This window comes from Ylistrum balloti, unplaced genomic scaffold (genome assembly GCF_031769215.1).
Source record: "Ylistrum balloti isolate Yb309-2 unplaced genomic scaffold, AGI_CSIRO_Ybal_v1 Utg370266, whole genome shotgun sequence".
Lineage (NCBI taxonomy): Eukaryota > Metazoa > Mollusca > Bivalvia > Pectinida > Pectinidae > Ylistrum > Ylistrum balloti.
This window is the reverse complement of record NW_026782208.1, coordinates 243486-315574: the sequence shown is the minus strand read 5'-3', so window position 1 is coordinate 315574 and position 72089 is coordinate 243486. Positions and strand designations below refer to the sequence as shown.

The following is a 72089-nucleotide window of genomic DNA, read 5'->3' as shown; positions in this document are numbered from 1 at the left end:
CGCTCCTCGTGCTTTTTCATAAACCTCCTTGTAAATATTTGTTTATTCATGTTTTGCATTAGTTTCATTGAATTTGATTTTGGATTATGATTGTTAATGTGTAGGTGTTTTCTTGGTGTGTTTTACGTTATGAACGAGATCTAATTTATTCCAGTATCGCGCTTTTGTGTATTCTTGAAAAAGGCATTGTGAATTTCAACGAACTGAGAAGACATTCATTGAATATATTTTACAAATATGATTTAAGATTGTAGCTTATGTGTGAAGTGTGAGAGACGTTAAGTCGATCGAAAGAAGCTTCGTAATTTGACACGAAGTATGAACATTAGCATTTCCTTTGTTCAGTCATTTGTATGAAATGATTTCGAATTGAAGATACAGGGAAAAAAGCAGAAATAGCAGTTAACAAACCTCACGTACAATACCCAATTCACATATAAATACTCATATGGACATGTCAGTACCACGTGATTGGCCGTCACATTGGTCACGTGTTGTGATACTCGATGATGTTCATCTTTAATTGATGTGTCCCAGCTCTCCCTTCATCACCTGAATTTGTCCTCATTTCTTACTTTACAGATATGTTGATCATCATCGTCGTAGTTATCATCCTGGTGATTATAATCGTCATTCTTGTTCTCATTATACTCCGGCACAAACTCAGGGAATGTTGCTGTAAAGAAAAGGTCGGTACCGATAAAGAAATTATTATTATGTTATAATAAAGTCTCGTTTATTCTGATTTTCTGCCACAATAACTTAATATAATTGTGTTAAATGAGATTTGTTTCATTATCTACATCCGCAAAATTATTACCAACTTTTTCACGTTAGATAATTGATATATTTATTTATTTATTTAACGGGTATTATGTCCACGTTTACGACCTTTCGGACGGTAATTGATATACGTTATAAGTTATCGGCACACGGAAACACCATGTGAAAAATTCATATAACATGAATCTATCTACCTGCTCATGTGTGATGGCATCTGAATTGCATGTGAAATCCTATTAACTTGTGATTCCGATTTTACTAAGTTTATAACGAAATATACTAGATATAAAATCCATTTCAGAAACACGATTCAGAGGAAAAGTCTTTGAGCTCACAGTTTGAGAATCCTCTCCTAAACGGCTTCATTCCTACAGGCCCACAGATTGCCCCGAAGTCGACATTCAAACAAAACAACGTCGCACCTGCGCCTTTTACAGCAAAACCAGAAACCAAACTACCACCTATCGCACTTGTGGGTGCTGGAGAGGCTTCAAATGAGGAGGGTAAACACCAGGCCGAAGATGGGAATGTTAACACAGGTCCATTGAAGCCAAAACGTCTGCCTCCTCTCGCGCTGTTTCAGGCGAATACGGCTTTCCGCGAAAATTTGGAAAAGGTCAAAAAGAAGAAAAGAAGACTGCGAAGGAAAAAGGAAGCTCTGAAAAGGAGAGAATCGGAACTTGAAGTGAAGGAAGCCGTTATCATGGCGAAAGAGAGGACGTTAGAAAAAAGACTCAGTGGAATAGGGCAAACTCCTGGAACAGACCCAGAACCACAACAAGATGTTAACCCGGCGCCCCCACAGCCTTTACATCGATGGTCTTCAATTCTTCCGTCACCAGCCACAAAAATGACTTTCAGTACTCTGGCAAGCGTTGTTACCGCATTCCAGCCCAAACGACATGACTCCATATGTATTGATGTAACGAATGCCGACGATGGAACAGTAGTGAGCACACATATGAACGAAAATAATTGCTGAATGTTACTGAAGCGACTACACAATCGATATTATGCTAGATCGTGTTTCGCTTTGATTCCAAACTAAACATATCCATAAGTAGACCAATCTTACAACAATCACGAAGTTAGTTTTCCACCACTATAGGTTGATGTTACTTACCTCTCAAGTTAACGATCCCAACTGCTGTATAAACATATGACATACTACTTGTAGTATAACCTTTTAGCATGTTTTGATTGGTCGAATGGATGAATTTTGACCGAGTGACGCTCCATTTACTTACAACAACATTGTGTGATGACACAGGCGACGAACGCTAATTGCGATACTCGTCTGTCGTGAATTCCAATGGGTGTCCTGAAAGTTTCATGTGGCCAATCGAAACCGATGACAAAGATGTTTGGGATAATTATACCGGTCCTGGCGTGCCATCGTTTTAACCAGAAAACACCCAATGATGAAGAGCATGAAAAATCAACGGAATAGTGTTTTAAAGTAGCCTTTTCTTCAATGTCTAGCTTTTATACGTATATTTTAAAAGTTAACAATACACGAAGACTTCAACAATCCTTTTAGTTTGATGTTTAACAATAATGCTCTCAACAACACGTTTAATGAACGGACAATATATAAGAATGTACATTTATACTGTATAACTCCGTGGTGTTTTTCTCCAATATGAAAGTGTATAATTCGAAACACTTCAGCATGACAGAATACCGGTTTTGAAGCAGTCATTATCACTGTATAATTGTGCAATAATCCCCAGTATTGGTCCTAGATAGGAAAACAGGTGCCAGTATGATGTATGAATTTCAATTATCAGATGGTAGGCAATTCAAATGAAACTTAGTTCGTGCTATGCCAGTCATTCTTGTTATCGTTATTTCTAGAAAATTCCTTGAAAGTTCCTCGTGATCTTTAGTTGAGATAGAAAAAGGCCGATCTGTGCTCATCTTTGATTTTGAAAATGAAACGTTACATCTATTTCTTGAAAAGTACTTTGCAAATCTATCTCAACTTTGCATGAAGGTGTCCCTTTGTTCCTAGCTGCACGTGTTGTTGATTTTTTGGGTTTGTTTTTTTATTTTGATATGGATTTGAAAATGAAACAATATAATTGGACTGCTGGCAATCTTGACATCTGCAGCTTGTTATTGCCATGTCAGAAAATAATGGATGAATCTCTGATAAATTTCTTATTTAGGGTCTCCCTGCTCCCCAGAAGTGCCACTCAGTATTAAAATTGTTATGTAAATAAAATGGCCGGCAGACGGTTATTTGGATTTTGGTATGGTAGGTTGGTGTTGGTGGAACTAATTAAAAAAATGTATGCCTAAGTTACCTCCCCTGAAACCTGTTCAGTCACTATAATAAAGTTGATGATTTTTATCTTCAGATTCAGATTAATTTGTGACAATCACTTATTATCATGCATCAGTCATTTTTGGTATCTGATTTATTGTGTACATCAGAAACATTTCACAGATATGTTGCACGTAACCTGCAGTCGGTATTTTGTAAGAGATATAATTCATTAATCTACTTTCTTTCTGTCCTAGAGCTGACATTATCTTAAGTCGTATATCCATCAATCCATGTTACATATATCTGGATTGATTCAGTGCTATTGCTTTTTCGCAGTACAAAATCAGTTGTATGTCGGTTTATTTAGGCTCAATGACATTAAAATTTCAGAATTGAATGAGTCAAAGTTCTTTTATTTTCCATGTGTTGAAATGAATATACAATGAATGGATTTACATCTACTGACTTTTACACACTTACCAATCTTGCACACTGACCTAATTACCTACAGACCAACTTACACACTGACCCAAATACACAGATCAACTTACACACCAATTTCTATCAAATAACACAACTAAACAGTTTCTTTTATAAATTCAGGTTAAAATTAAATCAATTTGATGTTTAATGATTAATTATTGTTACATATTGACTTATGACAGACACTGTGATAATCCCTACATCTGATTAATTGTAACACATTTTGAAATACTGACACCAACTTGTTCATTAAAATTAGAAAATAAAATTTGCTGTTTCTAAAACCAAATCCTTTGACAACAGCATAAAGTGTTTAAGGCCAAATGCAGTATAGTACCATGCAGTGTTCTAGATAGTATGTAAAAGTAAACTGACCAAATTTTGAAGATTTATCCGCAGAATATAGCATGATTTTATCTTTAAATGTATGACTTGTTGCATATTTTGATTAAAACTATTAATGGAAGTCTTGATGTACCTGGTAATAAAAGTTGAAAGGAATTTTCTGTCTTTTTCCCCCAATATTTTGACCCACTAACATGCACCAGGTGTGTTTCAAGAAGTGACTATACAGTTATGTTTCTAAGCAAAATCATACTACAAACAACGCTGAAAGTTAAAACATTAAAGATTTACTGAAATAACACTACATGGTATCTTAAACTTGCAGGAACTCAGTATTCAGTGGTTAAATTTCCATCAGAATGATTACCACTGAAATAAGCAGGTACATGGGCTACCCTTAATACACAAAAAAAGGCAACGCACACACACATCCTAGTAAATCTCCCAATCCTGCCATTGAAAGTATTTGTCATGAAAAATTTTCAATGCTTAAACAACACATATAAAATAAAAACGTTCAATAAGAATCTTACTTTCTTCATATACAGCATAACAGAGATCACACGCAACATATTACATACTATCATTTGGTCAATGTCTTCTGCTTGTGTATAAGACAAAAATACAAGAAACACCAGTCACTCATTCTGGAACAAATTAATCAGTCTCTCTTATGATGCATTCAGGGTGCTTAATATGATGTTGAAAATCTGCTGTTAACAAACAGGTATTCAGTATGGACGATTACGACGGGGAGGGGGACCACCAGCACCCCTTGGCGGAGTAACAGCTATATCTAGGTAATCACCGATCTGGAACCTCTTGGAGGTCAATGAATGACTATCATCCTGACCACGATGTCCAGCACATGTCGTGCCTATCTCTCGCATTCTGTACACAGGGGTACGAGGGTCAGGATAAACAACAGCAAAGTCAAAAAATGTTCCCTTTCTTCTTGCATCTGGATTTACTTCCTTCACCAAACTGGTTAGTTCCTTCAGAGTAGCATCCATCCTGTAGGTTTTAAAAACAAAATAATAACAATAAAATATATTGTTTGCTTCTTTCAGATCTGACAAATATTTACTATAATGTATATACAAAGTGAACTCTTGAGAAATGATTCACCAAAATATGTGAAAACCTCTTTTCAACAAGTGACCGACAATATTTTGAAATCAAGTTTCCAAAAACATGTTAAAGTGCCCTATGTTTACAATGGAATTCAGCTTGACTTGATAACTCATGAATCTTTACATGCTCTCAAATGTACATACAATGTTTTCATAAGGACATATTATATCAAACTCTTATGAACTGCTCATGACATGTGTTTATCTTTTATGAGGTTATCTGATCATGATGCACATAATGATGAGTTTGACTGTTAACATAAAATCATTAGAAATATGAGCCAATTTTTTTTTTTTAGTTAGCCCCATGTGACATCAGAAACGTTTTCAAACTAGAAAATGTCTGGAAGACTTGAATCATTGCTGGATAAATTTGCACGAGTTGTCCAATAAGACATTTGACCCAAGCATGACCACCTCAATATCATAAGGTGTAGAACATGTTTATGATGCTACCTGCATGGGATAAAGATGAACCAAGTATGTTTAGAGGTTCACAGATATGGTATGTGATGAGACAAAGGTAATACTGTACCTCAAGCCCATCATTATCACGGGGCAAAAAATCTTATTACTTGGTACATTGTAGTTATTAGGATGACTTGTGATGCAGACTCAGAGAACAGCATCAGCTCATGGTTAGTCATATACATGTATTTGCCTTCAAAGATCTGTATCATGGTTTTTAACATTCCTAATAGGACATTTTATATTTATGTTATGGTTGAACCTCGAAAGATTGACAACAACATATCCTATAATAAACATTAAAATTACAATATGATTCTTTGAAAGCATATTATAGGGCAAATCATAATTTTTTGGAAATATTACAGAAAACGCAGTTTGCCATGTGTTCTCTATCGTTTCCATTGTGATATCATAATCACTAAATGTCATAATATTAATAAGTATGAAGGTTGACATTGAAACAAATACATATAGTAACACAATAGAAAAAAAGTTATTATAATCATCAATCTTAAGAAAATGCCTTGAAATATAATGACAAGTTCATTCACTGATAAACCCTGCATTCATATGATAAGTTTATATTTACTGAGCATTTACCATGTGTAAATTTGTAGTTCATTGGATGGTGTCTGACCCCTTGCGAATTCATTCAATGGGTTATGTCTTCCTGTACTGCAAAACACTCGCAGGAGTAGTGGACATGTCTGAAAACAATCAAGCATTTCAATTCTATCATTGATGAACTACAGCTGAATTTAAAGAAAAATACTATGAAATGAGAAGTGCAACGCAATTGGAACAGACCAGGTAGGGTACTTCTACTTACTAGTCTGTTTTTTCTTTCCATATATATGTAATCCCTGCTATTTTAGAAGTTTAACAGCTGTATAATTCACATACAGAATATCTGATTCTTGTGATTACCTGAACAAGTTGGGTACAGTCCCTCATATGGGTAATAGTCCTGCTTTTGAGGGATGTTCGTCTTTGAGTAATCTGTTAGGTTTTTCATAATGGAGTGTCAACTCCGCAACAAATAAGGGAGTCATATTTCTACCAAACTAAATAGCCAATGTGATATTGTATATAAATGCATAGAAAATGTTCTTTTCTACTATCTAACTTGGTGTAAAAATGATAATTTATATCACGGACTGTTCTTCATTGGTTACAATGTATAGCCAGTGGCAGCATTTAGTGCAAATGTGCATGTCAGCATGAAGTTACCTTTGTTCTATTTTAGCCTCACTAAAAGTTTGTGATTTTTAGGAACAAGCGAGGAAACTTTAAAAATTTTGTGTAAAATGTATAATGCTGCATTGCTTGGGTAAAAAAATGTCACAATTTTTTTTAAAATGTTAAAAAGAAATTTGTGTTTCCTTTTCAAATGATCATGCGTTTCTGTAACTTATTGATTACTGAAAGCGCTAATTATCCCTCTTATGCGGGGCTAAATTACTATTACGTATACGTATACTGACGAGTGGCTGAGCCCAACTCACAACTTAACCAACACCGGTATCTGTGCTTGCCTTTTGTATAACAAATCAGTGTTGGAATTATGATACAAACACTACATGTTGCACTGAGGTAACAAAAGAAACTACCTTTTCTCTATCAATCGGCTTTTCTGGTTCCTTTTGGTCTTCAACAACCATCGATTCCACAGTAGCCATGTTGCCGGATATATGAAATGAGACGCTTGGTAAGGGAGGTAACTCTAAATCTTTATGCCACAAAAACTTGGCGGTAATTTTGGTTACTTAACTTGTATCGTGGATGTAAATATTAATATTGGGTTAATTCCTTCAATATTAGACACACAATTAGGAACGACATGCAGATACCTATCAAGATGTAAGTATGGTAAACATTATCAGCCGAATATATATTTGACAAATAAGTATATGATTTTGTATCATCGAAGCCAGGTAAGTGTAGTTGGCTACATGTAACTAGTTGCTACCCCACTGAACACCATGCGGATGATCCACCATCTGATGCTTTCCAGAGCAATGCCATTTTCAACCAGCTAGCTAAATCATGATATCAGGTTTCCGAGAAATATCTTCTTTATCGGTAGCAGAGACTTAATGTCTCTGTCGGTAGTGACACACCATCCACAGATTGACTATTCGGCCATCGTTAAAACTATTTTGATTTACAAGAGCAAGAGGTGTTCAGTATGCGGAAAGGTAGAATTTTACAACGAATGCATAGAGTTAAATGTACATTGTATTGCTATCACAAATTGACAATGAGTCTGTAACACTCCGTAGAATTATTTCTGTAAGTTTTTCTTGGTTCACTTAGTTGTCAGTTGAAATATTATTCAAATTCATGACAAAATACTGATGCCAATACAGAATCTGTCATTGATGTCCATTCTCGTGTGTCCCAGGGATCGGTCCTCAGACCAAGTTTATTCTTTATTTCATCAATGATATCCCTGTGGGCCAAAATGCTACCATCCGTCTGTTCGCAGACGACACTATTGCATATCTAGTTGTCAAGTCAAGCAGTGATGCTTTAAGTTTACAGCAAGACTTGGACAAACTGGCACTCTGGGAAAATACATGGAAAATAGCTTTCCCCTTGAGTAAATACAAAGTGTTGTCTGTAAACAGGGGGACGAAAAACCCAGTTCTCCATAATTACACACTCCCTGGGCATACACAGGAACATGTAGACCAAGAAAAATGCCTGGGTGTTACAATTCAGTCTAACCATATCAACAGCATTACCAACAAAGCAAACTCTACTTGTGGCTTCCTCCATTGTAATCTAAAAATAAGTTCAACATTAGTTAAGGCACAGACATACAAATCTTCCATCCCTAGAGTATGCATGTCCTGTTTGGGACCCATAAACCCAAGATAACATCAACAAGATAGAAATGGTACAATGCAGGGCTGCACATTATGCACTAAATAAAAACATCTGTTCTCATAGCACATCTAGGGTCTCTGATATGATAAACCACCTTAAATGGCGTCCCCTAGCCGATAGACGCAGAGAAATAAGCCTGTGCATAATGTTTAAAGGTGTAAATAACCAGTTGTCTATCAGCCCACGAAATAGATTAAAACTAGTGACCAGGCAATCAAGTCATGTCCATCACAAATCCTTCCAAATTCCTCGCTGCAGAAAACAGGCTAGAAAACAATCATTTTTCCCTCGTTCTATATCTTAGTGGAATAAGATCCCACCAGACATCATTTCATCCAGTCCTACCACTGAATCCTTACAAACTTCTCTCCACTCACTGTACCCTTAAAATGAAATATTTATATACATATATTCTTTCTTTTCCTTTTTCTATCAGGTAAATCTCCTTCTCTCTCATGACATTATTTTCAACTTGTTGAAGTTAGTCATTATAATTTAGAAGTAGAAGAAGGACAGTCTTGAGCAAGTTTCCATACAGGCAAGGGGACAGCGATAGCGGTGGAGGTTTAATTTACAAACACGTAAATTTCTGAGAAATTATGAAGAACTTAACCAAACTATGCATGGACCTGGCACAATTCAATCTCATTTCATCACAAACCTGCTTATTTCAGAATATGTTACCTTTTTGGAATTCTTATTCAACTGCTTATTGTGGAGTAGTTTGCCAACATGTCAAAGATTGTTTTTCAGCATTTCTACATGCCTGGTCACTACATTGTATTCACAGATGATAGAGAATGCCTTCTTTTAGTTGCCACAAATTGAGCAACAGTAGGATAATGAAGTCATTCATATTTGGAATCTATTTTTATCAAAACCAATATTCATTTTTTTATATCCTATGACCTTAAATCAAATTCTGAGTCTATTTCTGTCATATCAAATTAGTGTACTTTAGAAAAAATATTGAAGTACCTAAGATTACTGTTTTCCAATATTTTATATATGTGAATCATGGTACACAGACATCTATGTAAACTTTAACAAAAGTATTTAAAAACATGTTTCCACATTCCGTACCAATTCATGCTTGCTTCCATCAGATGACTGTATTTCAGATTGTCCAGTTTCCTAACAATGCTAAGTCTCAGAAAATTCTGAATGAAAATTTCATTCTATTAACAATTACACTCTGTTTTTCCACAGTATCATGCATCAAAATGCATTGCACATTCTAAATTCCTGTAGAATATTATTTCTTTGTGTTGTCATTTATGGACACAGGTGCAGGTTTATCTATTCAGTCACTTTGTACTGTGAAAACTGCCTAAGAGGTAAACAAGAATCTGGAATCAAAACATCATAACATTACCAAGGTACTTGAATCATCCACTCTTGTAGTCTCATTCAAGTATTTTGAGAGATGTACTTTTTAAATCTGCAAAGTAGCTTCCAGAGAGAAATATCTATCTTAATAAAAACAATATTCATTTCCATTTTCCAGAAAAAAATTTGAATTAATGGTGTGATTTTTCTAGGTTTGCCTGGGATATGCCGAACCAACTATTTTATTTTGGCCTTATATGTCATACTCAAGGATATGTACATAGGCTTTTTTTGTTTTTGTTTTTTTTTTTTTAGAGGGGGGGAGGGTTGGTTATGATGAAACTATGTACAAAGACTTGATGGAGAGAAGGACATAGAGGAAAGATACAACAGAGGGATGGCAGCTTTGAGGGAGAAGATTATGATAATTCAAGTGATTGTGCAAAGATAGAAAGAAAATTTATAAGCTTATAAATATATGTATGCATTTTTGGATATCTACATGTGTATGAAAGCATGGGGATTGTAATAAGAAGACCTGGTTCTCATGTTTTCTGGAATTAGGAAATCTGAAGGATATCACAAGATTATTTAGAACTTTGTAGAACATTACCAGTCTGAACACTGAACGATGTTCTGCGTGACAGGAAGGGAAGGCCGCTGTAATCATTTCAGTTACAGAACTGGTGTTATCATTACTATTTTTTTTTTTTAGTGTTAATATTGACAGGCGAGGCTAGTACCTGTTGTATGATGTAGATTATAAGAAGTAAACCACACCAGATGTTAGACGATTTGACAGAAATATGTCTCTTGTGAGATGCTAGATGCTTTGACAGGAATGTGTCTCTGGTAGTTGTAGTATTTTTTTCTTTCAGATATTGCTATTAGAGTTGTTGAATTCTGTTGTGGAGATAAAACATCTATCAGTCAAAATGTCAAACAGTTTATTTATGTCAGGAGTAATATCAAGGATACTATGTCAGGAGTAATATCAAGGATACTATGTCAGGAGTAATATCAAGGATACTATGTCAGGAGTAATATCAAGGATACTCTGAGTATAACCATTTAGAATAACATGCAAGAGTCCAATATTGATCACTTTTCCAATGGTTGTAATATAAGCATATAAGAATATATTTATGCACTGTAAAATTGTGCCCCGAAGATATGGATTAGCTTGTCGCTGGACTTCATTACTTGTTCATTGTATAGATATAACTACATGAGTTTTTTAAATGTAACAATTCAATACTATATTACAGAAATTCTTTACCAGCATCCCTTTTCAGCTAATTTATGTTGAAACCACACATTCCCAGATATTGTTCCAAGTTATACAAATATCTACAGGACAAAAGCAGTTTGCTGAAGTTTAAAAGCGAATGAAATATCAGCTTTATTCTGTTTATTGTCATGTTGTATTGGATGCACTATAAACAATATTGTTGAGATAGCACACATTCATGGTATTTTTAGTTTACCTGCTGTACATCAGGTATAATTTCTATCATAGACCAGGAGGACCAGGCCAGTGTCCGGAGTGGGCTATCATTGACCTCCAGGGAGGGTTGGAGACCAGAAACAACGTTTCTCTCAATGGACGTTTCATTGGTGATCTTCATTTTACACACAAGGTTAGAATATTGATTGATTTTGGACTTGGAGAAAACATAATTTATCATGTTACAAAGAGTAAAATGTACAAATTTTGTTTAGAATGTCATTCAAACAGCAATCATGCATCAATGCACAATGCATTTTGTAATGTAATGGTATAGCACTTTTTGAGTCCAACATCATGTGCATTCGTCTTAAACCTAATGAATCAGAAATATAACAACAAATATATTTGGGAGCTGCAATTTTCTGAATTAAACTGTAATTTATGCACTAGATTTTTTGTATGTATCGTTTAAGTGTACACATGATTAAATTTTACAAAAGAATGCTTTAAAGGTGGAACTCCTCGATGCTTGCATGAATGATGACTTCCGTTTAAGATGTAAGATGTTAAGATTGCAATTTGAGATACCTTTTGCTCTACTGTCTAGAGTATAGCCAGTGTGACCTAAGCGCAAAGGTCATTTCATATATATATAGTCAAATTTGCTGTGAAGTATTATGATAAAAATCCAGTAAAAAGGAAAATGGATCTGGAGAATGGATAGATATTAATGAAAGTAGCAGTATATACTAACAATATGAAATATAAGTTGGTATTTAGCATGTTGCCAGGACACTAGTGAGAGCCTAGTGAGAGCCTAGTGATAGGAAGAGTTACAGCAGTCTTCACCAGATTGATGAGTTAAAGCTATGACACAATAAAGGAACTGAAATGGTTCAGACATAATGTTACAAACAGACCATTAAACATATTTACATAGGTACACATTTGTAACAGGAAGTAGAAATGAAAATCACCCAGCCCTCACAGGGGGTTGAACCCTTCAATCTGTAGCCAGACCCTCTACCATTCAACTAAAGGAAAATTCCCATCAATCAAGGCTAATCTACCATGACTATGTTAGTCAGCGACTTGAATTCTCTTTCTTCACAACCAAATAAATACAGGTATAGTGTTATAAGATCTGTTTTGTCTTTTCAGAATGTTCCTGTACTCATCATAGGTCATCATATTCTGTATGGAAAATTATGTGATCTTGAGAAACCGTTTGCTGTGCTGACAAAGAAACACTCAGACAATGATGAAATGCCAGATCAGAATAGCACAGATCAGTTACATACAGACATTCATTATCTTGTGAAGGCTATCATACGAAAAAGACTTCTGTTTAAAACACGGCCAAAACCGATTATTGCTAATGTGCCTAAGAAATTGTGATATTGTTAAATACTGACTATTTTTGATTTGTTTGGTGTTCAAAATTTGTTTGATACACATCATTGTTTTGATAATGTATATAATACAGTAACCGTAATCTCTACATATTTATTTTAATAGAATGTGTTTAAAAACTTGACATTACAGTGATATAAACATACATTGCTACAAATTTCTATTGTTTTTAATCTTTCTTTGGTCTAGGTGACTTACCAGATATTGTGATTACCTTTTGTTTGGCATCATAAATTTACTGAAATGTTTGCAGAAAACTTCAATGGATTAACTTAAGTCAAAATTGAAAAATTTTCTTCTGGAGACCCATGTATGGTAGAATCATGTACTCTTCATGGATTGGAGGATCTTAATGTGCTTTGCAAAAATTGGGAATTTCCAGACTCTCAGGTCTCACATTTATCACTGAAAGGGGATAAATTTTCTGTAGTTTTCCTGTTTATAAATGAACATCTTCCTGTCACCAGTTATAAACATTTAAGGGCAGTATCCGAATGTATGGTAAGTGAATGCATTTATTGGAGACTGTTATATGTTTATGTAAGCTTCTTTATAAAAGCATTGATTTTAAATTGTCTATCATGCTACCACACTGAAATTAACTTTATATACAAAATTTTAAGTTTTAAGCATCTTCAAGATGGCAGAGAATATTATGCACTTTTGCGATACATGTGCAGGGTGCAGGTAGTTAAAGTTATTTTACTTTGTTAACAAGATTATTTCTATGACAAACCCTATGTTACAACAAACTGACTGTCAATGCCCTTTGGCATCTTGTAGGAATTTAATCCCCATATATATATTCACAAGTCGCAAAGTACATTAATTAGGTAAACTTCATAACACAGCTGTTGGTGACCCTATGTTCAACAAACTTCTAAAGTTGGTGGCACTTTTATCTATCATTGTCTTTGCCAAACTATATTACACAGCTGGTAGTGATTCTGACTTCACTTAACTATATTACACAGCTGGTAGTGCATCTGCCTTCACTAAACTATATAACACAGCTCGTGGTACTTCTGTCTTCACTTAACTATATAACACAGATTGTGGTACTTCTGCCTTCACTAAACTATATAACACAGCTTGTGGTACTTCTACATCACTAAACTTAATAACACAGTTGGTAGTACTTCTACATCACTAAACTATATAACACAGCTTGTGGTACTTCTACATCACTAAACTATATAACACAGCTTGTGGTACTTCTACATCACTAAACTATATAACACAGCTTGTGGTACTTCTGTCTTCACTAAACTATATAACACAGCTTGTGGTACTTCTACATCACTAAACTATATAACACAGCTGGTAGTGCATTTACCTTCACTACACTATATAACATAGTTGATAGTACTTCTACATCACTAAACTATATAACACAGCTGGTAGTGCATTTACCTTCACTACACTATATAACATAGTTGATAGTACTTCTACATCACTACACTATATAACATAGTTGATAGTACTTCTACATCACTAAACTATATAACACAGATTGTGGTACTTCTGCCTTCACTAAACTATATAACATAGTTGATATTACTTCTACATCACTAAACTATATAACACAGCTTGTGGTACTTCTGTCTTCACTAAACTATATAACACAGCTTGTGGTACTTCTGTCTTCACTAAACTATATAACATAGCTTGTGGTACTTCTGTCTTCACTAAACTATATAACATAGCTTGTGGTACTTCTGTCTTCACTAAACTATATAACACAGCTTGTGGTACTTCTGTCTTCACTAAACTATATAACACAGCTTGTGGTACTTCTGTCTTCACTAAACTATATAACACAGCTTGTGGTACTTCTGTCTTCACTAAACTATATAACACAGCTTGTGGTACTTCTTCTGCCTTCACTAAACTATATAACACAGCTTGTGGTACTTCTGCCTTCACTAAACTATATAACACAGCTTGTGGTACTTCTGCCTTCACTAAACTATATAACACAGCTTGTGGTACTTCTGTCTTCACTAAACTATATAACACAGCTTGTGGTACTTCTGTCTTCACTAAACTATATAACACAGCTTGTGGTACTTCTACATCACTACACTATATAACACAGCTTGTGGTACTTCTACATCACTAAACTATATAACACAGCTTGTGGTACTTCTGCCTTCACTAAACTATATAACACAGCTTGTGGTACTTCTGTCTTCACTAAACTATATAACACAGCTTGTGGTACTTCTGTCTTCACTAAACTATATAACACAGCTTGTGGTACTTCTGTTCACTTATATAACTGTCTTCACTAAACTATATAACACAGCTTGTGGTACTTCTGTCTTCACTAAACTATATAACACAGCTTGTGGTACTTCTGTCTTCACTAAACTATATAACACAGCTTGTGGTACTTCTGCCTTCACTAAACTATATAACACAGCTTGTGGTACTTCTGCCTTCACTAAACTATATAACACAGCTTGTGGTACTTCTGTCTTCACTAAACTATATAACACAGCTTGTGGTACTTCTGCCTTCACTAAACTAACACAGCTTGTGGTACTTCTGTCTTCACTAAACTATATAACACAGCTTGTGGTAAACTATATATAACACAGCTTGTGGTACTTCTGTCTTCACTAAACTATATAACACAGCTTGTGGTACTTCTGTCTTCACTAAACTATATAACACAGCTTGTGGTACTTCTGTCTTCACTAAACTATATAACACAGCTTGTGGTACTTCTGTCTTCACTAAACTATATAACACAGCTTGTGGTACTTCTGTCTTCACTAAACTATATAACACAGCTTGTGGTACTTCTGTCTATATAACACAGCTTGTGGTACTTCTGTCTTCACTAAACTATATAACACAGCTTGTGGTACTTCTGTCTCTTATATAACACAGCTAAACTATATAACACAGCTTGTGGTACTTCTGCCTTCACTAAACTATATAACACAGCTTGTGGTACTTCTACTAAACTATATAACACAGCTTGTGATACTTCTGTCTTCACTAAACTATATAACATAGTTGATAGTACTTCTGTCTTCACTAAACTATATAACACAGCTTGTGGTACTTCTGTCTTCACTAAACTATATAACACAGCTTGTGGTACTTCTGTCTTCACTAAACTATATAACACAGCTTGTGGTACTTCTGTCTTCACTAAACTATATAACACAGCTTGTGGTACTTCTGTCTTCACTAAACTATATAACACAGCTTGTGATACTATATAACACAGCTTGTCTTCACTAAACTATATAACACAGTTGATGGTACTTCTGCCTTCACTAAACTATATAACACAGCTTGTGGTACTTCTGTCTTCACTAAACTATATAACACAGCTTGTGGTACTTCTGTCTTCACTAAACTATATAACACAGCTTGTGGTACTTCTGTCTTCACTAAACTATATAACACAGCTTGTGGTACTTCTGTCTTCACTAAACTATATAACACAGCTTGTGATACTTCTGTCTTCACTAAACTATATAACATAGTTGATAGTACTTCTGCCTTCACTAAACTATATAACATAGTTGATAGTACTTCTGTCTTCACTAAACTATATAACACAGCTTGTGGTACTTCTGTCTTCACTAAACTATATAACACAGCTTGTGGTACTTCTGCCTTCACTAAACTATATAACACAGCTTGTGGTACTTCTACATCACTAAACTATATAACATAGTTGATAGTACATCACTAAACTATATAACACAGCTTGTGGTACTTCTGCCTTCACTAAACTATATAACATAGTTGATAGTACTTCTACATCACTAAACTATATAACACAGCTTGTGGTACTTCTGCTTGTGGTACTTCTGTCTTCACTAAACTATATAACACAGCTTGTGGTACTTCTGCCTTCACTACACTATATAACATAGTTGATACTGTTCTGATCTATTTTGTCTGCATTAAACAATAAATATTCAAGGACTTCGTGTATCCTAATAGAGGAAGTGATAGGTTGATAGAAAAACGTGAAAACTACAAACAAGAAAACAATCATAAAATTGAAGCAACAAATGAATTTTTAATATCATTAATTACACATTTGTTGTGTCTGGTAAAGACGGTTATTTATGTTTTCTTTTCTCTATTATAGCCATTCAGATCAGATGCCAGCATCTGGTGATTACCTATGAAATTATACATTATACACATGAACTGAAATTCAGTTTCTGAAATCAATTTAGACCCATGTATATGACTAAATTAACAAAATATTGCCCATTAGTTTAAAAAATGGTACAGAAATTCAAGCTTTGACTTAAAAGTGACAACAATATCATGGATATATGCAGTTTAAATTTACCTACAGCTTTCAGTTTGTTAAAAAAAACCCCAAACAAATCAAAATTAAAGAAAAAACAATAACAAATAAAAGAAGCCTTAGTCAAGACAAATATTCAGCAGTTTTATCAGCATGCCATATAGTTAAGGCAGTAAGTCTATATACCTGATAATAAGCCTATCCTGCTAAGTTAAACATATGTTATTCAATTGGCCTGTAATAGGCATACTCCTGACTTTTGAGTATAAAGAAATGTTTCGGTCCCATGGGTTTGTTGCAGTATAAATACAGTATGTGGACTTGTTCACTTAACACTACCACATATACAACCGACAAAACATTTCATTGACTCCGAATTTGACTTTATTTATAAATATCTCCCTTTGTCAAATGGTCTATCTAACAGAGGCAGATGAGTTCTGTTTAGTGATATGAAAGATGGATGACTTTATGATGGAAGAATGTGGCATGAACACATCTGGTAAACACATTTAAAATTGCCTACAAAATAATTTAATAAAATTGATCAATGATTTTGTAAAATAAAATGTACAAAATATAAAATGGATATTACAGAAATCTGCATTTTATAGAACAATGTAATATGAAGAAATTACATTAACTTTTGTGGGCCTTTTTAAGGTCCATAGATCAAGAAAATGTAAACAAATACAGGTTCATACATCTGTGATATCATTATGACAGCCTATTTGGTATACTGATACCTAGCAATAACAACAAAATTAGACCAGGAAACTACATATAATATAAGGTGTACATCAATATTTTCTTTTCTGTTTACTCATAGCACCTGAGCAGTTAATGACTGAAATATCTTGAACACAAGATGGTTTGCTGATCTCTGTGGAATGAAAAAAACACATCATAGTTAATGTGTAAAGTCAAAACCTCGAAAGACTGTTACTAGATATTAATCGCAAACAGTTTTCACAAAGGTAGTATTTTGGAAATACATTTTCCATGTCCTTCATAATTATCAGTAAGTTTCAACCTTGAAGTTAGACAAGATACCGAAGTATTTACGGTAGTTAGGCGTAGACAGTCAAAATAACTACCTATGCATATCCCCAGCTAGGAATGTGTAACAACACTATCAGGTGAAGTGAATCATTGAAGTTGAAGTCACACAGAGATGCTATAGATTTCATGTGCCAATATGACGACATGTTGGTCATATTCTTGTACTTAACCAACTCAAAATCTATAATTAGACTTGTTATTTTGTTTGGCATCTCTGTTGTCCAAGACACCATGCAAGTCTTTCCCTATCACCATTGTGATAAATTTGCCAAGACATCTGTCATTATGGGTCACACGTCAAACTTCTCCAGACATAAACCATGTCCATTTTCCTCATAGTCCTCACGCGTAACACACAGTTTACTGAAATTTGGGTCCTGGGCTAGCATGGCACCGCCTGACCAGGAATATGTCACTGGACTGAAAAGAGAAAGTAAAATAGAGAAAAAATTGGATTTGTATCACATCAAACATCTTACTTGGCTAGAATATCATCATTTTACGTGTGTGAAATTATAAAATCAATCAAATAAAATTTCTAATTAAAGAAGCTGTAACAAGTCACATTCTATTTCCATTGACAATGCAATGCGATGGAAACTTCATGAATTCTTTGAGTCCCACCTATACGATATGAGTATAGGACTCTAGACTCACTTGGAGATTTATCAATGATTACTATTACATCTACTGACTTATCAACAAAAGAACATGTTAACTCAAAATTTTGCAATGCTTTTAGGATAAGAATATTATATTGGTCTGTACCTTAACATACAGTATTTATTTGGCTTCATCATTGTTTGTTTTTAATATCTAATGTCTTTATAAAAAACACATTTCACAGCCTTGGCCTGACTCTGGCTATATTAGACTTACTTTGTAGGATTGGTGATACTTAAATCATATTCATCTGGAGCCATACTTCTCACATCTGTCATCCTGGACCGGAAATAAAATTGATTAATAAGAGGGTATTTATTGGAATTATGTATCTTACCTGTACAAACTGAAATGTAACTTTCACCGATTCATCTCACTGTTTTTGTGACTTATCTGTTACTATCAACACCTTTCTCTACATATGTCTAGAAGTAACAATATATTATTTTGAGTATTATTTGATAGAAAGAGTTAAGACAGCTGTTGTGGCCGACTATTCATCTGACTTTTAAATATGTCACAAGAAAAAATTAAACCTGAAATACAATATAATAATATAATGCAGAGTATACAGAGTTAAATTACAGAACTGAAAGGAGCACGTGTACATGTGACCATTTCCTACACTTCTACTCATATTAGTGCAGTCTGACAAATATCTATTAATACAGTGGCCATGACCTTTGAACACAACCTTATCTGAGACCATGTCAGGGATGGTCTTTGTATAAAATTTGAAAAAAATCTCTTAAGAAATAAAGTAGTATGACAATAATTTGAGAGGAGAATTGAGGTGAGAGAAAGACATTTAGTAATACACTGTACTATATGCCTCTCCTAACTGAATTGGAAATTCATATATCTAGCTGCTGCTACAACTGAAGCATTGTTATCAGTGTAAGATCAATCCAGCCATCACTTTTAAACAAACTTACATCCGCTGATGAAATCCTGGAAGTAGACAGTTACCTCCTGTTAAGATGATATTGTTGAACATATGGGGCTGAATATCTGTTGAGATATAAATAACACACCTATTGCATTCATCAAAGTTTCCAGGTAATGCACTCCTTTATCACTATATCCTTTAAATAAGCAATGCACATCTGCTTTATTACTCTTTAACATAAGGGAGGTAAGAGTCTAAAAAAAATTGGAGAAATTGGCATTCAGCTAAAAATTGATGAAACAAGAAGATACAAGGGTATGATTACATTGATGAGTAAGTTTGTTAAAATCTTTGGAACAAGGAAAATAATATTTCATCTATTTCTTGGATGAAGACTCCAGAAAAACTTAACAAAGATATTATTTCTTTAAATTTACAAGACTCATTTATGGTATAAAACCATTCTAAGTCATTTAATGAGTCAGATACCTTCTGGCATGGCACTGATTGCGTGAACAAGGCCCTCTGCAATACCCATCTCTTGTATACCCACATCCGAGGGATGGAATAACAGTTCTGGTACAGCAAACCTCTCATTACTCATCCGTATGATCTACAGTAGAAAACACAGGTGGAACAATAACTCCGTTTCCTATAACTGAAGAGAGACAGTGTCCAAAGATCTAAAGAAAACTGGCCAAACTGCTGAAGTTAATACTCTACTCTCAAAATCAAGCATGATAACACCCATATTACAGTAAATGTATTTATTTCCGTGCAATCCTATTTTATTCTTATTATTACTGTTGGGCAAATATGTGCCATGATGAAATTTTTTATATTGGCAACAATTACTACATTAACAATATAGAAATTATGATTAGTGTAATCATATTTTAGCAGAATATATTTAGTGTGAAAAGCACCAAAATAAGATTACCACTAATATATACACATTTACAGTACCTAAAAACCTAAAACTAGCACAGCTCTCTCTCTAATTATTTTTGTTTTGAATAGAGGATTTTTTTGCAGCTGTTTTGATAAATTTCCAACACATATAGTATTGTTCCAGCTATGGTAGTTGATAGTAGAACAGATGGCGAAAACATTACAGATGACATTAAACATAAAGTTTGCTACTTGAACACTGCACTCTATAAAATAGAGAGGTTATTTTTCCTTATGGAAAAAATTTCAGTGTTTATTGTACAACCTAAAGGCTAACTCAATACCTCAGTTACTATATCAAATCCATACACCTGTTTATCAATAAAAGGGACATAACTCCTCAAAAATATATCACAAGCACATAATAATTTACTTTGGAAAATGTTCTATTATCACGCAGATGGTCCAGTATATACAATGGCCCTTATCCCCATCTTTACTGCAGTGACAAATCATAAGGTGTTTCCATCTGGAACAAAGTTTTGTAAATGACACAGCAATCATATTTATATAACATTCAACAGATGAATGTCACATGCAATGTACCTGTTCACCATCTTTAGCCTTGCCTGTACTCTCCTCCTGAGGTCTGACATAGCCCCTCTTTATGTGAGTATAGTCTGGCAGCACATAGTCCCTTGCTATTGTGTTGGCTGGACCTTTCAATCTTTTAGACAATATAGAAAATATATAGCTGTTAACATCAAAGTTGATATTCCAATTCATAGTACTGTTCCTTATGTATAATAAGATACACAATAAAGTATGAGTGTAAGACATCAAGAAATAATTAGGACATATTATGCTTGTTTTTATGCATATAATGGAGATTAGATTATTAATTCTGGCATTAACATGAAATGAAATACAGTAGAAATATTCACTGATGTCATGACAGCCTATCTTGACAGCAATTAAATAAGAGAAGGTATTTTAGGAAATTTAAAGCATGTCTGTTATTGTTTGATCATATTTAACACCATCCAATCATTTTCAACATAATTTAACAAGCAAATGCAATAAAAAACACAAAATAAATTCAAGATGTTAGCCAGCGCAGATACCCCTCGTCAACGGAATGTATCTTTGATATGAATAAACTAATGAACAAAAAAATGAGATACAACATTAACCCACATGCGTAGCTTTTATTGATGGCTGGCAACTCAAATCATAAAAGTAAATCACCATTGTGAAAATGAAATGAAATACTATGATTACCAGATCAGTTATCTCCCCTTACCTTGCTATTTCCATGTCCTTGGTAAACTGCTGGGAGACATAACACACATCCTCCTTAAGCTGGTTGATGACATAAGTTTCATCCATCACCATCAGCTGTCTGTCAGGAGAATAAAACAAATGCAATAAATGATTGCCAAACTCTCGGGTGTGTTGGTGTTTAATGCATTGAACAAAAACATGAACCCAAAAGTTAATGCTTAATTGATTTAACAAAAATCAAGGGCAGAGGCTGTATAAATAAATTCACAAAAGCAGTTATATTTGCATGATTCTGACTACAGTAATTTTCCCTAACTGATTTAAAAAGTCAATACTACATCTAGTTTTATAGACAGACTAACATGTAGATTGAAAAACAAACGTATCACTACATATCCTAAGCTGCAAAGCCAAGTAAAACAAAAACAGCATCTGATCTTTACCTATATGACAGCTGTCACTACCTGTGATATTACAACCTGTTATGACTGAATTTACTTAAATGTTAATACAAGAACATACTCATATAATGGTTTTATCTGCATCTAATAAGAAATCTTTAGAATGCCATATCTTCATATTTTTTTCTGATAACTGATAACATCCATGATGATCAACATGTTTTTATCTTATACCTTACTGTAATAAATCAATATTTATGTTTTCAACAAGTCCGTGAATTTCAGCATGCCATTTCTTCACATTTTCCATTAACATGTTTCTTACCTGTAGGAAATTATTTCTTTTAAATGATTTGTCAGAACTTTTCCACCAACATTCACCCTGAAAAAGAAAATCCATGTACAATGATACAATTCAGTTGTAGAATACAGAACTTTTTTAAGGGTCAAATCAAATTTCTAAATTTAAGAAATAATTGCCTACCCTACCTCATGAATCAGGCCAAAGCTTGTTGAAATCCAACCAAGCAGAAAAGAGAAGTAGGGTATTAAATCTAATTTTGGTGCCCTGTCCCTCAACCCCAAGGCGTCAAATCAAGCATCTGAATTTAAGAAATGATTACCGCCATCCAATGATGCATCAGACCAAATTTGGTAGAAATTCATCCAGTTATGAAAGAGGAGTAGGGTTTTAAAAACACATGCATGACAATGGACGAAACACAATGGCTACAGGTCATCTTGACCCTAAAAATCTGACACAGAAATAAAAAAGCACTGATATAAGTGCCAATTTACAAAGTAACGCTACATTTCCTCTACTTTTTAATAAAGTAGTTACCTTCTGACAGAGTTTTCTATCTTTTTGCCTTTGAAGTATGGTACAAGATGAGTGAAGGAATAGCCTGTGTCCACCACCATGGTACAGAACTCTTTTTCTGGACGTTCCTTCTGGTACTTATACTGGGTCAGATATGATGCTGTAGAGGACAGGAAAGCAGGGTAAACAATAGTACATCAATCAAACCTTCATCCAAGAAAAGTCAACACTGTTTATGGAATCGTCTGGGTTTATTTATCTTCAACAAGATCATCAGACAGAAATATAACTACAGCAAATCCATATAGCCTTAGCTTTGATCAATAATTTGCTATTTACTTAATTGTTTAATTATCAAGTTATCTCAATTCCAACTGATTTCACTCCCTTTTTCTGCATTTATGGGTTTAAAATCTTAAATTAGGATCACTAAACATCACCTTCAGTTATAAAAAGCATTATCATGACTGATATCCTCCTTCTACATGTACAACAGAACTATCATAAAAGATGGATTAGTTGAATATAAGTCTCAGACTGGTAGACTAAACATCACCTTCAGTTATAAAAAGCATTATCATGACTGATATCCTCCTTCTACATGTACAACAGAACTATCATAAAAGATGGATTAGTTGAATATAAGTCTCAGACTGGTAGATTACAAAGTTATACCAAACAGAGCTACCTGTAATCCATCTACTAACAGAATAAATTTAGTGAAAAACAGTTACCGAAAATTGACTTCAAAATCCAAATAAAAATCATCAATAAAAAGAACGTGATAAAGTTTTTTTTTGTATGTAGTGATGCAGGCCATATTCAAACACTATGCATAAGCCACACTGATACCTAATCCGAGTGACAGAAACTGTAGTTAACACTATATACAAGCTACATCTGTGCAGCCTTTTACATATGAATATGTATACTTACGGTTACAATGGAACACTGATTTAAATTGGTATTCCTCATATAATATCTCATTCATAGCCTCCTGGATGGAAGCGAAATTAAAGTAAGGGTCTGTGACTATGATACTGGTCTCATTGAAGTCAGCCTGAAACAACCAATTTTTCAGATTAACTTATTTGATAACAGCTTTTCCTGAAATACACCTGCAGTCACCATCTGGAAATCACCAACCAAAGGAAGGACTCACACCACATTACATTTCAAATTCTTATTAGATTCTGATAAATACTTTACTGATTTACACCCTTTGATTAATCCTTTTACCAATCAATAATCCACCAACAAAATAACTAAACAGTCAAACAGACTGGTGGACCTTGTGCCTAGCTGCAAATATATTTGTTTGCTGGTCAACCACTGCAAGGAAGTAATGACATCAAACTTCCAATGAAGAGGCACCCAACTGTTGAGGAACTAGTTTGCAAAAGGCATTTCCATATTTTATTGTTTCATCTCACCTTCAGAAAATCTTTGCCAAACATGTAGTCCCACACTTGTCTCTCAATATCCCAGTTAACAAGGTAGCCCTGTTGGTAGAGGTAAGATGTGACATATGTATAATTTGAAAATATCAGCAAAATAGATTGGCCCTTTATTGCCAGTCTTTTATAAAATGATACATCTAATACAAAAATTCTACATAAGGACTTTCTTCAAATCCTAAAACAATAATGTCCATAAAACAGTTTACAAAAAGGTCAATCAGCTTGGTCTAAAATTTGCATTTTGAGACTGAATTATCTAATTCCTTTCTCCATGAATGATATTTTTGAGTTTCCCATATATCTCAGCTTGTTCTGGAAGGCCAACAGGTAGTGCAGCCCTGACCATCTCTAAAACATGGGCTGTACAACAAATTCTGCAAAACTAAACATTATGTGTGGCCTCACTGACCAAACCCACCTTCTGGAAGGCCAACAAGAAGTGCTGCCCTAACTGTCTCTCTAAAACATTGTCAGTACAACAAGTTAAACACCAAACCCACCTTCTGGAAGGCTGACAAGAAGTGCTGCCCTAACTGTCTCTAAACCATTGTCAGAATAACAAGTTAAACAATATTAGATGTTGTGTGTGGCCTGACTGACCGTACCCACCTTCTGGAAGGCCAACAGGTAGTATAACCCTGACAGATCCTTACACTCTTCTATTTGGTCCCCAATAAAAATCCTTGTCCGAACATTCTTAGCCTTGGTCACACAGTTAGGTAAAACTCTGAAACAAAGGAAACCAATTACAGTGTTAGTATGGCTGGAAACTATAACTTGAATCACACTTGTATATCATTGGTAACAAACACTTTCAACACCAAATCAGAAATGTCTATCAATATATAATGAAAGGGAACAATGAAGGTTTTTGGGAAATGTACCCTTTTCTGAAAAGGGAAATATTTTATAGAGTGAGGGGAAATTTTCCTGTATTTACTTTTTGTTTTGTTTTAAATAAAAGTGAAATTTCCATACATCCAAATATTGCTATGTAAATTGACATATCAATATTTTAGATAATTTTCTCATGAAAATCCATATGAATGAGTCAACTAATATTTATACACAAGAAATGCTTTGTCAGGGGAGCTTTATTTCAAAAAGAGGTGAATTATCATATTTGAAGAAGTTTTTGTGTAAAAATACCAGAGGAAAAAAATACTGATAAAGAAGTAAAATGACATAGATTTATCCCAGGACAAGTATTCAACATAAAATCACTTTGTCTTTATGTACAATGTTGTACATGTATCTGTAGCTTATACTATAGATAATTAACATGATACACAACATAAATCTAAATATTTTCGTCTTAGCCCACTCAGACAGTTAAGTATAATTACAAAGTTAAGTATAATTACAAAGTTATGATATTTCATTGTCTTGCCATGCCCATAAGCCCATCCCCGACTTTGAGTTAAAATGTGTATGGTGAACCATTGGTCGCAATGAAGAATCAATACTGTACAACACCATGAATAAATATGAGTATGATATTGAGTAGAGAAGTTCTATATATGTAAAAAATGTTGTCTTCCATTTACTCCTGTTGTTTATCCATCTAAAATGTTACTAGGACATTTGGTAAGAAGACAAGACTTTCTCTATTGAGAAATCTTTGAATAACAATGATAATCAAATTTGTAAAATGAATTTGTATACCAGATAGAGTGTGATGTATTAAGTAATAAGGTCATTTGTGAGACCTTAATTTAACATTAAAAATAATTTCAAAATGCCCAGGACACATCCTAAAAGTACAGTACCGATGAAATATGCTTTTTAATTTTGGGAGTAGACCTACAAATATCTGTCTATTATGCTTGTTTGTGTCCTCATTTCACCAGAATTTAGCCTTTGATCACAGGTGTCTATATCTTCAGACAGGTCAATTTTACATCACTGAAGCTCTCACTACATTTTATTCATAAAATATACTTATCAACTGATTATGATGATTTTTCATTAAGAAGATGGCTTTAAGACATTCAATCTTGATATTAACATTCAAATCTGGACAAGATTTCTACCTCACAAATGTATCTTTTCCTATCTTATTATCTTGTTGATAAACTCTAAAGCTATACAAACACATGTCTAGTTCCAGCGACAATGATAAATTTAGATTGTACACTGAAAACCAAAGAATTTATTAATTACTTGAGGCAGTACTATTAGATAGGCCAGTGGTGCTATAACTCAACATACACCTCAACATAATCAGTTAACAATGTCTAGCAGATAATGGCCATTTGTAGCTGGTGACCCAGACCACACCTCCATTTAGTTACTTTATTAGACAAAGTATGTATTCAGGGTGTCATTTGGAAGAGAAGATCACTATGTAATGCTATCTGACACACTGCCAAAGCACACAAATATAAGCATATACCATGTAATTGTGTAGACACTGATATAATTCATGCTTGACTAACATAACTCAAGCTACGATATTCTGTTTTACTGGTATACAGCTGGGCTAATTAAAATTAACATATAAACTGATATTCATAGTTGTAATACGACAAACGAGGATTTTAAATTTGAGGAACTGATAGTTTCAGACTGTCAGAAAGTGTTCAGATATCATCAACATCAGATTTCAGATTGTCCGAACATGGATCAGTGATTGTGAAACAATGAAGGATTTAAATTTTAAAGTACTCTTTGTTAACAACCCGGGTATAATGTACTGCTGCTGTGTACAACTGTAGGTAATTCTACAACCAGTTGTAGACTAACGTCTCACAGAAATCTTATCAAAAATGAAAATTTAAAGGAAAAAAAAAAACTGTTTTTCAAAAGAAAAATTTATTTTAATTATTTTTACTTAGATAACTGGAAATTGATTTTGAAAAAAAAAATGATTTTAATCTGTGAGCAATACCATGAGGGAGAGAGGAGAGATGGGATATATGTGTACCTGTACAGGAAATCTCATTCACATTTGTACCTGCAGGTAAGTCATCACTGTATTGTTGGAAATTATACTCAAGAATTTTTATCCAGAAATGTTCATAGAAGGAAAACCTACATTACAGAAGCTAAGGGTGTAAAGTACCAAATGTGACACGTCTCTCTCTTCCTTGGCAAAGTAAGAAACTAAATTGTAATTAATTCAAGTAAAGTACATTCAATGGTGAACAAAAGACACACTCATACCTCTGCATCAAGCTTGCATTTTGTAGGAAATAGAAATTGTCTTTTCTTTTTCAAGTTACTTTTTCCTTGCAAGTTATTAAATGTTTGATGCAGAATAACTTAGCGGTAGTACAAATAGGCATTGCCATATGCATACTCCATACCTTTAATTGTGAATTCTTATAAATGTTGTGTGGTGTCATTGTCATGATTGCCATTGTCATAATTGGTGTTGCCATAGTAGGATTGCTTTTGAACATAAATTTTACCTAATCCAGGAAATATCCATGTTTGGAGGAAATCAATTTCTTCAATTGAACACTGACATAGCACTCTTTTCATTGCAGATAATGAAGCTGAAAATTCAGTTGTCTCTTGTTTCTTTACAAATTCATAAAGCTGGTTGTACCTACTTTCAAAAAGTGTTTGAGCCTATTCAAGTATTTTTCAACTGCTTATGTACTAGGTATTGCATGAAATAACAAACCAAAACATCATAATATTCTAAATACACATTTTGATTATTAATAAAGCGGAGATGCAGGTAAATCAACCGTTCTTTATCGTAACAAGAGAAGTTCAAGATCAACCATTTTTTTGAGAAATAATATTCTTATAATGGAATTACTGGTTAAGAACTGTGAGTGATCCCTACACAAACCACAGGTTACGAAGAACCCCTACCCTACCACAGTCAGACGTAATATTCCTACTCATACACCATTGATAACTAATACTCTAATGGATCAACTACTCGTACTTATCATCAAGTGCCATATAACTTTCAGTCTGGCTTTCAAAATTATTGTTTTAAAATTGAATTACGTTTTCTTCTTATGTAAACTGTTGTTATCATTTGATATTGATATGTCACACTTAAAATAAAACAAATTGTGTAATAATAAAACATATCATTGGAATGCTTTCTTATGTAATTTACAAAACTGCATTATATATTTTTTATTCAGTCTACTGAGCTTATCACCCCATGAACAACCAGGTCATTTTGAGGCAGGGTGTCTTTGTTGTACATGGTGTTCACCTCAATAAACATCATGCATAAGGCCCTTCACATGTTATCCAGAGAAAATGAGTTAAATGTTTTGCCCACAGACAGCCAAGGATAGTCTCTGATCTACACTTCCTAAGAAATAAAAAACCAGTACACCACCCAATGACCAGATCAGGACTAACTATTCACCTTGGATCCTCAAGTGAGGTTATAATAATATAATGCTCTACCAACTGAACTATTCTAGATCTGGTCCCTCAGCGTATATAAATGTGGTTTTTAGTAGCTTTTTATGTACCCAGTATAGTCTGTCATATTTACATATTAAAATTTTCATTCAGGTCTAAATCTGTCAACAAACTTAGTGTATATTACAGTAGTATATGTTTGGTCCTGTAATGGCTTATGAAGGACCACTCGCTGCCAACTTTACACTATGATCTGCTGTCAATCAGACTCTCAAGTTATGTGTACCTTTAGCCTTTGCGTATGCCATAAGATATTTATATAATTGTCTGTCCATGAATCTGGTTAAAGACAAACAAATGCCAGGTATTTCACATTTCATCTATGATCCAATTTCAGTAAGAAGCAGTTAGGATAAGGCAACCAGTCAGGAATCAAACAGAAAGTAATCTATGTAAAATTAATTGTTATAATACTCACAAAAAGGATTATTCCTATTAATTCATTAAAATGGCAACATAAATGACCAGAAAGATATCAAATTAAGTAAATTTGTATCAATGTTTACGTCCATAATGAAATGATAACATTGTTAAACTGAGAAATGTGGACAGTATATATGCAGCTTGAGTAAAATCTGGCTTTTTTTTTTGTTTATGTTGGATGTTTTATTGACCTATTCTCTAACAACAAAGTAAAAATATTGGTTAAACCATTCCTACATAACTGTGCAAGTGCAAGAGACGAGAATCAAATAAACAATGTAACATCATTTATGTCATTAATACAAGGTGACAATTACTCAGCACTTTTGTATTTTCACCACTTTTGATTTTGCTCTATCAGCCAATACAGACTCAATTTGTAGCGCTGATGGTTAAGAAATGTAATGATAGCAGAGATGTAAAATTTTGGATAAGGTACAATGATTGTTTAAACATTAGACAAGGCTAACAGCATGTTTTCTGACTACATGGATTCATTATGTTGTTGTTGTTTTTAGGTTGATGAACACTGACTAAGCAAGTGCAATGTTTATTGTAATTGCAATCTCACTTCTTGCATTTGAGACACATCATTGAGCACATTCTGCTGATATAAACACCCAGTTTCTGTTACACTGAAAGAGTTTGTGTCAGGGTAGCCAGTAGTCGAATACAAGCTCTTCTAGGCTTATGTAAATTACTAAACCAAACATTTCTGTTTCTAAAATGATAATTTTATGTCAAAATTCACATTTATTATGCTGTTATAATTTTTAATACTTTTAATAATCGTGCATACTTTAGAGACAGAACTGAGATGTTCATCAAATTTAAGTGTATGAACAGTATAATAAGTAGTTGTGAATATCGACGTTAAATTATCATATTAGACACAGAAATGTTCGGTCTTGTATTAGTAATCAACATAAGCTCAAAAGAGCTTCTTTCGACTACTGATCGTTCGAACATGTCACAAACTCTCTCAATGTAACAGAAAAGGGGCCTTCATATTTATGTGCTTGTTAAACCCCATACTGATCATGTGTCTCAAACGCAAGAAGCGAGATCGTTAGTCGTATAAACACTGATGCATTGCCATTGTTAGTCAACGTTAATTTCAAAAATCAACAATATAATGAATGCACATAGACAGAAAGCACGCCGTTTGTCTTCTATGATTTTACATATGTCTTTAACTGCACAAACACCAGCCGACCGTACATTAAACAACATATACCTCGGTTCTTTGTCGGTAGAATATCCAACTTTAGCAAACCCGCCTCCGTTGTCGAGCACTATGACCGCCATCTTTTAAACACATGGAGCAACGACCGCTTTACGTCATATGTGTATGTTCATAAATAAACACAATATCCTGATTGAAATAGCCTAAGTATGTAATAGTAAATGATTAATGATAAGACATGTGTTTTCATAGGATATAATACTTTTCCTTGTACTGAATACTAACCAGGTCATTTGCGACACTATCCACTTTCTCTTTCAACTTTCGATTTCATTCATTAGGTATAGTCTGTTTCAATATTCTGTTCCGAGGGGAAAACACGGACCCGATTACATCTGATGTGAAGACTACAGCTAATTGTTCTTTCATTTTACGATATGCATTTGAAAATATTTAAAGAGATAAAAAGAAAACGAGGAAATTTCGTCTGATTTTAGCACAAAGAAAAAAGTCATATTCATTATTTCATGAACAACATCAAACAGTACAAAAGGCGGGAAAATACAAAATTCTTTGGCAATTCTATATTGAAATATATTTCTGCTATGAAGTGCTTATTTATTATTAATGTGTGTTATTAAGCGCAAATAACACGTAATTATGACATGAGTACAACATAATTTGAAGAGATTATTGAACTTAGACATAATATTAAGTAATATATCTATTACCAACCGAATTATTTTCTAGTATCGTGCTAACAAAACTTACGTGTAAATGAATAATATAATATGAATACTATTCCAATTGATTTATGTAGTGAGCAAGTGTTGCTAACACGAATAAAACATCAATCCAAATATGTAATTATATTTAAGTCCAAGATTGACAAGCCCTGCTTAAAGATACATTCTTCATGTGATATAATACCTCTACCACGAATAAAGAATTTGCATTTTTTAACATCAATCGTTGCAAAAAGTGACAAAATTCGCAAGGATAATGATCGAAGTTTACATGCCGTATACTGCATGGCGTTACTGAGCGGAAAAATAAAAATGTTCCTCATCTTGACGAAATATTCTGTATTACATATGTCAGATGACTTATGTATATCGCCGGGTTAAAATTATTAGATACTTAAAATTAGATATGTGAAAACATGATACATATACCGGACACCTAACTGGTCGACGATCAGATAAAAATCGTGAAATGGATTAAATTTCAAAGGTACGTACTGAAATAGGACACGCGTGTATTTATAAACTTTATCTTTATCAAAAATAATCTGAATAATATTCATTCTTTATCTCATGAGAAACCAATCAGTAAATATACTGTGTCTGAGTTTATATATATATATATCATACAATTACAACGGGTAGTTTAATTCGTATCTTACAATACACACAGTGTCATCAATGACGAAGGAAGACCAATTTTTACTTCCGTCCTGTTCTGGCTTTGAACTCACAATCTGTGGCACAATATCGAGTAGTTGAGATATACAGGAAACTGGCGCATACTCATATATTAAATGTTGATGTTGCAATGATAATCACTCCGATCAAATTTCCGGCGGCCCTTATCCTAGCTGGAGCCATGTAACTACTTATTGTGGTAGATCAACTGGTCCACGAACCTGCAATATGGTAGAGGCCACGTTCTTGTGAGACTGGTCCATGTCTCTGTTAGTAACAGTACGGTACTACAGTGTTACTGACCGAAGTTCCTGTAGGTCATTCCACAGTACGGTACTACAGTGTGTTACTGACCGAAGTTCCTGTAAGTCATTCCACATTCTACAGTACTGTACAACAGTGTGACTGACCGAAGTTCCTATAGGTAATTCCACATTCCACAGTACGGTACTACAGTGTTACGGACCGAAGTTCCTGTAGGTCATTCCACATTCCACAGTACGGTACTACAGTGTTACTGACCGAAGTTCCTGTAGGTCATTCCACGTTCCACAGTACGGTACTACAGTGTTACTGACCGAAGTTCGTGTAGGTCATTCCACATTCCACAGTACGGTACTACAGTGTGTTACTGACCGAAGTTCCTGTAGATCATTCCACATTCCACAGTACGGTGCTACAGTGTGTTACTGACCGAAGTTCCTGTAGGTCATTCCACATTCCACAGTACGGTACTACAGTGTGTTACTGACCGAAGTTCCTGTAGGTCATTCCACATTCCACAGTGCGGTACTGATCCAGTGTTCCGTTAGTCACTTCAGCATGTATTATAGGTCCAGGGCCCTGTGAATCACTCCACATTGCGGCACTGGACCAAGTCAAGTAAGGCACTGCACAGTGCGGTTACTGACCAAAGTACTATAAGTCATTTCTCAGTGCGGTACTGGTTCATGTTGATGGTAAGACACTACACAAGGTGGTATAGATACAGTCATAATATAATAATGTTTTATCATTTACTTGTGATATTGAAAGTTACAGCTTAAAAAATTTATATTTAACCATATCCCTATGCCGTAACTGAATATTGATTTCAATCAGAAACATACTTATGCAGATATGAAATATAGTGGCTCCGAAAAAGCGTTATGACGTTGACTTCGAGAGTTTCAAAGATTACATAGAAAAATAGGCTAGAGAAGAAAAGGGAAACGGATTTCAGATGGTAAAGGGTGCCTTCGTTATTGTCTCCAGTCACGGTAACCGATGACTTAATTGTAATAGCGTCAGGTGTCATATTCGACCTACAGGACACAATTAATTGCATGCCACATTTATCTACTACACTTTGTAGAAGTTTACTTCAACAGATTGCTGTTAATCTAATATAGCATGTCCCAGTTAAGACTTGTAAACTACTTAGGTCCGTCTCTATCATTATAGTGAAGAATGTAGGTCCATACTTTATATATTTTCTCTTTAAGCTTTTTTGTCTCGGATGTAATTTTATGGATGCCAATTCGTAAACAAAGGTACATAATAAAAAAAGATAGTGTCAAATGTATTTTTCCAATATCGTCTAGACATCGGTTCCGGTCCGCTATGTATTTCAGCGTGGCCATATCGTTGAAATGTATTGACCTTTGTGACCTAGAACCCGGGTTATTTTGGTTATTGTAACATGTGACACTTCTATAAGAGAGTCATAAAATATGATGATAAAATAAGTTGTAGACATGCATAAGAGAAAACACTCGTATTTGAAAGTTTGTGATATGAAATTTGAGAGAGAGAAAAAAGATGAAACAAGAACACCTAAAATCTTTAGAATTGACATTGTCACATTGACAGACATTCACCATTTTCTTCACATGATTTCAATTTTGATTTTTTCCTCATCGAAATATCATTCCCGTTTTTAAATGATGATTTTATGTTTTAAAAAGTGCACTTCTTAGGTACTGTTAGGCTAACTCAAGCGTCTCTTTGATTCAGTGGTCAACGAAAGGGTTGACAAGTTTCTGATGCACACGTCTGCCATTTCAGGTAGATGTGGATATCTTTCAGAAAAATACTGTTTTTTTCACTGATCGCTTTATTAAATAAACTTCATAGTACTAACACATTTCAATACATAAACGTATTAGTTAATTGCAACTCATCGACGTAGCATTGCTACCGAGATTAATAAGGGGTCGGAAACTAATGCGCCAAGGATATAAGTATTATATCATAACGGAAATTAAATGCATTATATTATTTTATACGGAAGAAAAATAGTGTTATTTGCATCGCTTTGATTGAAATACACCATACTATTAATATGCTTTTTGTGTATTTCAGAGATCAGACGGTGGCGGATGTGGACTTAACTGAAATGAGCTATAGTCGCGAAAATCTACCTGTACAGTGTTGCCAAGCTTGTGTTCACCTGTCGATTTCGCTGCAGTTGGAGACCGGTATTCGGTGTATACGCTCGATATACAAGAATGCTCTTTTAAACGTGGGTATTTAAACCGTAAAATGACCAACAGTTATTCAAAGTGTGCTATTCATGATACTTACTGAAGGAGGGAGTTATGAACGCAGTCGCAGAAAGACCGCCAATAGTTGCAGCGGCTGGGAGGAAGGGGCATCTGTCACCCCAGAGGGACGGAAAGGCAGTGAGGCGGAGGCCCGAGGGTGAGGACGATGAGCGACGATTATTGGACTGGAGGGGCCACGGAGGGAGGCACCCTACCCAAAGTAGTGTTGAGTTCGACAGGCAGTTGGACAAAATTTCAATGTGGATGGAAAACTGGAGCCACTCACAGGTAACACACTATTTTTTTTCAGTTAACATGTATACTTTTTTTTTTTATTTCTTTAACAATCTTCTTTGAGACTGTGTACTCTTCATTCTGGGATCACTAAATACTAATTGAAGATGAGTGTTACTGCTGGGTGAATATGCATAAAAAACATGCAGGTTATCATTGATTTCATAAACCATTAGGTAAATGAAGTTATAGTGTATATAGATGTGTGACATGACTGTTTCTCATCTGATTCATGAAAATTTGGGAAGAATATTTCCAAAAACTATCAGAAAAATGTTCTTTAAAACTTACACAACTTGGTCCAGTGAAACCTTTGCTAACTATACCAAATTCAGCAAAACAATCAATATCTCATTTGTTTTCCACAACATCACTTTTCCCATCACTTGAACACAATTAGCAATTTTATTTGGAGTGTTTATTGATCAAATATCCTTCCCTGTATGATAGTGTATAGCTTTTGATATTTTCCTCAAATTGATTTTCTTGGTTGCAGGTGTTCACATCTATCATTCACTGTTTATATGGTTAGCTGATATAGAGAGATAGAGAAGGAGGTTTTTAAATCAGGAGTATGATTTGTGTTACATAGAAAATTGATATCAGGATATGAATATATTTGTATAGAATTCAACTTGTAGTTAAATTCTTTTAAAGAAACAAATTCTTGGGTTCTGTGAATGTTTTCGGTGGTTTAGCTTTTCCTTTTCTGTCTCCCAACACCGAATCTGAAACGATATGTCAGGGTATGCATATGTACCTACACTGATATTAGTGACAATTAAAACATTATGTAATAAGACTATTTAGCATCTCCTTTAGATAAATTTGGTCGAATTGTGCTACTTTTTATGAAAGACAGTTCTGATTGATTGATGTAACAGCGAGTAAAAGACTGCAGTAAGGGATATGACTCTAATGAAATCTATAGATTTCTACCACCTGTGACATACAGCCTTAACTGATCTTCAGACCGGTTGAGATTTAAAAACTGTTAAATCTGAAAAAATCATGAAATTTTATTGGATTGTTAGGTTTTGCTGTATCAGGAAGTCCTGTCTTATGAGACGAAATGTCCATATTTTGTTTTAAAAAAATGAAAGGAAATATGTTTGTGAATATAGTGCTTAATATTTCTTCATGATATACACTGTTAAATATTTACTCATCCTGACATGAACATACTATTGGATGATATTATATGTTAAATACATGTTTTATTTGATAGGAATAATCCTGAGTGATCTTGACTTCATGCCACTTAAAAATGTCTAACCCAATGTTTATTGAGTTAAGTAGCAGGGATGAATTTGGATAGTAAAGTAAACAAAACAAAGGGAAATTTAAATTTACTATGTCATGGAATTGATTATAAATCTTCACAGATCCAAAATGGCTTGTATGTAACTATGGAAAATCAATCATTTAAACATATTTGAAGATAAAAAAGAAACAAAAAATGTATTACACAGCAAAAATGGCTGTAGAAATATTGAATGTTCTTCTTTATGAGACACAATATTTCTTTTTCTGTATAACTAAGCTGGGAGAGTTCAAAGTCTCGTGGTGTGTTACGCTACTAAAGGGTTTATACTACGTAAGTAACCTGTCTGTACAGCAGTTATAGTGATGTCTGTTACACAAGGAGAATTAGTAGGTCCCTAACAACACAGAATAAGTACATTGATGTCTTAAAATTGTTGTAATTAAAATAGTCAGGATTGTCTATTTGTTTTCTGTATTTGATTTCATATCAGGTATTTATCATTAAAGATGTTATCAGCTTCTGGTTTATGTTACATAATAACTTAGTTTCATATGTTTTTAGCATGCAGTGACAAGGGAACATGCTATAAACTAGAAATAGTCATGCATAGGCAACAACTTTCTACTACATGTATGTCAAAGTCTGGGGATCATGAATAATTGTTCTTTCATTTTTTTCTAACAAGCTTTCAAGACATAGCAGGTGCTGTATGAAGTGGACATTAATATTCTCTTAACAAGGGGATAATTAGAATATTTTCATTTACAGCACCAAATTAGATTTTTAACATAAAATTAACAATGACTAGAATTAATAGCCATCATGAATAACAGTTTGTATGTATTCTAGATGTACATAGAGTTCATAATGCTATAATGCCACCAGTCTAAATACTTTATATCATGATTTGAAAGAAATTGATAAAGAATTGGTAATGAGTTGGTGCCAAGTATTTTACTGAGGAATGTGTTGTTTCAAATCCTTGATGTATAGATTCCTTTATAAACATGTCATCAATTCCTAAATGAGAAAATATTGAAAAGATATATTTTAATTAAACAATTTTATTACTGAGAAACTTCAGACAATGTTTGCATGTTACCTTAGTTGGGTTTAGGATAGTGATACATCATAATGACTGTGTTGAGCAGTTTTATGAAAGTAAAGTAATATTTGTAATTTTCACGATAAACCTGTGTAACAATATTAATTCTAACACTTAATTGAACACTTGTTTTGACCCAATTTTAAAAGAATTTACATCGAGACTGCTTTATACATGAAATGAGTAATGATATTGGTGTGCATTTACAAAGATTCAAGGTTCAATGATTACTAAATATGCTTAAACAGCTTACAATATTTCTGACCCATTGTTAACACTATATGTAGCTTAAAGGTAGAAATACCGCATTTGGTTGATATTCATTTCAAATAAGTTTTGATAAAATTTGTTTTATAAAATGACATACTTTCACAATAAGTGTCTATTTTAACCCAAATTTAAGTTATCAGATTTAATTGAAAGTAATATCAGGGGGTTTATGTTCATAAAACAAAGCTCCGTACAAAGCTGACACTGCGTTAAGTACGTATAATGGCTATCACAATGGATAAAGGAACAAAAGCAAGTGTATTGGTGGACCTGTGGTGGACCTATAGAGACATAATCAGCTTAACACCACCTCTGTTTTGTTTGTGGCCTTTGTAACCAAATGCTGAAATTATGTAAAGTACATACTGTTTAGGGTAAAGAGCTTTCTTAGTATCACATTTAGTTTTCTACAGATGTTTTCCTGCCATATATCAGTCCAATGAATTAATGAGAAACTGAATTAATTTTCTTAATTGCAGTAGAATTTCATGTACCTGTATGAGGGTGGTATGAATCACTTACCTGGACTTTCTTTCGAATTAATTATCTGATTTGACACAATGTCTGTTATTTGCCAATAAAGTTGATAAATACATTATAGAGAACAGAAAGTGTGACTGGGGTTATTAAGATAACGCACAATCTACTATAAATGAGTTAAATGAAATCAAAAGGTTATGAAGTACAGTAATCACATGTTCTAAGTCATTATACAGGATTTAAATCACACTGATAAGGCACCACCAGGATATGCTTTACTCTAAAAACAGCTACTAGTAATGTTAGACCACAGCGCTAGTATTTATTAAAACTTTCTTCAAAATTTGATTTCCTGTCAAAATAATCTGTCAGAGCAAACAATACAATCTTGAAAGTGCTTGAAATACATTATTGATTTCATTTTAAAGAAATCAATCATTTTTTTGGTGATAGTGCTTAGAAATGATATATATGAAATATGATTAAATAAACATTGCTAAAAGGGTGATTGTGGATTAGTCATCTTACAAGTAATTATGACATAAAAATTATGCTAAGTGGATGCTTTTTAGTAAGTAAAAAATGGGACATCAATTAGAAGGAAATTAATGTAATTTCTGTTTTATAGCTGAAGTAAAATTCATTTTTCCATTGTAAGGCATTGTTGTAAAAGGTATTAAAGATGAGATTCTTTGGTGTAATTGGGGTCCATATCCTCTGTAGACGTCAAACACCTCTAAGAGGGAGGGTATACACAGGAGTGTTCTTGATATACCTGATACGATAAACATTGAAATTAAACAGAAATTTATCAATCATCTTTCTCAGTTTTCATACCAAACATGAATTAATGTGACTTTGGACATTTGGAACTCTCTCTTGTAGTCGTAAATCAGATTTACGTATTGGTTACAGACGTACTCAACTGTAAAAGGCTCTTTCACAGTTAACTTGTATATGATATTTAGCTGATAACCTTAGATATTACCTGAATGTAAATCTACCATGAAACATGTTGAGATGCAGATTATAGATTAAAGGAAAACAGGTGCTTATGGTTATGTAGTTATAGAACATACACATTATAGTGTTTTATACGGAATTATAACACAAAGAGCTAGATCATTGTCTAATATACAAGTAGATGGTAACCTGATCTGTCAGTCAAGTATAACAGGATATGGAACAAGGATATTCCTGGATTCTTATTTTGTTTTATTTTTTTTTTATTAAAGCCTCAGCTATTTTGTTTAAGATTTGAGTTGAGATTTCTAGTGTGCCTGGTAAATAATTCTTAAACAGCAGGATCAGCCTTGGGATATAGACGCTGTAAAGAAACTTCATATAGGTTTAAAGTGGGAAGTTTATGTTATTTGTGTTAAATATAACCTGTATAGGTCATTCAAGTAGGAATACAAATGAGAATAGGTCACAGATTGATATGGCTAACAATTGCCTAAATCAATAGTAATTTTGTCACAGGATGTTGGAAAATGGCTGTGTTTATCATTCATGTATATCACATTGTATCTTTAATAGGGAAATATTGAACAACGTTTAACAATTGCTATAAAATGTGGGACTCTATAAATATGACGAGCTGAACCCACATTCATTGTTTCAGGATAGTTAATGTCTGTTTGAATGTCATAAATGACCACACGGCTGTATTAAATGACATCAACAACAGATCTGATAGAGCCACCAAACTTGTTGTATAGACATTAGAATCGTGAAATATTTAATGATACACTGATGGCACCATAGTTCAAATACATATTGATTGAATTATACTGGTACACTACAGGCATCGTCAACTTAACCAAGTGTTTTAATTTGTACCAGGGTTTCCCTCCCCTACTCAGGTCAAAGCTGTGGTATTGGGTTTGGATTAAAAACACCTCCAAAATCTGGTTAAAAATTAAAATGATTTGGCAAATAATTTGCTTCATATTGCATAACAGTAGCTACATACCTAGTATTGTGATAATAACATGTAAACTGTTGTCATGGTTCAGACAAATTAATTTAAAAATTATTTTTATATTTTTAAAAATATTTAAATTCAAATCTGCACGTACGATATTTTGAGGAGAATAAACTTCCACTAAATGGAAGACAGTACACCTAAATCTTAGGGAACATGCATTGTTTATTTATACCCGGTAACCCTGCTGTAGAATCATCCATTTGACTTTAACAGGTATCGACAGTGCGGTCATTTACAGGTGTCATTTCCGTATAAATTGATTTGTTTTAAACAGGTTTTATCCCGAGATTATTTGATTCAATTTGACAGTATAATCATGGGGATCAACAGGTTTGTTACCTGAGCATATTGACCTGCATATTCTTAGATAATCAATGTATAAGAAGAGAGTTACAGACCAACCTACTAGTCTCCTCTGGAGAAAACTTCCCTTTAGTCCAGTGGACAGGCAATGTCTGCCTTATATAAGTCAGAGGTCTACAGTTTGGGCCCCAGCAGGACAATTTTTATTACTCCATCCTGTTACAGATTTGGTGTTGTTGATCAATCCAATAGTAAAAGATGATTTAAGAAAATGAGACACTTATTTGGAGATATCATGGTGAAGACTTAGATAGACGAAATAGTATATGACACATGGTTTTCTATAATTTTATTAGTAGTAGGCTGTGTAGTGAAAGTAGGAGGCTGGCCTGTCATGTACGTGTAGTCGTGTACGGAACATTATTATGGAACTGGATTGGTGTAGGTGGTCAAATTGGCTGGAAAACCCTGTATGGTGTAGAAGTTAAGAGTAAAGATCCCTAAAATTAGTCAAACACTCGGGTGTCCACTTTATAAAATTAGTCAAACACTATAGGTGTCCACTTTATAAAATTTGTCAAGGCCACTAGGGTGTCCAATTTATAAAATTAGTCAAGGCCACTAGGGTCTCCACTTTATAGAATTAGTCTAGGCCACTCGGGTGTCCACCTTATAAAATTTGTCAAGGCCACTAGGGTCTCTGCTTTATAGAATTAGTCAAGGCCTCTAGGGTCTCCACTTTATAGAATTTGTCAAGGCCTCTAGGGTGTCTGCTTTATAGAATTAGTCTAGGCCACTCGGGTGTCCACCTTATAAAATTTGTCAAGGCCACTAGGGTGTCCAATTTATAAAATTAGTCAAGGCCACTAGGGTCTCCACTTTATAGAATTAGTCTAGGCCACTCGGGTGTCCACCTTATAAAATTTGTCAAGGCCACTAGGGTGTCCAATTTATAAAATTAGTCAAGGCCACTAGGGTCTCCACTTTATAGAATTAGTCTAGGCCACTCGGGTGTCCACCTTATAAAATTTGTCAAGGCCACTAGGGTGTCCAATTTATAAAATTAGTCAAGGCCACTAGGGTCTCCACTTTATAGAATTAGTCTAGGCCACTCGGGTGTCCACCTTATAAAATTTGTCAAGGCCTCTAGGGTGTCTGCTTTATAGAATTAGTCTAGGCCACTCGGGTGTCCACTTTATAAAATTTGTCAAGGCCACTAGGGTGTCCACTTTATAGAATTAGTCAAGGCCACTAGGGTCTCCACTTTATAGAATTAGTCAAGGCCTCTAGGGTCTCCACTTTATAGAATTAGTCTAGGCCACTCGGGTGTCCACCTTATAAAATTTGTCAAGGCCTCTAGGGTGTCTGCTTTATAGAATTAGTCTAGGCCACTCGGGTGTCCACCTTATAAAATTTGTCAAGGCCACTAGGGTGTCCAATTTATAAAATTAGTCAAGGCCACTAGGGTCTCCACTTTATAGAATTAGTCTAGGCCACTCGGGTGTCCACCTTATAAAATTTGTCAAGGCCACTAGGGTCTCCACTTTATAGAATTAGTCTAGGCCACTCGGGTGTCCACCTTATAAAATTTGTCAAGGCCACTAGGGTCTCTGCTTTATAGAATTAGTCTAGGCCACTCGGGTGTCCACTTTATAGAATTAGTCTAGGCCACTCGGGTGTCCACTTTATAGAATTAGTCTAGGCCACTCGGGTGTCCGCTTTATAAAATTAGTCAAGCACTAGGACTGCCAACCTTAAACAATGAATTATGCACAAGGGTGTTAGCCTAATGGTAGGAAGGGGTTGCTAGGACATTATATTACACTGAAATCAGTAACTATGGTTACCACATTTTGATCCTAAAGTAAATTAGGTTGTAATAATTTGATTTCTGTCAAATACTGGTTAGCTCCACCAGATTGAATCATATATGTAACAAAGATACTAAATATCGAACACAGCTAGCAATATTGTGACAGCAGATAAATCGAACATTGATTATGCTTTATACTTGACAAGATGTCATTATGATCATTGATTTCTGTATACATGACATGAAATTCATGTTCACCATAAATACACTTTGAAAAATCAATATTTTTTTTTGCAAGAATGCAAAGTTAGTTTGATTTCTCTGAAAGCTATATTGGAAAGGTGTGGTTTGTTGATTTCCAGAGTTCTAGAGTTTGTTGTTGCATGTCGAGCATGTAATTATTTTTCTTTTCTTTTTGTATATGGGATCAATGAAATAGTAATGTAACTTTTAAGTACATGGTGATACTTAATAATGTCATGTCTTTCTGGAGTTTGTACATCTTGAAAATTACTTCTGGTCTTGCCTTATTAACTCCTGTTCATTTGGTACAGTTAAAAAAATTTGATGTATGTCTTTGGATCAGGAGGTTTTTCATACATCCGTCTGACCAGACAGGTTTATTGGTACCAAAGTTCTGTCTGCATATTTTGCAAAATGAACTCCTATCACAGTTTTGACCTGATTCACAGGTATACTATATCAGTGAGGCATCAGGATGTACTCCTCTTGTCATGTCATTTCCTCACTTTGAGATGGAGTTATGCTCCATTTGTTATTTCAATTAATGGAAGTGTATGGAATCAACAGTTTCAAGCAGAAACAATTTCAGTATTACATGAGGATGTACAACTGGCAAGCAACACCGGGATTCTAGAGCAGTCCTGTTTGCTCAGTGCAAGGGACTTGAGGCGTCTAGATTTTCTTCAAGCCTTTTGGCAAATGTCCCCACAGCTCAGGCTAGGGGTGGCTCCAATATCTTCCCCTTCTGTTCCTAAGGCATCCCTTCCCCAGGATATGGATACCTGGGAACCAATGAACTGTGAGGGATCGGGCATGGCAGAATGTGATGTTCTAGATATTTTGCCTGGGTGTTCCAAGGTTGATGACCTCGAATGCAAAGCCCCTGTCTTCAGATGGTACTCTTTTTGATGGTGAGTCCCAGTCGTAAGATGAGGCTGAGGATGAGGTAGTAACTGATAGGTTTTCCACCTTGCTTGCCTTGTGTGCAGATGTTGCCCTTATCCTTGGCAAGAAGGCTTACCAACTCCTTCTGCATCATTAGTCCCCGAGGCCACCACATTGTTGAGCTCAGCGGGACCTCCAAAACCTGCTCTTCACAATGATAGAACCCTGCCTGAGGGAACTATTGTGTCCTCTGTTCTGGCTAACACCTCAGCAAGTGTTGTAGAGAAGAATTCCTCTTCTACTCCGACCCCTTGGTTTCCTGGGTTTCATGGGCTGCAACTTGGGGCAATTTACTTATCGGAGGTTAAATCCTCCGATTATTCCATCCATGACAGGAAACTTGCTCCATTTCTGGCGGTGCTCACTGCTCACCAAACATGATGTTCGCAGGTGTTCCATTCTTAAGGACATTCAGGTCAGTGAGCCTTTCTGTTATTACCTTATGACGGCACTTTCAATGGACCTACTCTGTTCAGGAGGTTTTACAGGGGACTCACTGGTCTCTGGCATTCTTGTCAAGAAGCCTGGACCCAGTGGTCCTAGTTCGTCTCCGGGTTCTGGGCCTGCTGTCTAGTCTAGGCCTAATCCTAAGCAACGTGCTGGTGGGAAGAAGTCGAAAACTGTTTTCAAAGGGAAGAATGGTGAGGGTGGCAAGAAACCTCCTTCCAAGGGGAAGTCATGTCCCTGACTCTCTTCTTCCCTCTTTGCCACTACCTGTTGTCACAGGCCGATGAGACATTGGTCCGGTGTCTTCTAGCCCTGTTTCCGCTGTGTGGGAGGATTTAGATGTTCCAATACCAGAAGTTCCAGTAGGCAGCCATCTGGCTTCCTTCCTTCCAAGGCCAATGTTCTTTCCCCCTCCAGGGGATCCAGAAACGGCTCATGCAGTGAGGGAAAAAGTATGCACCATGCGATGCATGGGGGCGGTCAGGGAGGTTCCAGCAGTGTGATGTATGCCTGGTTGCACCTCCAGAATGATTCTGATTCAGAAGAAATCCAGTGCATGGTGTCCAGTCATCAATCTGAGTGCTTTCAACAAGCACATGGATTCTCCTCACTTCAAGATGGAGATGGAGACCCCAGGGAGCATCATCACTTCCGTAGGGGAGGATATGTGGGCAACATCAGTCAATCTGAAGGATGCCTACTTCCTTATCCCTATCAAGAAGTCAACAAGGAAGTACCTCCATTTTACTTGCGATGGCAGGGTCTTTCAGTTCTTGGCCAAGTCTTTGAGCCTCACCACTACCCCTCTGGTTTTTACCAAACTTTTACAGTGAGTTTCCTGCACTTGCGTGGTAAGTGATTAATTGCTGTAGGATACCGCTTGGTCCTGAAAATCGTGCTGAAGGTAGGCTTCATTCCCTCCAGAAAGATGTCGGAGGTTTTCCCTTCTCAGAAGTTTGTGTATCTTTGATACCATTTCAATACAGTTCTGAACATTGTCTTCCCACAAGAGGAAGGCTTGAGACTTGGTTCTAGCTTTCATGAACATTTCTTGGGTTCAGATTTGTTGGTTCCCTCAGATTTCTGCGGTATCTCAACTCCCTGGCAGATGTGATTCCTTTGGAATGTCTTCACATCAGATCCTTGTAAATGTTCCTGTTTGCCAACTGAGTCCCTGCTTCAAGGGAGTGGGAAGCAATGCTCCCCTTCACCCAGTCAGTAAAGGACTTTTCTTCTTGGTGGACTTGCTGGGACAACATTCTTCCATTGGTCCCCTCTGCAAGCCAACACAGGGCTAGGTGTCTACCTGGCTGGCCATGTCCAATCAGGTGAGTGGTCCAGGGAACAGCTCTCAGAGCATATCATTGTGCTGGATATGAGAGCAGTCCTGCTGGCTCTGCAATCCCTGTGGGAAATGTCACAGGTTATTTGTCTGGCGACAGACACCTCTACAGTTGTCGCTTACCTGAAGAAGCAAGGGGGCATCAGGTCTCATGTGCTATGTGCCTTGGCTGTCAAGGTTATTCTGCTTTCATCTGTGGCATTAGTGTATTTCTGGTCGTGAGTAGGTACAACAGGGTAGCAAAGAGGGGCTCCCTACAGGGGGTTTATTGGGGTCTTGTTTTTGTTTGTAAATATATACAAATGAATGGAAATTTGTGGTAGATATGCGAACTAAAGTTAGGGTAAGTACTACATCATAGAAATTGGTTTTACAAAAAAAAAACTCAATTTACAGTAAAATAGTATATACCTATCCTCAGATCATATGATCATTTAGACAAGGAAGTAATGGTGTTGGCTTTGCTGCTTCAGTTTTAATCACACAAATAAAAGAAAATTCTTCTGAAGATTGAAGAGGTTAGATGTGTTGAAATCCTTTGGACTAACCAACAGGACTTGAGTTGTGATAGATCTGTAACATACTTTACTTGAATATTAATCAAGTTATATTTTAAAAGGTGTATTATGTCGGCCCAGTTGGTCTCTTGTAATGCCAGAATTAGTTGAACATTATATAGTCAAACATGTGTATAGAAGTCATTCAAGGGAGAAAAGGAAATTTGCTGTTATACACAGGTTGCCTTTATATAGAGGTTCATTACATAGGGAACCAAAACCTTGGCCAGTAGAGACTGGTGACATTGGTATAACATTGGTCTTTAGACTGGTGTGACTGTATTAATATTGGCAAGTCCGTAAATCAACAGTCTAAATTATATTAGTCTACTACTTAAAGCTTACTCTACCAGACTTAAATAACAGGTTTAAGATATATGGATGTTTTGAGGGTAGATTCTGTAAATATAGCTGTCTATATGAAGTGCTTAAACATTGAGCGGATGACTATTCAAAGTAAGAAAGTCATCCATCTCTCACAGCCAAATATCAAGTGTGGTAATCACAGATAGCAGACTGGCAATCGGATTTATTTACTTATCAAGATAGGAACAAATATTCACAGGACGAGAGCTCTTGAAATCTCAAGCTGAATGTTAAATGGTGTGTTTGTGTGTGAAAGGACAACCTGCTTTTTCTTATGTAAGTGCATTTTGATGTCCTGTGATTTCATGTAAAACCCAACGTAGGCTGACTACTTGATCAGTATTCAGAATGTCAAGATTGAAACTGTTGAACTAAGAAAATATATCTGTTAGCTGGTGTGGTTTTATGTCGTTCAATATTGTCATGCATACACAGGTAAAACTTGGATAGCATTATTGGATCACTTGAGAAAAACATGACTAGGTTACAATATGCTGCTTTCTCTACCTGGATAGTTTTTGCTGCAGTCATGTAGTGGCTTTACCTGGATGAGTGAATAAAATAAAACATTTTTTCATAGAAATTGATTTTCAACTTTTTTCTTATTGAAAAAATAATTAAATCAGTTTGTACCTGGAGGTTAAGTATTTTTTGGATGTGAAATGTAATAAATATTATACAGCCAATTCCTTATAAAATATACTTCTCTGTCTACCAAACTTTCATATTTGGTTCAAAATTTCTTCTTTAAAGTAAATCACATCATTTTGGATTTTGACTGTTTAAGTCTATTGTCAATTTTTGTGATGTCAGCGCTATCGTCTAAACAAAGGTTTGTTTTAGCTAACTTGAGTTCACTTCAGCCAAACAAGCTCAAACTTCATACAATGCTTTTTTACCAAAAGTGCTTGCTTGGGATTGCTTTTCAGGTCCAAAGGTCAAAGGCACTGTTACTATAAATAGAACATCTTTTAAAAAAATCAGAATCTGCAAGTTTACTCATCATATCTCAAACAAATGGACAAATTATATAAATGGAATAAATACAATGAATAACTATGGCTATTTTTCCATAAAACTCATCTCCAGGTGACACACCCACTACTATGGAATTCTTGTTGTTTGACAGACACTTCACATTAAATTAATCTTCACATAATACACGGGAAGTTATGTTTAATGTAAAATTGACCTTCCTTAATTCTCGTCATATCAAAACAACGAGCAACAAACAAAGGAGATGATTCTGGTAGCAGTTTTAACCTTATATACATGTACCTCACATATATTTGCTTAATTATTTCATTCAGATTTTTGACACCAAAAAAACTTTAAAATTGATTATTTCATAAATTCAAACATTTCATGAGAAAGATAAAAAATTTTTGTTGTTAATCATTTATATATATTAATTTGTCAAATGTAGATCTATTAAATGTATATTTCTGAGGTCTAAAGTTGGTGGATTGATAGTATTTCCTTGTTACAGCGATGTCAGTTGATGGAAAACCTTTTGCGTCGGAGCGGACATAACCAGTTTCAGTTCCTTTATACTGTGATGCAGCCTAATGTCCACCGTGATTTTATCTACAATGCTAAATCTCACTTCCCTGGCATGGACTTCAAGTCGGTCAGCACACCTGCCATGAGAGATGCACAGGTAGAGTAATGAGGGATAGGTATTTTATTTCAGTGATTTAAGGGTATTTTGGATGGTATGTAGTTTTTAAGTTACGTATCAAGGCAGCAGTGCACATTTTTTCATTGGCCATGCAATGACAAACAGAAAATTATCATACCATATTAAAATCTGCCATTTTCTGTTTGTTTTTGATAGGATGCAGGCAATCAGTACCAAGTACAAATACATGTATTTTCAATGTTAGCCCACATTACCACCTAGAGTGATTGAAGTCTTTGTACATGTATTTCTGATACGAGTAGAAAGCCAATATGGACCTAACATTATCTAAAGTATAAATGAAATATTTTCATTACCAAACAGAAAAGGGACAGGGAGAAACAAAATGAAAAACGGGTACAGTATAATGTTATTGTTATGAAGATTTGTTTTCAGTTTGTGTGGTGACAGTTTTCTCAATATAGAATTGTTCCATTTATTCATGAAGATTCATATTTCCTTTGTGTATCAATTAATGCTTTGGAATGTTGATCCTGCAGTTTATGAAAATCATAGAAAATACCTGTGTCATCTGTGTATCAGGTTATGTCAGGGTATTTAATCTGAAATTTTTATATTTACATGTCAGTTCTTAATACGACAAGATTAAATTGAATTGCTGTTTATAATAATGATGTAATTCAAACAAATTCTTTTATTTAAAAAACTTCAAAATAGAAGAAATGCTTAGAGTGTAATTAATTTGAAAACATCAGGCACCCGATAAAGATAAATCCATAGAAACATATAATTATATATTTATCAAAATTTCTAGAAATACAGTCCACTTGCAGACCTGGAAGGAATTTATACTAGCTTTAATTGTTTGCTGAAGATGTGATTTCCATTTTTCTATGTCTGGTGGAGGTTTATGTTCATTTGTTGCATCTTTGTCTTTATCAGTGTAGATTGTCATATTGTCACTAATGATATACATGTATAAGCATTTTGGGTTTGGTTTTGCATTTTCGTACAATTTCTTTTATGCTTTGCCTTTTTTTAACCTACATCATCCTGGTTGCTCATTTTCTTTTCTTTGACCACTATGCTGTAGATGTTTTAAAGTTACCTGCGGTGTCTGATTTCAGACATGTATCACATGATCTATCAGATTTCTCTATAATATAGATTATATTGAATTATTCCTTTAATTAATACCATCAATGGCCAAAGGTAGATTTTGCATATTTGAACCATATTTGTAGTTCCAACCTCGGTTATCAGAATGTGTATCATTAGAGGTTGTTACCAATATAGGACCAATTTGATGAAAGATTTCAGTACCTAAAATGACAGCTATTCAGTATTACCTAGTACATATATTGGTGAGCTACTTCATTGTGCTGAATATCTTTATCTGTATCATTGACAGAGGAGACTGAAGCTGTATCGCCAGGACAACTACTTCAGGGAGAAAAGTGCTCACCTTAAGGACGACTCCCAGGTGACACACCTGACTGAGGAACATAATGAAATGGGGATACGACTACCTCAGATCCCTACTGGGGCCAAATACAACACTGACAAGGGAACTGATATGAGGTCTACATATTTTTAGGATTGTTACTTTTCATGAAATATTTCATATTATTTAGAATATGATTTGGTTATTAGATTACTTACTTTTGTTAGAAAAATTGTAAATAAACGTATACATGCATTGAGCATTTAATTTGTACAATTTTAAATATGCTTTCATTTTATTTCAGTGTAATCAACTTTAAATCTAAGCATAAAAAGAAAGGATCAAGCTTCCCAAAAATCATCACATCCAACGCTTTACCTAAAAATCACAAAAATAAACCAAAGCCGGTCAAGTCAGTTGTCAATTCTGATGAAATAGCAGCTGTCAATGCCAGTGCACCTGTATTACGGTAAGTGTAGATATAGCTACTGTACCAGTACTTCTGTACTACAGTGTAGATATAGCTAGGTTACTGTACCAGTACTTCTGTACTACAGTGTTGTTATAGCTTGGTTACTGTACCAGTACTTCTGTACTACAGTGTTGTTATATCTAAGTTACTGTACCAGTACTTCTGTACTATAGTGATGTTATAGCTAAGTTACTGTACCAGTACTTCTGTACTAGTGTTGTTATAGCTAAGTTACTGTACCAGTACTTCTGTACAACAGTGTTGATATAGCTAGGTTACTGTACCAGTACTTCTGTACTACAGTGTTGTTATAGCTAAGTTACTGTACCAGTACTTCTGTACTACAGTGTTGATATAGCTAGGTTACTGTACCAGTACTTCTGTACTACAGTGTTGTTATAGCTAAGTTACTGTACCAGTACTTCTGTACTACAGTGTTGATATAGCTAGGTTACTGTACCAGTACTTCTGTACTACTACTACTACTACTACTATGCTGACGGTCGCAATGCGACAAAGTCTGTTCCTCTGTTCTATCCAACCGCTGATCTCCATATGCTTCTGTCATTACACAACTCTGGCCAGGAATTCAAGTTGATGTTCCTCCGTTTCAAATTTCTTTTGACTGTATCTTTAAACCGTAGTCGGGGTCTGCCTCTCTTCCTACTACCAACTGGAAGCTGTGAGAACAGGATCTGTTTTGGAAGTCGGTCTTGCGGCATCCTCATGATGTGCCCTGTCCATCGAAGGTTCTTTCTGATCAGCATGTCTTCCATGGGTGTTAATCCAGTTCTTTCAAGTATTTCCTTGTTGGTAACTTTGTCTTTCCAGGTTACTTTTATGATGGTTCTAAGGTGCCGCATCATAAAAGCATGAAGCTTCTTCACATGGCTTCTGTATACCGTCCACAACTCGGCTCCATACAAGAGAGTGGATATGACAATGGCTCTGTATATCTTTCCTTTCACCTTCAATGAAACATGATGGTTGTTCCAGAGTCTCTGATGTAATCTGCCAAAAGATGAACTGGCCTTAGCAATTCTTCTCTGTATTTCGGCATCAATACGCCCATCTTTCGCTGCTGTGCTACCAAGATAGGTGAACTCTGGGACAGAATTTAGTTTGATACCATCGACCAGTATATCCACCTCCTGGGACTTTGAAGAGTCTGGTTGGTATAGCACTTCAGTTTTCTTGATGTTTATCTTTAGTCCAAATTTCTTTGATGCTTCCGAGAAGGCATTTACTATGCGTTGAATTTCCTGTGGTGAGTGGGCAAGTAGGGCACTGTCATCTGCGAAGAGTAGCTCCCTTATCAGTACCTGGATGCTCTTGGTTCTTGCCTTGAAGTGTGTGACCTTAAAGAGGTCTGCATCTTGCCTTGACTGGATGTAGACACCATCTGTCAAGTCTCTGAAAGCTTCATCCAGCATCGCTGATAGGAATATGGAGAAGAGAGTAGGTGCTAGTACACAGCCTTGTTTGACTCCATTTGTAACTTCAAAAGCATCGGATGTTTCCACTCCATCGCTGACTTTGGCCTTCATCCCTGTGTGCAGCGACTCAATCATGGATGTGAACTTATCAGGGCATCCATACTTCCTCAGCAGCTGCCACAGACCTGTTCTTCCAACTGTATCAAAGGCTTTAGTGAAGTCTACAAATACAACGTACAGTGGCTGGTCCTGCTCGATACACTTTTCTTGTAACTGTCGGAGGCTGAAGATCATGTCGATGGTGCTCCTATTGGGCCTGAAACCACACTGTGACTCGGGAACTATTTCTGGAGTGACATGCTTGGAGAGTCTGTTCAGAAGGATCCTAGCGAAGACTTTGCCAGCAATGGACAACAGAGAGATTCCTCGATAGTTTCCGCAATCTGACCTGTCTCCTTTCTTGTAGATGGTTACAATACTTGCATCCTTCCAGGCTTGTGGAACTGTACCTTCATCCCATGCACTGCATATCAGCTGGTGCAGCCTGTCCACTAATTTGGTACCTCCATGTTTCCATACTTCTGTACTACAGTGTTGATATAGCTAGGTTACTGTACCAGTACTTCTGTACTACAGTGTTGATATAGCTAGGTTACTGTACCAGTACTTCTGTACTACAGTGTTGCTATAGCTAGGTTACTGTACCAGTACTTCTGTACTATAGTGTTGTTATAGCTTGGTTACTGTACCAGTACTTCTGTACTACAGTGTTGGTACTGTACCAGTACTTCTGTACTATAGTGATGTTATAGCTAAGTTACTGTACCAGTCCTTCTGTACTACAGTGTTGTTATAGCTAAGTTACCGTACCAGTACTTGTGTACTATAGTGTTGTTATAACTAACAGTTACTGTACCAGTACTTCTGTACTACAGAGTAGATATAGCTAGGTTACTGTACCAGTACTTCTGTACTACAGTGTTGATATAGCTAGGTTACTGTACCAGTACTTCTGTACTACAGTGTTGTTATAGCTAGGTTACTGTACCAGTACTTCTGTACTACAGTGTTGTTATAGCGTGGTTACTGTACCAGTACTTCTGTACTACAGTGTTGTTATAACTAAGTTACTGTACCAGTACTTCTGTACTACAGAGTAGATATAGCTAGGTTACTGTACCAGTACTTCTGTACTACAGTGTTGATATAGCTAGGTTACTGTACCAGTACTTCTGTAATACAGTGTTGATATAGCTTGGTTACTGTACCAGTACTTCTGTACTATAGTGTTGTTATAACTAAGTTACTGTACCAGTACTTCTGTACTACAGTGTTGATATAGCTAGGTTACTGTACCAGTACTTCTGTACTACAGTGTTGTTATAACTAACAGTTACTGTACCAGTACTTCTGTACTACAGTGTTGTTATAACTAACAGTTACTGTACCAGTACTTCTGTACTACAGTGTTGTTATAACTAACAGTTACTGTACCAGTACTTCTGTACTACAGTGTTGTTATAACTAGCAGTTACTGTACCAGTACTTCCGTACTACAGTGTTGTTATAGCTAAGTTACTGTACCAGTACTTCTGTACTACAGTGTTGTTATAACTAACAGTTACTGTACCAGTACTTCTGTACTACAGTGTTGTTATAACTAACAGTTACTGTACCAGTACTTCTGTACTACAGTGTTGTTATAACTAACAGTTACTGTACCAGTACTTCTGTACTACAATGTTGTTATAGTTAAGTTACTGTACCGGTACTTCTGTACAACAGTGTCGTTATAGCTAAGTTACTGTACCAGTACTTCTGTACTACAGTGTTGATATAGCTAGGTTACTGTACCAGTACTTCTGTACTACAGTGTTGTTATAGCTTGGTTACTGTACCAGTACTTCTGTACTATAGTGTTGTTATAACTAAGTTACTGTACCAGTAGTTCCGTACTACAGTGTTGATATAGCTAGGTTACTGTACCAGTACTTCTGTACTACAGTGTTGTTATAGCTTGGTTACTGTACCAGTACTTCTGTACTATAGTGTTGTTATAACTAAGTTACTGTACCAGTACTTCTGTACTACAGTGTTGATATAGCTAGGTTACTGTACCAGTACTTCTGTACTACAGTGTTGATATAGCTAGGTTACTGTACCAGTACTTCTGTACTACAGTGTTGTTATAGCTTGGTTACTGTACCAGTACTTCTGTACTATAGTGTTGTTATAACTAAGTTACTGTACCAGTACTTCTGTACTACAGTGTTGATATAGCTAGGTTACTGTACCAGTACTTCTGTACTACAGTGTTGTTATAACTAACAGTTACTGTACCAGTACTTCTGTACTACAGTGTTGTTATAACTAACAGTTACTGTACCAGTACTTCTGTACTACAGTGTTGTTATAACTAACAGTTACTGTACCAGTACTTCTGTACTACAGTGTTGTTATAACTAGCAGTTACTGTACCAGTACTTCCGTACTACAGTGTTGTTATAGCTAAGTTACTGTACCAGTACTTCTGTACTATAGTGTTGTTATAACTAACAGTTACTGTACCAGTACTTCTGTACTACAGTGTTGTTATAACTAACAGTTACTGTACCAGTACTTCTGTACTACAGTGTTGTTATAACTAACAGTTACTGTACCAGTACTTCTGTACTACAATGTTGTTATAGTTAAGTTACTGTACCAGTACTTCTGTACAACAGTGTTGTTATAGCTAAGTTACTGTACCAGTACTTCTGTACTACAGTGTTGTTATAGCTAAGTTACTGTACCAGTACTTCTGTACAACAGTGTTGTTATATCTAAGTTACTGTACCAGTACTTCTGTACTACAGTGATGTTATAGCTTGGTTACTGTACCAGTACTTCTGTACTACAGTGATGTTATAGCTTGGTTACTGTACCAGTACTTCTGTACAACAGTGTTGTTATAACTAAGTTACTGTACCAGTACTTCTGTACTACAGTGTTGTTATAGCTAAGTTACTGTACCAGTACTTCTGTACTACAGTGTTGTTATAACTAACAGTTACTGTACCAGTACTTCTGTACTACAGTGTTGTTATAACTAACAGTTACTGTACCAGTACTTCTGTACTACAGTGTTGTTATAACTAACAGTTACTGTACCAGTACTTCTGTACTACAGTGTTGTTATAACTAACAGTTACTGTACCAGTACTTCTGTACTACAGTGATGTTATAGCTTGGTTACTGTACCAGTACTTCTGTACTACAGTGATGTTATAGCTTGGTTACTGTACCAGTACTTCTGTACTATAGTGTTGTTATAACTAAGTTACTGTACCAGTACTTCTGTACTACAGTAAGTATTTATTAAGTTGATGGAAACTAAATCATTTTAAAACATTTTTTTTTTTACTGATTTTTATTTTTACTGCAAAAAAATATCAAGTATATTACCTATAACAATGTATAACAGTGACAGTTGTTTTTCGCTGAAATATGCGTATCAAGAGGTTAAGTAATAATTATGTAAAAAGAAATCCCTAGCTGTTCATCAACAGTTTCGATAATTACATAAATTTCTACATCATATATGATAATGCATGTGCACAAAACACCGTTGCCTGTGAGTAAAAACATCTATATGCCTGAATCAGTCATGACAATGTTAGTGATAAATGTCTTTCATATTTTTAATTCTGTATTGACATAAGAATTATCAGATAATATTTGCGACACCCATAATAAAATCTGATATTGAAAAAACAGGATTTTACTTACTGTATGATACTACTGTGGCTATCATTTCTGCCCGCCATCATGTAATTGTATTTACAAGATGTACTGCCTCGTTTTCAAAACTATTATGTAACATTATCAGCGGTAAATGTAAGAATTGTTTCCTGAACGAAAGAAGTGGTCGAGCTGGACATTGTGTACTGACTGTGAATATCAGGATATCATAGAAACATTAGTGAAAATGTATAAAACATGTTACAATCAATAACAAAACAAATGGTTTTACCGTGATGTCTACTTAATTGTTAAGTTGTATCGCTTTCCATGATGATCCCATTTTTAGCTGTTCATTAAAACTAAATAAAAAATGTAAAAGATTATGGTATTTGAAGGGTAATATAAATGTCAGTGTTGAACTATAAAAGAAACTTTAATGCTATCTTTATTTTTTTTTTATATATATTCAACATCTTAGTTACAAAATCATGGTGGAAAAGTTGTATTGCCCTATCAATTTTGATTTTATTGTTAGGTCAGATGAATAATTTTACAGGATATTTTGAATGTGTTCATTATATACGGACAGCGTAAGGTTTTCATGGAATTAATGTCCCTTCAATTTAATCTAACCACATTTTACATTACATATAAAACTGTCAACAATTGGAACATGTATGATAATCTCATTGATGTGATGTAAAACTTTCCTCCATCAGCCTGATAGCCAGTTTTCTGTGGATAAGATAGGCTAAGGTACCTAGTTCATTTGTCAGAGTATAGGTAGCACCCACCTGTGAAACCCCAAAGGTCAATAATATTGGAAGGACTCGCTTTGGCTGCCTTTGTTGAACATTCATGAAAAATTTACAGCACATATATTAGATGAATATCAATCTGTATGGTCCTATTGAACAGTTTTCTGTTAAATATAATACACCTTGAAAATGATAGAATTTATTGGATTAGATTTTTCATGGAATGCTGTAGGTTAGATGTTCTTTGAGGTATGTGTATTTATGTGGTAAGTAGGAAATGTGGGAGGTTTAACATCACATTATGTAGGCAGATGATAAATGAGTACAAATACTAACATATTAACTTCAAAGGTTTTTATCATATTAACTCAAAAAATATTAGAGTTGTACTGGTGATGTGTCAAACAGTGTAACTATTTGTACAGGTAAATACATACAGTTTAATATTTCTTCCTTCTAATATAAGATTTATAAAATATAATTAATGTCTCAGTCTTTTGAAATCAAATGTGTATTGTAAGGAAGACTACTTCTTTAGAGTAAGTTTGTTGAAGACAGGTTATTAAATAGATAGTGATTGAAGACCAGTTACATTGGCTATTACAAAGTACCAGCAGACATCCTTATGATTGTGGTGCTCAAATTGATTATCATTTGCTGTCTGTCCTTCTAAGTAGATTTCAACAAAAGTTTGGCCTATTGTGTTTACTCAACTCCTGATGACCAAAGGATTTAAACAAGGGGGTTAAGGAATGCAGCGTAAAATTGTTAAACTGGAAAGTTAATGATTTACACTGTAAATGGTATCCTCTAAAAGCAGCCATCAAATGTCAACCAAATAGAGGACAGTAGCATCATTAGCTGATGGAAATAAAATGATTCCTACATAGAAGTAATGCCAGGTTGTTGTGAGGAGATGCACTTGAATTTATTTTCTAGAGTTATGGCCCTTGTACTTATATGATTTCAAGAGACTCTTTGTTCTGCTTATTTTCTCTGTACACCAAATCAACTGGTAATTTACCTTTGTAGTCAGCGTTGGCCAGGTTATATATCTGACATAGTACAAAACCAATTAGTGTACTTCCCCTTCTTTGCTGACTGGCTCAAGACTTTCTTCTTTGGTACTGCCTGATTTACAGAAGCATTCTACACATCCAAGTACAAGATACATTATCCCACAGTCAGATGCCTGTCTGTTAGTTGTCTTCTTAATTAACATAAAACAACAGGATGTGGTCCTTCAAATTTAAATAGTTAAAACCTTCTGGTACTGTAAGGTAAGATTAAGTAGATTTGTTCATATTCTTAATTAGAATCCAACAGTTATACACAGCAAATGTTTATTTTGAAAACAGAATCCTCAATGGATGTAGACAATAATTGAATGTGGATCAGAGGTGGGTTTTTTTTTTTTTCTAAACTGTCAGTGTTCATTGTAAGGTGATTGTGCTTGTAAATATATCACCAAATCCACTTCAGTGTGTTTGAATTCATTTTATACAGCTGTTTCAATTTTGAACTTTACCCATATCTTTCAGGGTGTTACTTTTGGCCTTTTAAACGTTAAGTGTTAGAATGCTTGGATTAGATTACTGTTTCTTTAAAGTTTTATTGTTATTTTGTTAGCTGCTCTGAAGGTGTTGTTGTTAAACACTGAAAACAGTTTGAAGAAATAGAAATCAACAAAACTTACCTACTGAATAATTTGGTATCATCTCACTAATCAAGTTAGCCAGCTGTCAAAACACATAACCCAAGGGAGCATTGTAATGTTTCTATAATCAAGCTTATTATATCAGCGACATTTTAAATTGTCCCTTGTGTGGCTACATTACATGTGGACACTGATGTTTGGAATCTTAGCTACTTCCAAGTCAAATTTTAACACATTAGAACAACAAATAGTTTGCTGTGTTGAACAAACTGGCTGTAAATCACAAACATTTTGTAAACACTTGTTTCAGATTTATTGACATGCCAATCCGTCGCCATATCCAGGATGAGGGAAACATGCGTTATCTCGGGTCATCTCTCAGCTCCCTCCCAGTATCTATCCGGTATACCCTGGAATCCTCCGTCAGTTTCATCCAGGAAGACCAGAACCAGCCGCAGAAAAAGAAAAAGGTAGGTACAGCAAGGCTTAGAGATGATTTTTGTTAGATAAGTAATTATGCAATATTAGACAGGAGAGGTGTAATGTAAGACAGATGTTGGTGAGAATGTAGTGTTAGACAGGTGGTGTTTATGTTTGTGAAGATGTAATGTTAGACAAATGATGAATATGTTTGTGAAGATGTAATGTTAGATTGGTGATGTGTATGTTAGACAGGTGATGTATATGTTTTTAAAGATGTAATGTTAGACAAATGATGAATATGTTTGTGGAGATGTAATGTTAGATTGGTGATGTGTATGTTAGACAGGTGATGTATATGTTTGTGAAGATGTTATGTTAGACAGGTGATGTATATGTTTGTGAAGATGTAATGTTAGACAGGTGATGTTTATGTTTTTAAAGATGTAATGTTAGACAAATGATGAATATGTTTGTGAAGATGTAATGTTAGACAGGTGATGTATATGTTTGTGAAGATGTAATGTTAGACAGGTGATGTTTATGTTTTTAAAGATGTAATGTTAGACAAATGATGAATATGTTTGTGAAGATGTAATGTTAGATTGGTGATATGTATGTTAGACAAGTGATGTATATGTTTGTGAAGATGTAGTGTTAGACAGGTGATGTAATGTTAGACAGGTGATGTATATGTTTGTGAAGATGTAATGTTAGACAGGTGATGTTTATGTTTTTAAAGATGTAATGTTAGACAAATGATGAATATGTTTTTGAAGATGTAATGTAAGATTGGTGATGTGTATGTTAGACAGGTGATGTATATGTTTGTGAAGATGTAATGTTAGACAGGTGATGTATATGTTTGTGAAGATGTAATGTTAGACAGGTGATGTATATGTTTGTGAAGATGTAATGTTAGACAGGTGATGTATATGTTTGTGAAGATGTAATGTTAGACTGGTGATGTGTATGTTAGACAGGTGATGTTTATGTTTTTAAAGATGTAATGTTAGACAAATGATGAATATGTTTGTGAAGATGTAATGTTAGATTGGTAATGTGTATGTTAGACAGGTGATGTATATGTTTGTGAAGATGTAATGTTAGACAGGTGATGTATATGTTTGTGAAGATGTAATGTTAGACAGGTGATGTATATGTTTGTGAAGATGTATATGTTAGACAGGTGATGTATGCATCTGTGAATATGTAATGTTAGACAGGTGATGTAATGTTGCCTGTGATTATGTAATTTAGAAAAATAATGTAATGTTAGTGAGGATGTAATATGATGCAGTGATAGACAGGTGGTATAACTATATATTTATGATATGTAGGTCAATAATCCTACTTAGCCATTTTGGCATTGGAAGAATCTTTAATTGATAGTATTTTTCACTTCTTTGATTTATCCTTGATTTGTGGTACAATAATAACTTACTAGTATATACTATAATAATTTGTAATGTATTACAGAAGAACGTACTAGACGAGGAGGCGTGGTCTGTGATACACTGGTACCAAGAAGAGTGGTCAGGTGAGGAGGGATTGTGATTCTTTACTTTTGTGTTCATGGCATCCTAGGATTTTTCCTTTATGTTGGGGATAGTGTGACGTCGGTAGCTGAGAGAGCACAGGACGATTTGTTATACAATATTTACAAGTTTATTAACAATATATTCATATCTAATGTAGCTATGGAGAGACACTATATATATGTACACACACTCACAACTATACAATCATACATTCAAAACTATGTGTCATTTCATAATTCATATAAGTTGGTATCACAGCCACAGTACAATTCTTTATACACACATTGGAAAAATCAGGTGGCTCCTCAGTATTCAGATTCCACATTCCATTGCTGATAACTGTGGGTTTATGGATCAACGCAGAAGGGTTAGCACTGGTGTGCTTGGATACAAGACCTCCAGCTCAACAGATGACCTGAGGACTGCCACCTCACTGACAGTTGCTGTCAATGCTATAGTTGTCTTTCTTTGTGGAACTGATCCAAAGAATCAGTGTCTCATCCTCTTCGTGATCACCAACCCATTCATGGAAATCTACAAATAATGATAAACATACATACATACTTACACACTATATACCATACTCCCAAGAAAAGTAACACCACGTCAGATCATTACTCTTTTTATCATCACTAAATATACATATTAACTTCATAGATAAATAGATAGGTCCATATATCTATATATTATATACTGTTACCAAATGGTCATGTATTCAATCAATCATCATTACATGTATATGGTCTAAATAAGCTGTGTTTATGTAACAAGTTATTAAGATGTAAATAAATGTAAGTTACTGTAAACTTTTCCATATATAAAGGGAAATACAAGGAATAATATTTACAGCTATGATATCAGCTATCAACACTAGCAGACAGCTACCGTAATACCTACAAAAATATGCCTTGCATTTACCTGTAGGACCACTCTTGTTGTCTTTCACAAAAATGATTATTTTGTGGGATAATAAGATATAGTCTTAAGAAGTGCATGAGTTCAGTATCTTTTTTTTAAGATAAAGGATCTGCAGGAGTGTAACTGTATGTAATTATGTATGGTATAGACTTTCGTATGTATGTGTTTTACAGTTCTTTTGTTACAATCATATATTAATGTAATTTACAGAAAGAACATATTTGACACCATAATATATGTAGGTATGGGGTTTACTCGTAGAATAACATGAGAGAACATTCACTTGACCAGAAAATACTGAAAAACTCAATACAAACACACTATCATAATGCATTTACTTCTCTGGAGCTTTCCATTCTAGATAAATGTATAAATGTCAGTATATTGTAAAATGGATTTCTTTGGGACTTCTAGAGATTACAGCAAAGTTTGAAATCTAAACAGGCCAACATTTTGTGACTGTACTTGAAAAATTCCCAGACATTCAAATTTCTAACACATCGTACTTAAGTAGATATCAAGTAATTGTAAGCCATACTAACTCTAGATGTTATCATATCAGTTGACTTAAGGATAAAGTATTGATTGTAACTACCTCGCTACATATTGACATATCATCATTTATATTCCAATTTGCTTTGTTTGTATTTACAGATGTGAGGAAGAATGAATTTCTTCACAAATTTCTCCTCAAGCTTGATCCCAGACAACACTATTTTATATCCAGCTTTTTATCGGTGAGTCAACAGGATTATCGTAATGTGTGGCTACCTTCACAGGCAAAAATCTAATCCAACACAAATGGCATTCACATGCATGTGGACGTTGAAGGATATGCTGAATTGAATAGGCTTTAAATTACAAATTTTTCTTCTTGTATCAGCTTCTGTTTATAGCTATGATTTTTTTGTCTATTTTAAGGTTATAAGATTAGTTATTTATTTCTAACAGAAAGGAAAGAATGATGATTTTTTTATACCCATAAAATAACGACCATGAATTCTAAAGATTAAAACATTGGTTTTATGAATGGGTTCAAGATGAATGGTTATATACTAGATATATATATATATAAATATCACTTTAAAAGAATATTTTAATTCCAAAATAAAAAAAATTGTGTATTTGATGTATGATTTAGATCAAACCATGTCAGTATTTTTTATGTCAAATGGACATTAAGATGTTAAAATGTTGTTTTTATGTCTGATTTTAAAAGAAAATGTTCACACCTGTAGTCTTTAGATAAAAATATCAATATTTCATTTTAATTTAAGCTGATACATCAATAATATTAACAGGAACCTGTTTCTACATGTTAATTTCCTTCCATACATGATATTCTACATGTAAACTACTCGGCCATTTAAGCTTAGTGATACAGCAAATCAAAGGAATAGATGTGATACATGAAATGATTTGCCTTACTCTACAGTATAGTATCAGTAACAATTGTATTGCTAGTGCATGTTGGAGTCTGTAATCACTCATTTTTGATAATGGAAGACTGGATCTTATTCATTTTCATATGTAGGTTACCCTTTGTTCCTTAAATTGTCATGCCTTTTGATTTTGAAATTGATCAAAAAAGCAAAATGGCTGACAGATTTTCACAATGAGAGTTTGTTATCACTATTTCTTAAGAAATATGGATGGCTCTTTTTACAGATTTCATAGTTAGGTTACCATGACTTTGTAATTGTGCTCTTTCAATTTTGGAATTGATAAAAAAGCTGTAAGTGGCTCACTGGCGACCATCTTGGATTTGACAGTTAAAGATCATTAATGTTATTTCTTAAGAGAAATTTTCAAAGTTCATATAATTAAATAGCAAAAATAGAGGAACAAAGATACAAGAAGGGAAAAGATATTTTTGAAAAACAAATAAAGAATAATCATTTAAAGTTGTCAAGATCTCTTGTAAAAACTGAAATCAAGAAAATTAGGCATAAATGGGGTGTTGAAGACAAAAAAAAAGATTAAATTACCTGTGAAATAAGAAATACTATAATACATACATATTATTTAGGAAGATCAGTGCCCATACCTAAACGAACAGATACAGGTGATTATATAGGACATGAACTTTGACCATTACCATTCATTCTCCAGATGCGACATTACCGAGATTTCCTAACTATGCTACCAGAGCACATATCTCTGAAGATCCTGTACTACTTGACACCTGAAAAAATACTCAAGTGCACTCTGGTGAGTTATTCATATTTACTTTTTGACAAGCCGTTTTTCATTCTTAAAATTCATAACAATTGTGTTCTGTACACTTTCTGTTGATAAGATAAATGAAGTTGTTTAAACAGGTTGGTTAAATGCATTAATAACTTAGGTTGGTTAAATGTGTTGATAACTAAGGATGGTTAAATGTGTTAATAAATAAGGTAGGTTAAATGTGTTAATAACTTAGGTTGGTTAAATGCATGATTAAATGCATTGATAACTTAGGTTGGTTAAATGCATGGTTAAATGCATTAATAACTTAGGTTGGTTAAATGCATGGTTAAATGCGTTAATAACTTAGGTTGGTTAAATGCATGGTTAAATGCATTAATAACTTAGGTTGGTTAAATGCGTTAATAACTTAGGTTGGTTAAATGCATGGTTAAATGCGTTAATAACTTAGGTTGGTTAAATGCATGGTTAAATGCGTTAATAACTTAGGTTGGTTAAATGCATGGTTAAATGCATTAATAACTTAGGTTGGTTAAATGCGTTAATAACTTAGGTTGGTTAAATGCATGGTTAAATGCGTTAATAACTTAGGTTGGTTAAATGCATGGTTAAATGCATTAATAACTTAGGTTGGTTAAATGCATGATTAAATGCGTTAATAACTTAGGTTGGTTAAATGCATGATTAAATGCGTTAATAACTTCGGTTGGTTAAATTCATGGTTAAATGCATTAATAACTTAGGTTGGTTAAATGCATTAATAACTTAGGTTGGTTAAATGCGTTAATAACTTAGGTTGGTTAAATTCATGGTTAAATGCATTAATAACTTAGGTTGGTTAAATGCATGATTAAATGCGTTAATAACTTAGGTTGGTTAAATGCATGGTTAAATGCATTAATAACTTAGGTTGGTTAAATGCATGGTTAAATGCGTTAATAACTTAGGTTGGTTAAATGCATGGTTAAATGCATTAATAACTTAGGTTGGTTAAATGTGTTGATAACTAAGGATGGTTAAATGTGTTAATAAATAAGGTAGGTTAAATGTGTTAATAACTTAGGTTGGTTAAATGCATGATTAAATGCATTGATAACTTAGGTTGGTTAAATGCATGGTTAAATGCATTAATAACTTAGGTTGGTTAAATGCGTTAATAACTTAGGTTGGTTAAATGCATGGTTAAATGCATTAATAACTTAGGTTGGTTAAATGCATGGTTAAATGCATTAATAACTTAGGTTGGTTAAATGCGTTAATAACTTAGGTTGGTTAAATGCATGGTTAAATGCATTAATAACTTAGGTTGGTTAAATGCGTTAATAACTTAGGTTGGTTAAATGCATGGTTAAATGCATTAATAACTTAGGTTGGTTAAATGCATGATTAAATGCGTTAATAACTTAGGTTGGTTAAATGCATGATTAAATGCGTTAATAACTTAGGTTGGTTAAATGCATGGTTAAATGCATTAATAACTTAGGTTGGTTAAATGCGTTAATAACTTAGGTTGGTTAAATTCATGGTTAAATGCATTAATAACTTAGGTTGGTTAAATGCGTTAATAACTTAGGTTGGTTAAATGCATGGTTAAATGCGTTAATAACTTAGGTTGGTTAAATGCATGGTTAAATGCATTAATAACTTCGGTTGGTTGAATGCGTTAATAACTTAGGTTGGTTAAATGCGTTAATAACTTAGGTTAGTTAAATGTGTTAAGAAGTAAGGTAGGTTAAATGTGTTAATAACTTAGGTTGGTTAAATGCGTTAATAACTTAGGTTGGTTAAATGCATGATTAAATGCGTTAATAACTTAGGTTGGTTAAATGCATGATTAAATGCGTTAATAACTTAGGTTGGTTAAATGCATGGTTAAATGCATTAATAACTTAGGTTGGTTAAATGCGTTAATAACTTAGGTTGGTTAAATTCATGGTTAAATGCATTAATAACTTAGGTTGGTTAAATGCGTTAATAACTTAGGTTGGTTAAATGCATGGTTAAATGCATTAATAACTTCGGTTGGTTGAATGCGTTAATAACTTAGGTTGGTTAAATGCGTTAATAACTTAGGTTAGTTAAATGTGTTAAGAAGTAAGGTAGGTTAAATGTGTTAATAACTTAGGTTGGTTAAATGCGTTAATAACTTAGGTTGGTTAAATTCATGGTTAAATGCATTAATAACTTAGGTTGGTTAAATGCATTAATAACTTAGGTTGGTTAAATGCATGATTAAATGCGTTAATAACTTAGGTTGGTTAAATGCATGATTAAATGCGTTAATAACTTAGGTTGGTTAAATGCATGGTTAAATGCATTAATAACTTAGGTTGGTTAAATGCGTTAATAACTTAGGTTGGTTAAATTCATGGTTAAATGCATTAATAACTTAGGTTGGTTGAATGCGTTAATAACTTAGGTTGGTTAAATGCATTAATAACTTAGGTTGGTTGAATGCGTTAATAACTTAGGTTGGTTAAATGCGTTAATAACTTAGGTTGGTTAAATGTGTTAAGAAGTAAGGTAGGTTAAATGTGTTAATAACTTAGGTTTGTTAAATGCGTTAATAACTTAGGTTGGTTAAATGTGTTAATAACTTTAAGTTGTTTAAATGCAGTTATAACTTTTACTTGGAGCATTTATTATTTGAGACAGTATTACAATATTATGTTATATTTTGCACATTTATGATGCTTAAATGAGGAAAGGAGGTGACAATGCAAGATTGTATTGTAATGGCTTGGTTTGTGGGCATGGATGACAATATTTCAATTTTTAACTTTTTGATAGAGAGGTCATGACATAGTGAATGGATCATATCATTTCTTAATGACACATCAGTTAAAAGTAAAGCATAATATGGGAATCCATTTAAAGTCCATTTGTTAATAAACCACCACCATCATCAGTATCATGTTCCAATATAAAAGTGTTTAGAAGTGTTGTAAAGGAACCTTGAGGATCAGCTGAAACAGACCACATCATCATCATTATGTACACTCCATGGCTGTTTAGTGTCAGGAATTCATTATAGTATATTGCCTGGTTTGATATCTACCGGTATGTCTAACCAAAGGTTAATAATAGACACAAGGGGATTCCCTAGCTGTCCTAACAGTCACCTAATGTCTAAAATCATGTCAACTAATGCACTGACCATGTAAAATAGGATGTATACCAGTATAGGTACATATAGTAATGGGAAATCATTAGTAACCCACTCGATTGGACAATGCCTTGATCATTATCATTATCATCATCATCATCATCATCATCATCATCATCATCATCATCATCATCATCATCATCATCATCATCAGTAACCCCCTCAGGGATCAGATGGGTCAGCAGAAGTCTCAGTTCTTGGAAAAATAGGGATTATTATCTCCCCCTAGGTCAGCCCCAAGGTTCTCTCCGATATGCTGAATTTAGTGCTGGAGCAGTTTCTGGGAACATGCATGACAGTGTACATATTTTATCCGCAAACTTCACACACAGCACAGAAGAGGTGTCAGTCCAGTGGTAGAATTCTACCTAATTATTTTCATGACTGGGGAGTGTGGTAGATTTGTTGCCCACTGTAGTTGTGTAGGTGTAATAATCTGTATTAATGTTTTATCAATGGAAACTTAGTGCCTACATAACATTAGCCTTTGATAAGATTTCTCAGCCTTGGATTAAATCTTATAACCAGAAGTTTAGTGTTCATTTAATCCCTGATTTTGATTGTAAATCACCATGGTTTAAGGGGTAGAAATACATTATTAGCTTATGTAAAGGAAACTACACAAGATCTAACCAGTGTTATTTTGATGGTCAATAATTACGTATTTACACCTGGCACTTTTCTACCTGTATGTGTTTTATGTCCAAGTCACTAGGTCAGGTAGATAATCAACAAGGAAATAAGAATGAAAAATCAGGTTAATTGATCCTTTTTAACCAGGTTCCCTGATAGGGTAGAGGAATTCTGTAGATATTGTTCTACTGTGGGGGTGATCACCATCAGGTGGTTAACAATTCATGGTCATAAAAAGAGTGAAGGTAATTTGTAGGAATGTCATTAAAATTTACTGTAGAACTGTACGCTTTTCCAAGGGAAATCTTACTGCAGTTGTAATGTACTGTTGCAGAATTTCTGTTTTATACAGAAACATTTGGTTTGTATGATATGAGGTTGTGTTTAATCCGTAAAGCTTGGTAGTTACAATGGATTTCATTCATTGATTTATTTATATTATACCCAGAGCTTAACTTTGGAGTGTCTCAATGAAGTTTTGTGCAAGCCCGGATACGAAAGTTGTACCAATAAATATCAAATGACAGTTTTGAACCACTAAGTAAAGTAGCAGTTTCTCAAAAACAATTTAAATGGATATGACTACGACAACAGAGTCAAGGCCACAAAATTTGTATTGTAGCATTGGTTTTTATCACTAAACATTTATTTGCATTACACAACATATATCATCTTAACAGGCTGATATTGTAGAATTACCTGGTGTTAGTTACCAACCACTCTAACCTTAAAAGAATATATGATACACAGTTTTACTGACTGTCCATCAGTTAGTTCATTTAGCTGTCACACATTTGTACAATGTTTGACAACTCCCAAGTCAAACCATTTTGTCAAAACTTCAGAAATAATATCATATCTTCATGTTGTTAGCGTTGTCCTTGTATTTTGCTCAGAGCTGCAGCACTTTTGAGGTTAAGCTTCTGGCCACTTTTTGTAAATGCAACATGATCCTTCTAAAGGATAGGTCATGCAATATAACAATACTTCATACAAGTTTCAGATCCAATACAAAGAATGATAGTCATTACTTAATTGCCATAATATCCTTTTCTCCACACTCTAACCCATTTACTGTGTACTTTACATTTTGCCTAGTACATTCTACAATCTTTCTATTTGTCTCTGACTAAAACTGGATATAGGTAACTTTGTTTCACCATATTTTACATGAATCATTGTTTACCTTTCCTCCCTAAAATAACGGAAACTTTATACAGGGTGACTGGTATATGATTTTGCTATGCATATCTTTCTCTTTAACAGGTGAGTAAGGCATGGTATGCCATGGCAAACTCTAATAAGCTTTGGGGGTGGAAGTGTGAAGAAGTCCAAATCCTGGTCCCTATACCTACAAATCCGTGCTGGAAACACATCTACAGGGATAATATGCATCTAAAAATGAACTGGAACAGTGGCTCATGTCGTACACTGGACCTCAAGGGACATTCTGACACGTAAGTCAACAACTCATATATAAATTTGGCCAAAATAGTTAACACCTGATTTTGTGTCAAGTGAATTCAGAAAATTATCTGTGACATTTATTGACTGCACTGTCGCCTTCATCAGAGAAATGAAAAGTGTGAAGCGTATTTACAGTAAGGTATATACAGTGCATGAGATAGTAATAAAGTTACTGGACATTTTTGGTATTAGAATGACCTTAAGTGTATTTCTGAAACTTTCAGACTAATAGGTTCCTGAACTTTGCTCTTCTGACTTTGTTTATGAAGAGCAAATAGCATGTCTTCTTTACTACGTTATTTCTTTCTTGTACATTTTTTCCTCCTGGTGAAGATTGTATCATCAGTTTGATGGCAATGATGTGTTTAATACTGTGATCTACAATGTACAGCCATTGTATCAATACCTGGCCTTGGGTACGCTGTTTTCTTTTGCAGACCTCTTTTAGGATCTTCTATAGGAATGAATGCAACAGTATTCTATTAGAATTAAAGGATTTGTTCTCAGTGGATCTAAGAATGAATGACCACAAGTGAACACATTTTAAATTCTTAATACTATTTTGGAACACAGTGACCTTTATCCATATTTGCAACTGTCCTGTCTACATCCGTGTCACACCTGATTTTTCTTTCCATAACAAGCAAAGACTATACCAGAGCAAAGATTCCGGTGTTAGCTGATTTAAGTTTTGTTGTCCCTTTAAGTTTATATACATATGATCTTTTACAGCTGACTTTGTAGTAGATATGCCTTCAACATTAATGATTCTGTTTCAGAGTGGAGACAGTAACCTTCAACCACCGGTTGTTTGCAAGTGGTAGTCAGGACAGGACCATACGGATCTGGGATATAAAGACTGGGCGTCCTCTCCAGGTCCTTAAGGGACATGACAAAGGAGTATGGTGCCTCAACTTCTTCACAGAGACCCTCCTGGTCAGTGGGTCATATGATGGGACAATTAAGGTACTTACCAATCACTAAAATTTCTATTTCTTTAAATCTTCTTTATCTTAACGATGCCTTATAATATAGACTGAAATAAATCCATGAAATGTCTAAACATCTGGGGCAAAAGGAAAAAAAAATTCCTTTGTCACTGCTTGATAAGAAAAGTTTTGATAACCTGAGAGAAGAGACATCTTTTTTTACTTGAACAAAATATACCTAGCTTGTATACATACTGTTGTTATTAGGTGTGGAACCTACGGACAGGGAGCACTGTCCGCACCTTGCTTGCTCACGATGGTCCAGTGTGGGCAATGGTTCGACACAACAACATTCTAGTGACTGCTTCACAGGACAAGACGGTGAGTAAACAAAGTGGGTAACAGAACCTGGTGGCCCAACAATACTCAAAAATAATAAAATTCATAAAATGTATTTCATGGACTCTGTTGTCATACTTTACAGTTACTTTATTCCAGGTTTGCTTTGAATAGCAGTCATACTAAATGAGAAACGGGTCTTTTAAAAGTCCACTTTATCAGTATCTCTTATTTTCAGTGTTGTAAATTCTGGAGGATATTTTGTAAAAGATAAATGTGTTAAGTGTACAGTATATGGTGTAAATTTATACCAAGTTTGGTTAAAGTTGGACCAATTTGTCAGTGAATTTGAATGTAAATACTTTGTTGTAAAATGTTGACAATCACTAACAGAAAGTAATGTTAGTTTTACCTACACAACTTTTCATCACAAGGAAGATGAAAATCAGACTTACTGAACAGAGATTATACAGCAGGTCCTTTACACATTTGTCTATATGTAAGGTATTTATTGTCTCAGTTGATGTGTTGTTTTATGTACAGGCTAAAATTTGGGACATATCTCGATGTTACCTGATACACAACCTATATGGTCACACAGAGGCTGTGTTTGCTGTCGACCTAAGTGAAGATGGAACACTAACTATAACAGGTTCAGCGGACCGTGTAAGTTTTACAGAACATCGTGTTACATAGTACCAATCAAACTGACAAATACATTAACTGATCATAATAAAGTCACCTGGTCCGGGCACAAACCATCTTTGGAGTTTTTACTGTGAGAATATAAGTGATTCAGTTTCACTTTAGCTATATATATACAGGGAGGACTGGGGCACATAGTTTTACTCATGTATGTCTATCTCAGCACATCCTGTTCTTTAATCAGTGTCATATCACATGATCCTCTTAACTTTTTTATTCATATTTACCACCTAGAATCCTAATATCAAGTTCTGCATTTGATCAGATCCTTCTTTGCTGGGACCAGGAACATACATGTCTTATAGACATTTTCTAGTTCTTATCAAATAATCCGTATGAATTTTTCCACATCTCTCCTCCCATCAGACTCTGCGGATCTGGGACACACAAACAGGTGTTCAGAAGAAGATGATTTGGGTGAGCCAGAGTACCTCTATCATGTCTGTCAGCTACAGTAAGGGCTATGTGGCCTGTAGTTATGGTGAAACAATATGTTTGTACAGATTGGAACGACCAAAACTGATGAAGACATATGAGGAGCATGAAAAAAGGTTTGTGAAGAAACTATATTTTGAATGGTATTGGTCGGATCAAAAAATTGTGAATTGTTGGTCTATGAATAAATCATCACATCCTTAGGAACATATGTCACATACGTTTGAACTTATATGTATCAGCATAAAAGCTGATAATATTCTTAACATTGCATTGGAGCTTATTCATTTAGTCAATTGTGAACTTGGAACAACAACCAAAGGCCATATGGGTCTGAATCGCTCGCCTGTTCTACAACTTATGCAAAAGACTTTTTCTTAAGTATTCTGCAAACTTGGAAATCCTGTTACTCAAGCTTGCTGTTACACAAATTCCATGACCCAGGACCTAGTGATTGTTTTGAAAAAGGAAATTTTAGGTTTTTAACCCATTTGTCATCTGTGACCTTGAAAGTGGGTCAAGGTCGATCATTTGAACAAACATATATAAAAACTATATCTCAGCCTATTGAATTTTCTTATCCATCAATATTTGTCTAGTTCATGTTGTATATTTGTCATTATGTATTTCAGAATAGAGACTCTAGAACTAAAGATGGACGACACAAAGGAAGTGACTGGGACCATCATTAGTGCTGGTCAAGATGGGATGGTCAAATACTGGGACATACAAAAGTAAGACCCTAATGTCAGAAGGTGGTGTTCACGATAAGACTCCATATGTATTGCCTTCATTGAGGAATAATATGAAAATTACAAGACATATTACCTAGGTGTAACTAACAAGAAATTACATATTATTATAATTCATCTAATACATAATTAATTTTTTGCTGTTTTAATGCAAAATGCTGTTTCCTAACTTTTTTATTTATTCCTTGATGAAGAAAAATCTTGCTCTACCCACTTAATATTGATTGCAGGAGTGGGAAATCTCTTATGAACAGATATCCTAATGTCAAAACCTCACATCCTATGTATATCATAACAACATTGTAAACCACTTAATTTATTTTTCTTTGGCAACAGGGGCACAAGTGTGCGTACCTTCAAAGGACATGTGGGATCTGTTAAAAGTATTCGCTTTGATGAGTTAAGGATAGCAACAGGTGCAAAGGACAAAATTAGAATATGGGATTTCACTTACCAGGAAAAGAAAGAGACAAGAAACAGAACTGCTGATGATGACAGTAATATTTCCAAATCGCCCTCCAAAGATGTTCATTCGACTTCTGCAGGTTCAAATCAGGGGAAGGAATTCCCTGGAACTCCTAAATCAATCAAAATCAAGGTTCTACATGGCACTCCTGCAAACACTCCAAGGGAAAAGGAAGTTAAATCCTCTGGTTCACCCAGAGGAAAGGACACTCACAGAACTAGTAATAATCCTAAAGGATCTAAAGAAAATCACGAAAAATTGAATACATCCCTGGAAATGAAGGGAACTAGTAGTTACCCAAAAGAAACCAAAGGAACACCTGACAAATTGATGAAGACATCACAGGTCAAACCTTCTCTTCCAGAGGTCATAGTGACAGAAAGTAGATAATATGACTATTTGTCATTTTACTAGAAGATAATTCTATGTTCACAGTATGTGTCGCTTCTATATACACTAGAGGTTTCATGAAATTCAGTTCATTCAAATACAACTTGCATTAACTGTGATGATAAAATATAGTTCTTTTATCATAGTAAAGGACAAAATATATCATCTTAGGAAATGTTTATGTGGTACATTTTTGCCAGTTTTGTGTAAATGACCACTAGTCACTAAAAGTTAAACTATAGGGTTCTGTGATGAAGAGACCCAGTATTATTGTTGTCCAGACTGTTATCGCTTAGTTATAATCCTATTATCTGTCTCATAACTTCCTTTACTAGTACCACTAGAATATCCAGATGAGAATGCTAGGAAGTATTTGCACCGTGTTAACTTATCAGGCGGTACCTTGATGATCTACACATAATATTCAATGAATTTTACATGAAACATTAATATGTTTTTTCCCTGAGAAATCCTTTACTTTTTGACATTGAAAATTGTATATTTGTAAACACATACAACCAGCATTCTTTCTGTTGAAATTTGCATACTTTGAGCTGGTACACTGTTAAAATCTTCATGGTGTTATCACAAGCAGTGTCTTGTTTTATATGCTGTGTCTGGCACAAATGATGTATATTTTACAAGCATTCCAATGCTTAATATAATTAAATATGAATGGAATTATTATAGCAAAATGATAAGAAATGAGAGTAGGGATCTGTTTTAAGTGACAAAAAATCCCAGTAATTGATTATAATACAAAGCTATCTGTGATATTTTACATGCCTATAAACATTGTCTCTAAGTATTGACGAATTTGTGTTCAGTTTGTTGACATATTTACTGTTCGTGTCTTCCTGATAAAATACATGTCCCCTTAGGCTTTATTT

The 72089-nt window shown here is 34.6% G+C and overlaps 4 protein-coding genes across 5 annotated transcripts; 2 read left to right on the top strand and 2 right to left on the bottom strand.

Annotated features, from left to right (window-relative positions):
• Positions 1-3447: 3447 nt before the first annotated feature.
• Positions 3448-7166, bottom strand: LOC132552674 (histone deacetylase complex subunit SAP18-like). The gene is made up of 3 exons (XM_060216864.1): positions 7098-7166; positions 6088-6194; positions 3448-4897 (listed from the first exon to the last, which is right to left on the bottom strand). Exons 1-3 carry the CDS (start codon positions 7164-7166, stop codon positions 4615-4617), a joined length of 459 nt encoding a protein of 152 aa, XP_060072847.1. The 3' UTR covers positions 3448-4614.
• A 161-nt stretch (positions 7167-7327) lies between these two features.
• Positions 7328-12556, top strand: LOC132552685 (chromosome transmission fidelity protein 8 homolog). Its single transcript, XM_060216877.1, has 3 exons — positions 7328-7347; positions 11228-11348; positions 12320-12556. Exons 1-3 carry the CDS (start codon positions 7328-7330, stop codon positions 12554-12556), a joined length of 378 nt encoding a protein of 125 aa, XP_060072860.1.
• Positions 12557-17518: 4962 nt separating this feature from the next.
• Positions 17519-30467, bottom strand: LOC132552677 (actin-related protein 6-like). 2 transcript variants are annotated; one of them, XM_060216867.1, is made up of 12 exons: positions 30397-30467; positions 24942-25059; positions 24306-24374; positions 23809-23932; positions 22894-23032; positions 22378-22434; positions 21671-21769; positions 20974-21094; positions 19966-20089; positions 19523-19598; positions 18804-18866; positions 17519-18344 (listed from the first exon to the last, which is right to left on the bottom strand). In XM_060216867.1, exons 1-12 carry the CDS (start codon positions 30465-30467, stop codon positions 18215-18217), a joined length of 1191 nt encoding a protein of 396 aa, XP_060072850.1. In that variant the 3' UTR covers positions 17519-18214. The 2 variants fall into 2 exon arrangements, with proteins under 2 accessions (XP_060072850.1, XP_060072851.1); XM_060216868.1 differs by lacking the exons at positions 24942-25059; positions 30397-30467 and adding an exon at positions 24751-24758.
• Positions 30468-34348: 3881 nt separating this feature from the next.
• LOC132552662 (uncharacterized) lies at positions 34349-71199 on the top strand. Its single transcript, XM_060216851.1, has 15 exons — positions 34349-34582; positions 47206-47376; positions 48770-48939; positions 49107-49271; positions 57159-57318; positions 58748-58808; positions 60382-60464; positions 61840-61938; positions 66983-67173; positions 67963-68149; positions 68380-68493; positions 68995-69117; positions 69523-69707; positions 70224-70325; positions 70680-71199. The coding sequence occupies exons 1-15, from the start codon at positions 34349-34351 to the stop codon at positions 71197-71199; spliced, it is 2565 nt and encodes an 854-aa protein (XP_060072834.1).
• The last annotated feature ends 890 nt before the right edge of the window (positions 71200-72089 follow it).

Excerpts from the sequence above, each read along its gene's own strand:
- LOC132552674 (XM_060216864.1), bottom strand. The coding sequence starts at position 7,166 with ATGGCTACTGTGGAATCGATGGTTGTTGAAGACCAAAAGGAACCAGAA. Across the intron at positions 6,195-7,097 it reads AGCCGATTGATAGAGAAAAG|ACATGTCCACTACTCCTGCG; the intron begins GTAGTTTCTTTT and ends GATTGTTTTCAG. Across the intron at positions 4,898-6,087 it reads GAACTACAAATTTACACATG|GATGGATGCTACTCTGAAGG; the intron begins GTAAATGCTCAG and ends TAAAACCTACAG.
- LOC132552685 (XM_060216877.1), top strand. The coding sequence starts at position 7,328 with ATGCAGATACCTATCAAGAT. Across the intron at positions 7,348-11,227 it reads ATGCAGATACCTATCAAGAT|ACCAGGAGGACCAGGCCAGT; the intron begins GTAAGTATGGTA and ends TTTCTATCATAG. Across the intron at positions 11,349-12,319 it reads ATCTTCATTTTACACACAAG|AATGTTCCTGTACTCATCAT; the intron begins GTTAGAATATTG and ends TTGTCTTTTCAG.
- LOC132552677 (XM_060216867.1), bottom strand. The coding sequence starts at position 30,467 with ATGGCGGTCATAGTGCTCGACAACGGAGGCGGGTTTGCTAAAGTTGGA. Across the intron at positions 21,095-21,670 it reads AAGGACATGGAAATAGCAAG|ATTGAAAGGTCCAGCCAACA; the intron begins GTAAGGGGAGAT and ends ATTGTCTAAAAG. Across the intron at positions 18,345-18,803 it reads AGTATCACCAATCCTACAAA|TCCAGTGACATATTCCTGGT; the intron begins GTAAGTCTAATA and ends TTCTCTTTTCAG.
- LOC132552662 (XM_060216851.1), top strand. The coding sequence starts at position 34,349 with ATGAACGCAGTCGCAGAAAGACCGCCAATAGTTGCAGCGGCTGGGAGG. Across the intron at positions 57,319-58,747 it reads AGCCGCAGAAAAAGAAAAAG|AAGAACGTACTAGACGAGGA; the intron begins GTAGGTACAGCA and ends AATGTATTACAG. Across the intron at positions 58,809-60,381 it reads GTACCAAGAAGAGTGGTCAG|ATGTGAGGAAGAATGAATTT; the intron begins GTGAGGAGGGAT and ends TTGTATTTACAG.